Raw genomic sequence first — 72,089 nt, 5'->3', positions numbered from 1 at the left:
AATCACAGGCATGGAAGGGAAGATCAATGTATTTTGAATTTTGGTACTTCATAGTCTAATCTCTTTTAGTAGGCTGTTGCTCAGTAGAAAAATCCAGTTGTTCCCCAGATCCTTAACAGTTATTCAGGTATATTCTCATGCATACCTTGAAAATACTAAGTCCTCTTTAAAATGAAATATCCATTTCACCTTCTTCATACCCATCTTAATTTAGTCCAACCACAAGTTCATTAGAGTTCTTGTCATCTGTTTTGGAAATAGTACAACAGAAGGAAACTTTTGTGAAAGGCTAAGCATGACTGTGCAGTGATGCATACAAAAATGCGAACTTATGTAACTTGCGTAATATTGCAAACACAGAGCTAGAAGTTCGACACTGCATGAAACCTGTATGAGCAGTCCAGATCTGGAGCTTATATCAACAGGACAAAAACAGGATCACTATCTCACTAGCATCCTGAGTCACCTGAGCGATCCCCAGTCTATGCAAAGGGTTTCTTTCCCTCCTGTGATTGTAAATTATTGCTGATCCATGTAAGATTACACTGGAAAAAAGAACTTCTTCCTGAACTCTGCCCACTTCTCAGCTAAAGGTCTGGATTATTAATTTACAGGAGAAGGATGATATTTAAAAGAGGTGGCTACTTAGCAGATGCCTATATTGTCCTTTAAAGCACTGGAGCTTGGATGGATCTACTTTAGGATGTGACTTTCTTGGATCTTCCTTTCACCACAAGCTGTATGTATGTCAGGCAGATATAATGCTTTGAACCACCTCTCGGCCCTGCCAGTCAGTTTTGTTCCTTGGAATCCAGTATTAATCAGCACAAACACAGAAATCTGAAATGCACAAACAGCAGATTGGCAGAAATCCTACTGCTGTGGTCTGATCTGCCAAAACATTTTCACTCACAAGAAAAAAAGGCCAAGTACATGTTAATTGTCTGCCATGGAAAAATCCAGCTACCTCAGGGGAAAAAATATTGTGATCACAATGCAACTTTCTTAGCAGAAGCAACAACTCTTCTAAGCCAGGTGATATAAACCAGGTTTTCAATCAGGGTCATTCCTTCTGCTCACCTATAGTACTGCACCGCAGTAGTTTCTACAAACAGGGCTTTGTTTACTTAGGTTTGTGTTCAGAAAACACTGTGAGATCTTGCCAGTGAACAAGCCATTTGAAGCCATACACTGATTAAAGTATCCAGCTCCTGGAGAGGTCCATGGCTGTCAAGTCTCATGTTATAGCAGTTTTTATCCACCTTGTTCAGAAATCACCCCTCTGGAATGGACTGGCCACATTTCTGTGGTCTACCACTTAATCTGATTTTATTTTGTGCCTACATGATGCAACTAAGACATATTAATTACCTTTTGTGTTTTGCTGGGCTGTGTCACAGTGATATTACATAAAGTAAATTCACAATATTAATTTTAGAGTGCAAAATGAAGGATGTGTATTACATGCTCTGCAATACAGCATGACAGCCTGCAGAAATGAGGGCACAAAGACCATGTCTAAGGACTGCAGAAGATGGAACCAACCAAAATTGTCCCATATAAATTAGTCTTTGGGAGTAGGCTCAGGAAACTATGCTCAAAACCAAACTTAATCTGAAAACTAATTGAATTACATCAAAAAGAAGCCTGGAAGTAAATTGGTATGTCATGTCAATGGTTCACCACAGGTTACAGACAAGGAAGTGCATAACAGTGGTTGAGATGGCACATGCCGTATGCAGCCTAGAAGAAACTTCAGAAGGAAAATGTTATGAATTTTTTCTTGAATGGCACCAGTGGCACACGTCTTCTGAGAGTAGGAGTTCACTTCTTCATAACTTTTAAGTGCTCTAACATTTGTCCAGTTGCCCAATTTCCTATGTCTAACCAGAAAAAAAACAAGATTGTTGTCAGTTGTTCCACAGGCTTGGTTTATACTTGACTTCATGTCCTTTACAAAAATACAAGATGTACCAGCTTTGTTCTGTTTTGCCCTTCGTTATGCTTATCAGTGCATCAGAGAAAATAGAGTTGATAGGGATCTCAGAAGGCAATCTAATCTTTCCCCCAGCCTTAAGGAAAATCTTTTATAACAAGTATTTCCCTGTAGGCAATTTCTTGACTTAATAGGAAAAAATAAAAATCTGTATTCTAGATTCTACCAGCTCCCTCAGTAGTCTGCTCAGTAGTTAACTATCCAGAGAGTTAATGACATTTTTATAGTATCTAACTTTTGCCTTTCTTACTGTAATTCAGTACCATTGTAGATATGGAAGATACCATATTACTTTGTTTTTGCAAGACTCTCGTAATTTTTTTAGTATTTGCATGCTTTCTACTACATCAAACTCAATTCCATCTGTCCTTTCTCAGAGTTCATAATTTCTACAGCCCTTTAATTTTGCTTTCTTCCATAACTCCTTTCACCCACGTTTTCTTGAAACAACCAAAATTAAACGCAGCACTCCATCTGAGGATTTAACAGTGCTAACCATAGCAAATACCATTCCATGTGTTTCACATGTGACTCTTTTGTGTTTCTTTTTCCTTCTTTTTTCCACAGCAGTTTGATATTGTTGGCTTTTGGGTTTTTCTTTGCTTTCCATCACTATATTCTCTTCAATGCTGTTCCATGGAGAAACTGCCCACTGTCTTAATCTATATTTACTGGCCTGTAATCCTAACCTGTACTTTTTGATAGATTATTCTTAAGCAAATATTGCGTTCTTTGCTTCCACACAAAAGAATGGCCTTTTATTTGTATTTCAAGCCCTTAACAATTTTGCATTAAGTGCCAACTTAATTTCACCATTCCTTTCATTTAAATTTTCTTCCTTGATCACGTTCTACTTCTAAGGGTGAGATGTAGACAAGCACAGCTTCTATTAATTTTCTGGCCTTTTGAAAATTCTTTTTCCCCACATATCCCAAGAATTTAAGAAGCTTTTTATTTTTCCTTTTGTACATGCTGCCCAAAAGATGACTAGGCAATTAGTGGTCTCTGAATTCCTTTCATTTAGCTAGACATCATCCTCCTAATTCTTCTGGTATGATGGACAAAAATCACAGTTTTGTCTTTCTCCTGTTGCAAGGAATGCCTCAGAAGGTATATTCCCTTTCTTTGCTCTATTTTTCTGAGAAGAAGATGTAGATTTTAACATTCAGTTCTGTGAATTATCACTATAGGTCTTTATCAGGCTAAGTCACCATTTTTTGTAAAGTATGAAGTTTTCCTGTTCAAGATATATAAAGAGCTTGGGAGAATACAGAATTACTACCTTCTGTGCTTCCTATGATCTTGGACACATATATCACTCAATTGTTTTAAAGAAAAAATTGTATTTTCTTTTTTAGAAAAAAAAGAATCACATTGACCTGACATAGTTATTGGTTACATCTAAAACAGGTGTACAAAATTAATAGTAAAGAATTATGTTTTTGTATCAGTGAATACTTGCAAGTTGATCTGTTTAAAAGAAATTGAGGTGAAATAGATATCTTTGATATAATTCTACTTAGCTAAAAGAATCAGGTAGGTTCCCACTTTCTATTTTCAGAAATAACACAAGTAACTTGCTTCCTTTGTCACAGAGTTATGACTTATGGACAAAAGCTCAGTCTTTCTCTGAAAGTTCAAATGTTGTGTTCTATTTCTTACCTTTACCCTACATGTTTTTTTCTTTCTTCAGCACTCACCTCTATTCAGACTTTGTGTTCTTCCATCCACTGCATCAAATCCTTGATAGTTTTGCAAATTCAAATGCTGTAATAGTGTTCATATGTCTTGGTTTGGTTTGTAGAATTGCAGAATTTTAATCAGCTGCTCTCTATAAAGAAACCAAAAATCTCTTAACTTACAGTTTTCAAATATGATGAATATCCCCAGAATTTTTCACTTAATACTTAGGAGCAGACTCATAGCAATATACCTGCAATACTACCTCATATATTTAGGCATTACAGAACTTTTCATGGCAACACAGAGTCTGAATTAATCAGAGTGCTTGACAACAAGTAAAGCTCTCTTATCCTCCAGTTAGCCAGAGCTAAGTAGCTTAACCAATGGTATGACTAATCTTAACTTAGTCAACAAAGTTTACCCCACTCTTCATTGCCAAAACTGATAATCTTAAACTGTGATGTTTCTGCTCTGTGATGGAGAGGAAAAAGGGTTTCCTCTAAAAGACACAGAAGCCCATGGCTGCTCCAGGACAAGGTACTTTTCATTCTCATGGGTACTTGCAGGGAGCACAGTCTGGATCTACTAGAGAGTGACAGGAAAAAGAATTACTTTCTCATTGCAGACATTAATTAAGATTAGGCGTAATCTTCATATTCATTTTCACGTACATATTTACAAAAGCTAACCACGTAGAATACGCTCATAGGTTCTGTATTTATGACCAAATAGCCAACCTATTACCCAATGAATTCAATGAAGAACTTATGATGATGAGCCATTTCTTAGATGCACACCAAAATATTATCCTATTTCAGAGTGAGGATGCAGGTAAAGTGACATGACTACAGCTACTTCCCCTGGTTTTTAGTGTTATTACCATTAAGCTTGAGTACAGTTAATGTGCCCTTGTACTGTTGTGGAGATGTGGGAGTTGAATGTGACTAATGTGATACCTGCAGTACTAAAGTTCCATTTTGGTCAGATTTCTGAAAAATAAACACAAAAACATTTTTTGTGTGTTTTTGTGAATCATACATATAACAAAGATGCAAAAGTCACAAAACAGCTATTATCAAAGCATAAAGGGGAAAAAATGTCTTTTAAAGTTCCATCCTGATAAATATATCCCAGCCACAGAGGAAAGATAAGAGATCACCTACAGTTTAGGTAACAGTCAATAACCACCAATGACTACACGTGTTCAGCTCATGGGTGCAGACTGGTTATCATGCTGGCATCTGGGCTGCTGCAGAGTTGACAGTAAGTGTGTGCTACAATACAGATCAGGGTCTGAACAGGTGAGTAGTTCTTGGAAAAAGGCTTCTGTAACTTGGGAGCCCAAACAGACTGCTTCAGTCTGCGCTTCTGCATCTACTCAGATGAAACTTGTTTATGAGAAAAACTACTCCACAGCTGTAATCAAATATACTTATCTAAATTATCTTGCTCATATTGGTGTGCAACAATTTATTGTCTCCTACTATTACATAATTGGCACTATCTGGGTAGCGCAGGCACTCTACCAGCTGTCCACCTTTGCTAACGTGAGTACCCCTCCATAACAATGAATATTATCTTGCCTTCACATACTTTCTTCAGGATCACTAAATCCTACATAGTGCTGGCACTATGCCTGACTTGCAAAATGCAGATTCATGCTAAGGATAGCTGGCAATCTCCCATATTTATTGCAGCTTGGAAAAAAGGACTTGGCAAGAGAACACAGATTTTGATCTGATAAAGGCAAGGCTATTGTCTGTAGGGTGTCAGGCCAAAAACAAAAATAACAGTGAAGGAAAAGGGAGTATATCTACTCCTTCACTGTCCGATCCAGCAAGGAAAGGAAACCTCTCCCACCCTTCTCTATTTGTCCCCCCCAGGGAGAAGCTGCAAGGCATGGAGAACAAAGTGTGTTGCCCAGAAGGCACTGGACCTGCCTAACTGAGAAAAAAATTATCAGTACATGAATGATAATAGTCCATATACACATATTTTGAAGATAATATTTAATGGCATTCCTACTTATCATACAATTCCATACAAACCAGAACAGATCTTATAGAAAATTATAATGACACTTTGAAAACAGCCGTTGGAGCTGACACTCAATCTTTGAAGGGGTGGGCAACATGGCTGTATGGGGTATTAAGAGACTTAAATGAAAGACCTCAAAATGGTTGACCCAGGGCTTTACACAAGCTACTTGAGCTTCTCCACTTAGGGTACAGATGATAGGAATTGAAAAACATATAAAGCCACAAATTGGCATCATGAACAACTTACTGCTCCCTGCCTCTGTTGACCTTGTTAACCACGTGGTAGAATGGCTATGGGAGGTTCAAGGAAAGCCAGAATCATGCACCTTCCTTGCTCCTAAGTTATTGGAAAAGGGAACTTATGTAACCCCGCAGGTGCTTTGTACCTGACACATCAAAATGCTTGTCAACATACCAATTTTTATTGTACAAGGAATATTGATTATATCATTATGGTAGATTCAGGTGCCTCCTATGTCACCAGTTACATCTGTGCAGTGTCCAGTATCAGGACAAAGAGTCTGGTAAAACCAATCTGGTCATAACCCTATTTAAGCAGAAGTATTGACACAGGATTGCAATGTTGACTGTATATTAGTTTGGAAGGTGGATTTTCCACTACTACTCCTTTTAAGGTCCATGGCTAAAGTACTTACTGACTGGGCAACTCATATAACCCATGTTGTTCACCAGGCTGATTGTTGGGTCTATACCATTTTACCCACAGATGTGAGTTAAGGGTTAACTTGGTACATTAGCCTGAATGACACACCAAGCTCTTCAGTAGAATAGAACTGTAAGCAGAATGGATGAGTGTCCTTCAGTGAAACAGTTTCCAAAGTAATGGGTGAAGGCTGAATGCAGAATCACACGCAACCTCATTGCCCTATGGATCACCACAGTGTACAGGATGATGTAGGCCAGCTCTCATCTTTAATGCCGAGGGTACGACTCCAGATGCTTTGCTGTGTTGAATGAAACTCTTCTAATTGAACTGATGTGTGGCTGGGGGCTTTACTCAGTGCTGGTGTAAGAATATTACCTTACCTAAACCATTGGATAGGAGTTCTCATAAGCCTTTTAAGCATATGATACTATGAGGTTCTTTGTGGTCAATATGACTGGCCATACTTATCATCTAACTAGACTGGATGAGGTGCTTGGGGTTGGCTTTATGTACCCAGTGCAATACATTCCAAGTAACCACAAACACAAACTAATTGCCCAACCTTTCTCACCTGACATCAGTATAAACGGACTGCTTAGTGTTTCTATGCTATGGCCATCTTCTCACCACAAACTGAAGTTATCTCTACTGAATGGCAAGTACCTGCATTAGCTAATCATACTGCAGCAGCACTAAATGTAACCCAACAAGCTATTGGGCTGATCAATCAAGAATTAGAACACAAAAAATTGTACTAGAGAATCACGTTAGACATACTGAACTGCTGTTCAAAGGGGTACCTGTACAGTTATTAACACTGATTGTAGTGTATGTATTCCTGATGTACTCAAAAGTGTAACTCACATAATGTCACAGAAGAAGATCCAAACAAACAGAACAACTGAAAAATGATCCCATCTCTACCTGGTGAGCCTCCTTTCATTCATGGAGGAGGAATGGTTGTACAGTATTATTGGATTGTCTTATTTGCCTTATTAATTGCTGCACAGTCTATTGTTTATGTGGAATTTGTATGCAATGCACATCAGCTATCTTCAAAAAGTTATGTTTCAGTTCAATCCATAAAGGGTAGATTGTGTGGAAAAATACAGATCATGGCTTGATCTAGCACTTGGGAAAGGGCTTGTGTAACTTGGGAACAAAAACAGAGTGCCTCAGTCTGAACTTCTGCACGTACCCAAAAGAAGCATGTTTATGAAAAATTACTATGAAGCTGTAAAAAATATCTTTGGTTTATTTGAATGACCTTGTTCATTTTGGCACGCAATGTTTTATTGTCTCCTGTTATATATATGACATGGCACTAAGGGTTAGTATGAACACTCTACTGGCCAGCCAGCTCCAGTAATATTAGTACCCTTCTATTAAATTGACAAATATTTACTCACTTCCATGTATTTTCTTCAGGATTAGTAAACCACAAATAGAAGTGCTGGTTCTTCTGCATATCAGTAAGTAGCAACAAAGCTTGTATAAAACTCCCTCTTTGCATTTGATTACTATTTTGATGAGGTATTCCACTAAAGTCAGATGTCTACTACTTTAACATATGATGCATTATGTTCTCTGAATTCTACTGCTTTACTAGAGAAATGAGTTCTTATTTCTAGTTTTTTTTTAGTGCTTTTGAGGACTTTCTGGTGATTGTTTGTTAGTTTTTAATTGTGCTGTATTATGAATAACTGTTCTTCAGAGTAGTTATCTCTTCTAGTTCAGTCAGTTATGGGTGGTGTTAATTAATATTACATGATTGGATTTAATTTCTTCTTTCCTATTGCTAATTGCTTCTGGACAAATAAAAAAAAATGCATGGAATCGCTTTGATTACAGGAGTACAAGATTATAAGTGTTTTCAGATGCAGTATTTTCTAAAGTTAAAAAACATTTTGGATAAAACACAAAATAACATTTACCTTCAAAATCATATTTTATTATACTGGACCCCAGGTGTTACCAAGGCATTATTTCTATCTACAATTTATTCACTACTTGTGTTACTTCTGTTCCTTTCTCTGTGGATGGCAGTCTCTTCTCCTTCTTCTCCTTTAGTCCAGAACTTTTGTGTCTGCAAAAACAGAGAAATCAGATTATGTTATCTTATTTTTCACTGAAATATGGAGCAGTTAATTGTAGTTACACTTAGAATCATAGAATCCTTAGAGTTGGAAGGAATCTCTGAAGGCCATCTAGACCAACTCCCCTGCATTGAACAGGGACATTAGGCTGCTCAGGACCTGATCCAGCTTTACCTGGAAAGTCTCCAGGGATAGGGCATCAACCACTTCTTTAAGGAGGGGGTTCACGTTATGTCTTTTTTGGACTCAATTTTCTAAGCAGGGCAGGTCTTAGGCTTTCTCTTACCTTGTGTGCAGTGCACAGAGGAGTGGATGTGAATGGCAACTCTCACTCTGGTGCTGCTATGTGTATTAATGATTACTGATTAGGTTTTGAAAAGAGAACCCTCTGCATTGCTAAGGCTTCTGATCTCATGAAGGATTGTGTGCAGTTTGGGGCACCGCAGTATAAGAAGGACATAAAACTATGACAGAGTGTCCAAAGGAGGGCCATGAAAATGGCAAAGGGTCTGGATAGTAAGATGTATGAAGAGTGGCTGAGATGCCTTGGTTTGTTCAGCCTACAGTAGAGGAATTGAGGGGTGGCTGCAGATCTCAAAGGGAGCGGAGGGCAGCGCTGAGCTCTGTTGTCTGACAGCAACAGGACCCAAGAGAATGGCATGGAGTTGTGCCAGGAGGGTGGCAGGTTGGGTGTTCAGAAAAGGTTGTTCACCAGAGGGCAGTGGGAATGGAACAGGCTGCCCAGCGCAGTGGTCATGGCATCAAGCCACAGATGAAGAAGCGTTTGGACAATACTTTCGGAAATATGGTTTCAATTTTGAGTGGTCATGTGTGGAGCCAAGAGTTGGACTCAGTGACCCTTATGGTTCCTTTATAACTCTGGATATTCTACACTTCCATGAAAGTGCTTGTGTTTCAAAGGCACCAAACCTTCACCAACTGCCACTTCTTTTAAGTAAGTTGTGCAGCAGCTCTGAAAACTGGGCCAAGAGATTTTCTACTTTTTTTATGCTATGTGCTCTGCCAGCCCCACCCCTATCATAAAATCCACATCAGGCATTTGCTTTCTATCTGGGATGTTGCTAAAACTGATCAGTTAGTTTCAGAAGTGACCGACCACCAAACTTAAAATAACAGCTAATCGCCTATTTTAACAAAAGCCCAGATATGGTAAGTTGTTCTTGCTCCCTCCCAGGCAAACAAGGAAACAAACCTGTTTCCTTTGAAGAAAATAGTGCATGTAGCTGGGAACCTTGGGGCTGGGGCAGCACAACATTTCAGTTTACCACTCTTTCCCTTCAGTTGAAATCTGTAAATGCAAATTCTTCATGGCTTCAGAAGGTTTTCATAAGCAGCTGCTGATGTGTGTTACCCAGGCTTAACTCTGAGTCTGCGACATAAGCCCTAGGTAATGCTGATGAAATAAGAAAGTACTAAAAAGTAACAAGCCTGACACACAGAAATTTGAAACCCAAGCAAATACAGAGGGTCCCAGGGGGTGGGAACCAATGAAGACTAAAAATGTCTTTGCTTCTGTAGTTCTTTCAGGGCAGCATAACCAATATGTAAAATGTAATCTGAATTCCATGGGGAAGGCTAAAGAGGGCAGCTAAGTTAGGTTTAGCCCCAGAAACATGATTCAAGAACTACTTCATTTATCTCTGAAGTTAACTGACTAGCTTAACTGAGACTCAGCTTTGGGACAGTGGTATTTGAGTGCATAGGGAAACAAGCAGAGTTTATTTTTCTTAAACATTAAAGTCATTACTGTTAGTAAATGATGCAGACTTTGGTATAGATGGGGAAGGGAGTGGAAGAATCCCTATTTTAGGACTGCACAGAAAATCTGTTTTGTGTACCTGTTTTCTTCTAAGAGGGGGAAAAAAATACAAATCCCACTGAGTTAACCCAAAGCAAAGAACAGTTTTAGTTTTGCTAGAATGAAACGCAGCACAAATTCTCGGAAGAGAATTACATGAGCAAAACACAATGCTTTTGTGTATTAGTTCCTCTGAGAACAGCAACAAATTTAGCTAGCTTTGATCTTGATGTTGCTTAGAAGTGGGAAGTGAAAACGCTTTCAGTGGTCTAGTTAAAGGTCATCAGTATCTTTATTCCTAGTTGAAATTCACTGAATACAGTGAAGCAATTCTCCAAATCCAATGTGCTCTCACAAGCCTGATTTTACTTTTTTTTCCCCCTGGGCAAGTGACTTTTCTTCAATACCTAAAATACCTACCTCCATGTGCCTGAAAATAGGGGATTAGGGAACTCCTCTGAAGAAGTGGTCCCTGCGATAACAAACTAAAATTCTTTCAGCGTTAGTAACAGTGAGAACCAAGTCAGAAAGCGCTATTCGGGCAGCCGTGCCAAGCAGCTCGCTGTGGGTGCCTGCGCCAGCCCAAACCCCTGCCCGAACTCTCCCTCCAGGCTGCAATTCCACCTCCACCTGCCAGCCGAGCGACAGGCGGGCAGAAGGGCGGTCCTGCCCGTGGCGGGGTGCGGGCGGTCCCGCCCGGGAGGCAGCTGCAGGACACGGCCGGTTCTGCAGTCACTGTAGAGTGGGGTTCTGCAGTCACTGTAGAGTGGGGTTCGGGCAGCGGCTGGTAAAGGTTCTATGGGGCTGGTCCTCCTGGTCACCAAAAAGAAAGGGCACAGCATGAGGTGTAAAGGTAAGCTGAAATAATACGAAGAAAGGCACAGCCAGGAGCCTTAATTGAGGATGCTTAAGCTAGATATGTATTTTTAATGTTGGGTTGATTATATGGTCTGTTATCCTTTTAGCCTACATCAAATTCGTGTGTGTTTCTGCTTGTATGTGTTAAGCTGCATCAAGTAAAGCCTGGGCACAGCTGGCACCTCAGTTGCTTACTACCTCTGAACTTTTCTTAGCAGGTGCGTGGCAAAATACATGAGCACATCTTTGGTCCTTAGCATGATAATCATGATTGTATTACATCCAGTAAGTTTAGTTCAAGCTAATGATGGAAACCTTCTATCCTGTACTGAATCATCCACACTAATCCAAATGTGAATCATCTAGAGACTATTAAAACAGGCTGCTGAGATAGAACCTGTTGCTCTAATTTGCACTTAGTAAGATTTCCTCAAAGGCAGTCTTTAATCACACCATTACATGTTTCTTTATCATTACATTTCAGTCAGATAATTGTGCTACTTAAATAAAGTGACACTGAAGAAATGCAGATGTAATGTGAACATTCTAAATATCTACTCTTTCCAAACGTTTTGATATGGAACTTTTGATGTTTGGCTTTGTGGGGTATGGGGTAGGGGAGTTACTTGGGTTTTTGTTTGTTTGTTTTTCTTTCTTTTTTGGGGGGGAGGGGGAGAATTTCATTTTTTTCCTCTTTTTTTCTGCATGTGTTTTGTTTAACGTAACCTTTGTTTTTATCTCAGAATCATACAAGAAGGAATGACAGTGAATCAAAGTGTAAGTTTCACAGAAAACGACATCTCTGAAACTGGTAAGTAGCAGGCACAAAAACAGCATATGCATTTACAGAGTATATTACATAACTCTGTATCTGAAAGTGCATCATAAATCTTTCCTCACCACCACAGAGACAGCATATGTACAGTATCTAAGTCTGTACACTTGCTGGCAATTTACTGGACATACCTGATTTTTTCTCCTTAATGATTTCAGCCCACTTGGTTTCTGTTGAGAATTCAGTAACTTAAAGCCACCACCTAGAAGACATTAATGCATGAGTCATTCCACCGACTTCAACAGAATTCATTTACCTGTGTAAAATTCGTATTTAGGTGTGTCCTAGTCTGGGCTAGAAAATGCTCTTTAGACAGGCTTGTTAAGGTTATTTCAAGTCTTTTATATAAGTCTTTTTTTGAACTGACTGATGAGAGAATATGAAAAAGAGTATACAGAAAATTCTCCTCGCTCAGCAGTCAAGGATAGTTTGGATGGGAAATTGTTGGTGCATTGAGCCCTTTTCCCAACCATTTCTTTATCCATTTATTATATCCCATCCTATGCTTTTACAGTTTTAAGCTTTCTAGGATAGGAGTCCTCTTATGTAGATTATCCTTAGCACAAAGGAGGTGAGTGTGTGACAACTACTGCAGTGCAACTAGTAGTGATGATTATTACAGGCAAATGCATGATTCCTGAGTGAACTCACCTGTATTCAATGTTACCTACACCAGTTATAACTTTCACTATAAGCAATTCTGCTTATTTCTTTAGGACTTATGTTTTTTGCAGCCACTTCTGTAAGTGTTGAATCATTGCTCAGTTAGTCTCTGATAGCTTGTCTGTGTTAATATATTCTTAACTGTTTTCATCTCAGAAATCTAGCTGGAAGCTTTTTCAGGAGAGGAGCAGGTAAACTGAAGAGAAAGGAAGCTTCAAAAAGAAGAGACTGGTCTGTCCAAGAATAGAAGAAAATATTAGTCTTTAAGCTTGAAATTGAAATTTTTCTTCTTTTGAAAGCAAAAGAATTATCAGGAAAAGCTGTAACAGACTACTAGAAAAAAAAGTGGAATGTTATGTTAAGAAAATCTGCTTTTTATTCTGCAGAATTTGCAAGCATGGAATATGATAACCCTTCTTTCCAACATGAGGAAAATCTTGAAGAGAGTGACCAGTTGAAGGCCAAGAAAAAAAGGTAGGACTTCCTGAACTCAGCAGATTGGCCATGGGTATATTGGGTGCGGGGCTATATTTTTAATATGATTTTGCTAAAAAATGCTTATGTTAATTGTATTCTGTGTCTTCTAGGAAAAAAGATAAGACAGAGAAAAAGGTGGTTGGCATCTTTGAACTGGTCAGTGCCTGGATTGGTGGCTTACTTTTTTGTCATTGTCAATTGTTTGCCTATCAATTGTGATTCAGAAATTGAAAAAAAGAAAAACACCCTAAAACCCGGAGACCTATGAAGACCTTTGGTGCTGTTACATAAAGTCCTCGCCTTAGTGTATTGGTAGCACTTAGAGCACTAAAAAGGAATTGGTTTGGAGAATGAGGCTTACCTGTGCTGAGGCTGATCTAGGCTATATGTACTGTGCACACCCTTGCCTGGGCTCTGTTTAAAAAGGGTTTGTCCTGTGCTTGATATCTGAAGGACCTGCTGTTTGAGAGGGCTGGGGTTATGTTTTTGTGACCATTTTTTCTACCTAACAGCTATTCCTAAGTAACTCTACACACAGACTTGCTTTTTCTAAAATAAGAGAACTCCTATTGTTCTGTGGTTTATTGCATGTCTGTTTACGCTTTGGAAGTGTGTTTAGCACAGTCGAGAATAAAATGTTCTCATTTCAGATGAATCACATCCAGGAGCAGCTATTGAAGTTCATATTCACTTTTGTTGTTGTTGTTTTTTTTTATTATTTTATTTTTGTTTTTACTTTTTCCAAAGTGAGGAAACATTTAAGGATAAGTAAGCCTTAAGGTGCAATTGCAATTAGAGACTTTGTTTTCTGGTATATCGAAGCAAGGTGCTGATCAATAAATCACCCTTGTTTAAATTTCAATAAACTGTATATATGTGGGACCTACTACAAAATTCTTCTTGCATTCTGATTTTTCTTTTAGTTGTAGTCTTGCTGCTTTTTAGAATACATAGATGCAAATGTGTTCAGTATGTCTGCTGTACTGTATTTAGTATGCAAACTGCCAGGCATAACTTTACTCTTTTTCTTTAATGTTCACATAGTTCCGCTATGCTGATTGGGTGGATATACTTTTGATGGTGGTTGGTTTGATCGCAGCTGCTGCTAATGGTACTGGATTACCACTCATGATCATTATCTTTGGAGATATGACAAATGCCTTTGTTCTAAGCGGTGTGAATTCAAGTATGTCAGAAGGTAAATTTAGAATTAGACTTCCCCACATACCATTATGTTTTGCTACTGGAGCTAAGGCTTGTACATGACAGAATGAGTGCATGATTAACAAAATTCAACTTTTTGCAAATTACTCGATCATGTTCAATTGTCATGGCTTGAACCAAATAAAAAGTATGTACCTTATCAGTTTCATCTCGTGTAGGATGGTGAGGAGAATGAATAACTTCTGTATCATCATTTGTCAGCTACTTGCTATTAGAAGTTCAGGGAAAAATAAATGTGTCTGCCACATGTCTTGCCCTAATTGGAAAATACAAAACACTTTGAAAGTGGTAACCCTATATTGTCATAATTTATCTTTTATGTATGCTACATTCATAAGTACTTTTTTCCCCACAGGTTCTTCAGTAAATAATTCCAGTTGCCAACCAACTACAGGTGTAGATATAGAAGCTGAAATGACAAAGTAAGAGTTGTCATAGTCATTCCATTAACAGAATATTTGGGGAATTTGTATGCGTGTGATCCCTTTGAGTGGAATCCAAATTTTTACCTGCTCAGAAGGGCTTCACTGTAATGTGCTGCAGATTTCCGTATTTACTTTGGTGGGGTACATAATTATTGTTGCTTTTTGTGTAACCTCTCCCACAAGAAGCAGTGAGGTTATGTGGTCTTTTGTTCCCTTATCACAGGTTTGCTTACTACTATGTGGGAATTGGCTTTGCTGTGTTGATCCTGAGCACCGTCCAAGTATGGACATTTTTGATCGCTGCTACAAGGCAAACATCAAGGATTCGGCGGAAGTTCTTTTTTGCAGTGCTCCATCAGGAGATGGCTTGGTTTGATAGTACCCAGATAGGAACACTGAACACTAGACTTACAGAGTGAGGACTCTGTATTTTTTTTTTTTGTTGTGTTTTTGTTTGCTTTTGACCTCCTGAGCGGGAAGATAAATGGCAGTTTTTGTTTAAACACTTACAAGATAGTCTCAGAGATTTTATTTTAAAAGAATAAATGAACAAAACCACTGAAGCCTTTTCCATCACAGTGAAATTAAGACATTTGTGAGGGAGAAATTCATTATTATTTGTCCACTTCATTTGTTTCATTTCTGTGATATCAGCATTTGAAAGGGTTATGATGTGAAATGAAGTATTCTACTTGTCTGATGTGGGCTTTGTAGCGTTTATGAAGTATGTGGCAGACAGTACTAAACAAAAAAATCTGCTGTTTCCAACTATTTACAAATACTGAAAAGCTCTGACACATTATTGAATGGAAGCGAACTCATGCTTTTATCATGTCAGACCTCAGGCTGGACTCAGTCCAATGTCTCTTAGTCCTTGGTACTTTTCCATATTCCTCAGTGGATTTAGATTTTAGGACTATGATTGAAGATGCAATAGGACTGTATGTACAAGTTCAGGCTTTTCCGGGTTTTAAGACCGCTTTGGTCAGAGCTATGTCCTGAAAAGTGGAAGAGAACCCAAAATGAAATTCCTCTCAGCTCTAGTGTCTGTACTCACTGAAGAGAAAATGGGAAAGGAAAAACAGAGGTTCTTCCAAATAATGATTTTCATATAGAATGGACATAACAATTTCTCTGAGGCTGTAACCTAAATTAGGAGTGTGAAATATATTGGAGAGCACAAAGGAAAGAGTGGTTTGGAGAGGGTCACAGGAGGTGAGTAAGCAGTTTGGCTGCTTACTTGTTTTACTCCATTTGGATTCTGGGTAAGGAAACCAGGTCACAAGTGACCTGGTAACAGGGCACAGAAACAGCAGGAAATGGTAGAAAGTAAAGAAAACTACTCCTAAAAAATAGGTGCGTGCTTTGCTTTGGCCACAGAGAGACTAGTGGTACTGCTCAGTAGCTGCGGTTAGAAGTTTTGGTATCCCAGTTAAGAAATAGCCATGCAGGATGAAATAGGGGAGAGGTAGAATTATTGAAAGCTAACAATTATCTTTTTTTCTCTATTGTTATTTGCAGTGATATCAACACCATTCATGAAGGCATTGGAGATAAGATCTGCATATTTGTACAGTTTTTTTCCACATTTGTGACAGGGATTATTATAGGATTTGTCCATGGGTGGAAGCTAACGCTGGTGATTTTGTCAGTCAGTCCACTGCTTGCTGCATCAGCTGCAGTGTGGTCAACTGTAAGTATTCTGGGGTTAACAAACAAAACTAGTTCTTTTCATATACAGAGAGGAGGGTCATAATGGGATAAACCTAGAGTTGTTTCTAAGTTGGGAGGTTTGTTCCACACTTCCTTTGTAATTTCTGCTTCTGTAGCTTCTGTGGGTTCTCAAGCACTTACTTGCATGCCATTCCTCCCATCTGTCTAGTCTGTCTCCATGTCATGTGGCAGAAGGAGAATCTGCATCAGCATCTTCCTTGCATAGTATTTTTCTTGTGCAGAGCACTGCCTGAAGACACCACATTTCTTGCAAATGATTTACCAGGCTTCATGCTGTTAAGATTTGCATCTATGGAGTACATATAGTCTTCCCTTTCAGACAAGGAAAGGTTTTTCCCTTGTCATGTACTGTAGTCACATTTATGGGTAGTGCTTGCACTTCCAAGAGGTCACTTACATAGGTTTTTTTACCCCTATTCAAGTATTTCAGAGAAGGTAGGAAGCTGTATTGGGAACTGTAGTGTGATTAGCATACATAATTTAATATTCACTGCTGTTTTAGATTCTGAACACTTCAGTTTGTGATTTTTTTTTTTTTGAATATGCTCTTGAGAACCATTCTGAAAAAATGCTGTTTATTCCCATTATCTAGAGAATAGTGCTATTGCTACAGTCCATTAAATTCTTCCTTATGAAGTAGAGTTCCCATACTTCTTCATGGGAGCCCAACCAACTACAACTCACCTCCTTGATCCCATGCACATAAGAGTGTAGATTGTACTTGTCCTTAGCCCAGAAAGAATATCTTAAGTCATCAGCTGATGTGATACGGTCTTTAACTGCAGTAGGAACACTATGAGAAAAGCTGGAGTTGAGAGTAATTCAGGGCCCAGAGGAGATGACCTTGTTTTTCTAATGTTCTGTCCTTTCCCTTGATTGTTAATTGCTCTTATTCACCAACACGGTGTGCATATCACTTCAGTATGCTGCAGTAACATAAAGTTTTCAACTTCCAGCTTCTGGCATCCCTTACAGCTAAAGAGCTTTCTGCTTATGCCAAAGCAGGAGCTGTGGCAGAAGAGGTCTTGACTGCAATCAGGACTGTTGTGGCTTTCAATGGACAGCAGAAGGCATTAGCAAAGTAAGCTTTTTGAACTAATGCTTGTATTTAAAATACAGAATGTGTGTGAGACTGTGGGTTTCATTTTATTTTGGTTGAGGTTTTTTTGTTTGTTTTCGGAGAGGCAAGGCAGTAAGATTCTCATTGGCGACCGTTTATTCTTCTGTAAGTGTATAGCTCACCTGAAGATAAACATAACTAGTCATAGTCAATAGAGGCTGTTTGGTGTTATCACTGTAGCATAGCCTCAAATTTCTCTTCTGGATGAGATCTGGAGTCTAATTTAGAAATGAAAGCGGTGGCAAGGTTGTCTTTACCTAGTAGTCAAATACAGCCAAGCACATGGTTAATAGATGACTTTTTAGAACATGCATTACTGTTCTGATCTTTGATTAATGGCTTACATTTAAGCCTCACTGGTTACTGGTCTTAAGTAGAATTGCATCATTGCCTTTTATTGCTGTAATGGTTTGCAAATAACATCTGTTGGCATAATGCAGCGTTGGTCCTAGTCACGTAATCTAGCAACTTACCTTTTACAAGCCAAATGTGGCTAATCACAAATGTAACACTTGTTACTAGATACATCTGCAAAATGATAATATTAACTATGTAGATACGTTATGTCACCAGTATCATCCAGCTGGAAAAGGCAAAGCAGAAAATCTAGACTGGATGACTCATGTTTCTTCTTTTTCGACAGCAATTTGTCCCGCTCTTGTGTAAATTTTCTTAGATGGTAGTTCTAGCTCAGGGTCCTGCTGCCTGCTTCTGCATGTCTCCTTCTAAGGACTGAGTTCTGGATATTCTATATCATATTCTATTTAACTGGATTTGCTATGAATTTGCAAAAAATTTGTGACTTCTTTACTTTATAAAAAGTAAAGGGGAAAAAAAAAAAAAATACAAGAAATGACATAGATTAGACTTTCTTGGTCCTTACCAAGTCCAGTGGTGAGAACTACTTCAAACTGCTTTTTAACTATTTTCTCCTTTTTCCATTGTTTTCTGGGTTGTTTTTGTTTGGTTTTTTTTTTCCCCGCTAAGGTGGCATCTTTTCTCTCCTTCCACACTTGCTCACGTTAAATGAAAGAAGAGCTTTGGTACTAGTGGCTTTCCTAGAAATTAGTGTCTTCCTGTGGGGTTAACTAGACTTCCCCTAGTGACTTTCAAACTGTAGATTGTGACTCCTACATAACTCTTACAAGATTACCTCAGAGTTAGGACCCTTCAAGGCATAGTACTTTCACAATATTTGCGTAGATTGCTCTGAAAGTAAAGTCTGTTATTTATTTCCATGGAAGCCACAACAGATACAGAAGTGCACAATAACACTATTTGATAGAGCAAATTCTCACCTGCAAAACACTCTTTTTTTGCATAGGAGCCACCATTAGTTGATGCATTTGGATGAGCTGATCAAAACACTTTACATTTGGTGGTATAACAGCTATACATGTCTGTCCAGAACGTGGCTTGACTTTCGTGTTGTAGCTGCCGCTGCTGAAACATACCACCTACTGCCTCACTGTGCTTACATCCACTAGTTGGACATTTGTTCAGCAAGAGCTGACGAATGTCAATGGGTGCTGTTTTTCCTTCATGGAGGGATTCAGTTCCATCGCTTTACTTCATGCACGCTTCCATGTCAGATACCAGTCTAACAGACTGTCCCTCTGCTGCCATCTGTCGTACAGCAACAACATATAACTGGTGGGAAAGTTCAGCCTCTGCTGCTGTACCAGCAAAATCTGCCTCTGACGTCCTGGGCCAACAGAACAAAATAAGAGGCATTGCTTTTGGAGCAACCCTCTTACATTTGCAAGGAGCTTTCAGTCATCTTCTGCTCTGGCATCACTCTGGCTTCTATTTAACTGCCTTCATCCATAGTATTTATTTTTGTGTTCATGTTTATTTATTTGTAAATGTGAATTTATCTTTGATAGATAATGTTGATAAACATTTTTCAAGACCTCCTTTAAGGCTAACGCAAACAAATTGCTCTGGTGATGGTTTTTGTCATGATGATGAAGTCATGCTACTTAAATGTTTTCAAAGTATGCCTTCTGTAGTGCTGTCATCTAAAAATGTGAATGACAAGATTAGATGATCTCAGCACGTGTCCAAACAAAATTATTCAAAGGAATTCTATATCTGCTAGTCCCTTGTCAGGAAACACTGATCTGATGGCTTGTCAAATTATGGTTTCCCTATCTATTTCAGATATGATACTAATCTAGAAGCTGCCAGACGTGTTGGAGTGAAAAAATCTATTACTACCAATACATCTCTGGGTGTTTCACAATTTCTTATTTTTGGATCCTATGCACTTGCATTTTGGTATGGAACAAAGCTCACTGCTGAGGAGCAAGAAAATTATGACATTGGTCGTGTGTTAATTGTAAGTATGAGAGCGCAACATTAAAAAAAAAAATAGTAATTCTGCAGAATCAAGAGAGTTCTGTTATGTAAGAAGTGTTTATGATCCCTTCTTTATCTGAAGTGTCCATTAAATTAATACCAACTATAGACTTCGAGTAGGAAACCCTTGACTAAATTTTGAAATGTTGAGGGTCTCTTAATTTTGATGATATCTGGAAAAAAAATAAAAAATAAAAAGTAAAAGAGAAAGATGAGTTCTGTTTGCAGGTGATGATTTAAAAAAAAAAAAAAAAAAAAAAAAGCACATGTGAAAAAAGTTACCAATCATTGCAGAAAAAAGTGGGAGTGGACAAGAGTGACTGAAATATACCTTTCACTTGAACATTTAATTTCCGTAGAAAGGGTGCACAGAGTTGTTCTGGTTATGTGACAGCTAGGTGAGTCTGTAATCACTATTAACATCAAGGCTTTTCTCTCTCTCTTGCAGGTGTTCTTCTCTGTGCTTATTGGAGCCTTTTCCCTAGGACAAGCAGCTCCCAACTTGGAGAGTGTGGCTAATGCACGTGGGGCTGCCTATGAAGTATATCAAATTATCAATAAGGTAAGAATCTAAAGAGAAAAGCATTTCAACCAGACTTAAATATTTCACCTTGTGCTTAAAAAAAAAAAAAAAAGAAAAACAAGCCACCTTCCCCACTCCCACTCCCCCCCCAAAAAACACCCCACAACCCAGATCATGAGCTCTATAGATGCTCAGCACTTAAATTAATGTTGCTTTTCAAATGAAGAAAACTACCTCATTATTTGTTACGATGAGTGGTAGGTGATCTGGTATGTGCATCATTATAGATGAAGTCTTCTCTAATATTAGTTTTATGGCTCCCTTGGGAAAGAATTATGGCACTGCTCGTTTTTATTTTCTTAAATGCATATATGCACAGTTTTGGCTGAGGTGGTGTTTTGGTGCTTTGATTGTGGGTTTGTTTGGAATTTAAATACTGCTAATGAAGCTATATTAATCTCAGTCCTGCTGTTGTGCAGCAATTGGATATCTGTGTATATGAAATAATTAAAACAAGTAGAAGTCCAAAATTTGTACAGAAATAGCTATATCATTCTTCTCTAAATGGGTGTAAAACTCCTCCTGAGCACTGTGTTTTGTCTGTGAGATAATAAGTTATTCAGTTACAATTCTTGTTCGTTTGCACTTGAAAATGCACCATAATTGTAGTATTAAACTTTGCTCTCTTGCATTCAGTGTCCTGCAAATAATCTGTAACTGCTTTGCAATGGTGTGATGCAGTGTAAGCCATCAGCTATGTACTGAGCAATGTATCCAGTAGAAATATTCCAAAGTAATGAGCACTATATGTTCAAAACTTCTTTCCAGAAACGGCTTATAGATGGCAGTTCTAAGGAAGGCTACAAACCAGATAAGCTCAAAGGAGAAATTGAATTCAGAAACATCCATTTCAGTTACCCGTCCAGGCCTGATATTACAGTAAGTGTAAATTTCAGATGTACCTGCTATACTTACACTACAGCCCACTTATATATATATATATTTTTTTTATATATATATATATATATATATATATATTTATATATATATATATATATATATTTAATATATATATTTAATATATATATTATATATTATATATTAATAATATAATATAATAATATATATTATATATTTATATATATATATATATATATATAAAATATATATATATATATAATAGTATACTTATTACTACAGCCCACATGCAAGATTTTTTCTCTAATCCTTTTTTTGCTTTTCTTGTATGCTAAATGCGTTCCCACCTTTGGAGGTTGTGAGCTGAGGGAAAAAGCAAACAATGTCAAAAGATAAAGCTGTTTATCTACTACCACTGTCACCACCTGTGCACTATTCTTCTGCGCAGGACAAAGCTAAGAAAAGGTTTTGTGTTGCTCCTACTCTGAATTTCTGTGTACAAGATTGATGATAAATGAAATAAGGGTTTTCTTCGTTGTTGCCCCCCCCCAACCCCCCTCCCCCCCCCTTCCCAAATACTTGTCACTAAAACTCCCAACCTTACCCACACCTTACAGTTAAGCCTTGGAGTTGCTCTTTGCAGTCTCCTGGTTGTTTTGAATTGTCGTGATTTGCTGCATGAGGAATTGACCTGTGAGATAGTTAGACTTTGTAACAGCATGCCTCCAGATGAATCCAGTCTTGCCTCTCCAAACATACATTAGCAAATCTAACGCTATTCTGGACAAGTGTTAAAATTGCTCTTCAATAAGCAAATGTTCATATCCTCTGCCAGCTGAACTTCCTCAGTGACTGTATCGTGCAGTGTTATTTCGTTGTCATGGTGATCTAATCCTGTGGTGATACAGTTGTGTATTGTTGAGTATGGTAGAGATAAACCAACAGTTTGTAATCCTTTGAAGACATTTATAATAGTGAAAGAATGATTTGCCACAGTTCTTTGATGATTAAGAAACCAGTAGAAGTAAAGATTTCAAGTGTCAACAATTGAGGACTGAATATGCCAACTGACAGATGAGGATGGGGAATTTCGTTTCACTATGGCTGTTTCTTTGAATGTGTCACTTCAGTTATCTGGAGTCTGTCCCATCACACATCAAATCCTTTTCCAGAACAAAGAGCACCAAAGGATGGAACCAGATCTGGGCTCTCTGCCTAACTGAAGGTTTTTTATTTTACTCTTGGCTCAGAAACCAGAGGTGACAGGGCAGCCTTCATCAGACCATTAATTGTTCTTCCTAGAAATACTCTCCAGGCAGATAAGCCTCATATTGAGCCTGCAAGCTAAAAGGGAGGAAAATAAGGAATGTTTTTTCATCTTTCCCAATTCTACAACTTTCTCTGCTAATAGCATTAGTTATTTAATAGAGTAAAAAAGAAACAGCAAAGATGTTTAGAAGTTATCTAGTCTCCCAGGCAATTGATGTAACATGGTGTAATATCCCCTTTGTAGACTAAACTAGATCAGAGTTTTAAGGAGTCCAGCAATTGCCAGTTAATTTTGATAACATCTTACCTGATAGGAGAGTTAGACAATTGGGTGATTGTAACTATTTGCACCTGGTATTCAGAATGTAGCTCTAGCTTGGTAATGTAGGTATCATGATGTCAGCTTTTGAAAGACACAGACCTCACTGGTTGTGACACAGGGAAAGGAGAGCAATATTGTAATCATTTTGATCTCTCATTACAAAAACATGTGTGGGCAAAATTATAAATCAACCCGGTATAAACAAGAAGAGTTCCCATGGCAGCCAAATATTTTGGCAAGAACACAGCATTACTCATGTATAAAATTGACATATTTTGAGGTAAAATATTCCCAAATGTGAAAATGGCAACAAAGGTACCATTCATTTGTATTTTGTCCCTAGTTTTCTGAGGCTATTAGCAATAAGGTTGGAGGTTTATTAAGGACTTTCCAACTATTACCTTGTCAAAACAACCTTTTACATTCAAAAAATAGAGGAAAGCAAACTTGTTTCTCAGCAGTAGTATTTCAAAGTATTTCAAAGTGTTTCAAAAAAGCTAAATATTTTATTTCAAGATTCATAACTAAACACTGGAAAATGGAGAATCAGGAGAGTATAAGTCCCGAATCTGCTGCCAAATCTCACCAATCACAGAAACAGAGCAAGCAGGTTTAGAATACCAGGGCTACATCTCTATTAGTTGGTATGTGTTTTCTCAGGAATTTCCCCAGGCACTGAAATGCGATTGTCAGTGCTGGAGGGAACTCTTAAAATGCTTCTTGGCATGAACTTGGTCTGTTCCACTTATCAATCTTCTCAAATAACTCCCAGGCTTGGTTTGGTAGCTAAAAGAGACCAGAAATCATTCCCAAAAGACAGGTTGTATGTAGCCATCCTATTTCAAAAACTAAAACACTACACAAGCACAAATGCAAACTCTTTTTCTATCAGTGCCCCCAGAATATTCCCAGATATGCTTAATTTACTGATAATGCACAGCACTTAAACTATGCCCCTTTACCACTGCCTTGATTATTGCTACAATTACATTGATAGGCTGTTTTCTAATCAAATTTGTCAAACTGAGATATATATGTTTGTTTGTTTGTTTGTTTTTCTAGATCCTCAAAGGTCTAAACTTGAAAGTTCAAACTGGGAAGACCATTGCTTTAGTTGGTGCTAGTGGCTGTGGGAAAAGCACCACTGTTCAGCTGCTGCAAAGATTCTATGATCCTGACCAAGGAGAAGTGAGTACTCTTAAGCGTGTTGTAGTTTAAGGGATTTGGAGGAGGAGGAAGGGTTGGGGAGCAACACAACACACTAGTAAGATACGTGTAAGTTTTCCATGTTGACTGAATCTTTGACTGTTGATCAGATCTGAGCATTTCTCTTTGTATGTATGTATTTCCATAATTTAAACTTCAAATGAACCATCTTTTTCTGGAGGCCTGACTTCATTGTTCTCCCCCTTCTTTGTGATACCAATAGTAAGTACCACAAGTCTATAAACTTGTATCTATTCAAATCTATTTTCATTAACATGTTTTTTAAGATACTGTATTTGTTTTGAAGCAAAGTAGTATCCAACAAAACTTTTTGCTTTTTTTTTTTTTTCATTGGTCATAAATTGGAGAGAGTTTTCCTATTTAAGTAGTCTTTTTCCTGTCTTATTTTTCCTCTATCTGCTATACCACAGCAAAATTTTCCACAATCACTCATCATTCCGTCATTGCTCCATGCAATCAGGGAATGGTAAATTTTTCTCAGAAACTTCCAAGGGGGACACAAAATGGAGAAAAATAATACCAACAGTTGAGTGCTCTTAAATACTGAGCTATCACTGCAGTTGAGATAGTTATCAATTATCAGCATAGTAGCTTCTTAAACTTGATATTTCTGTGGTTCATTCCTACCTGTGTTTCAATTTACTGTTCCTCTTCTGTGCTGATTTTCCAAATATTTTGAGGATCGCATTGCAAATGATCTAGTAAAAGAAAAATGACCTCCCATTTATTTTGACTTGGGTTGTTTCTTTGTGGGGTAAAGCACAGCCACAGAAGCAATTGCATAGCTATAGCTGGGAAGACCATAAGACAATAAACTGTGGCATGGAGGCATGTAAACAAGGTAAAAAGCCTATAGGAAAGTTGGAAAACTCTTAAGCCAGATTTGTTCTCAGACTGAATAGTTACTGAATAAAAACCTAACGTCTTCTCTGGTTATGCTGCTCCTCACCATTTTGTATGTTTTGCAGCAGATGCAAAAACTTCTGTTATTGCTGCTTCACCATTTTTGTCCTCGTAGCTGATACTTATTTAATAAAAATTATTTGACATTTTATAAGTAGAATGTATTTCCTCAGCTTCTGACATACATTTTTAATCTCAGGTCACCTTAGATGGTCGGGATATTCGGACACTTAATGTAAAGTGGCTAAGAGAAAATATTGGTATTGTGAGCCAGGAGCCTGTTTTGTTTGCAACAACAATAGCTGAGAACATTCGCTATGGCAGAGAAGACATTTCTGATGCTGACATTGAACAAGCAGCCAAGGAAGCCAATGCTTTTGACTTCATATCTCGACTGCCTGATGTGAGTTTATGAATTTTTTTTGGAGTAGAATAATGAAAGATCCATTTAGGCTGGTGTCTTGTTTCTGGCAGAGAGAGCATGAGAATTTAAGTTGTGGTATAATTGCCCAGAATACTCTTACTAGTCTTCAGCTCAGGGACACTGCCTTTGCTTGGTTCCCCTCAAAGGATTTGCGCTAAATCTGGAAAAAATATCAATGCATTAACTGAGGAAGAAGGAAGCTATATTACCACATGTGCTGTTCTCACATAGCCTGGGAGGAGTTGGGCTTTGAAAGAGAAGATGTAGAAATCTAGTACTTTGTCAGGAGCAGCCTGTACATTCAGTAGAAAATAGGAAAGGAAAGTGAAAAAGCATGACCTGAACTAAGGCTGGTTTTAGCAGCTGAGTGCTTTAGCTTTCCGTAAATTGATATTCATGGCTTTGAGCTCCTTCAGATGCTTTACACCTATTAGATGTGTGCATATATAAATACGTGTATGTGTGTATGTATATGTGTTATATGTATATAAACATATGCAGCCCTTGGCAAATGCGGAGATGACTTTTATGGGCTTGTCATGGGAAAAATCCAGGATTTGGACCATTCTTAGGCAAGCAGTAAAGATTGGGACTTTAAAGGAACATAAGTTCAAATGTTGACATGTCAAGTGTGTAATGGGGTAGGAGGGCTTGGCTAAGGCCTAAGCATGTGGACATAGTTGTGTGTTTGCTCTGATTATGTTTAAGTCAGTCAGATAAACATATCTCTTGTCTAGAAACTGAGTGCTTTTAGTAGTGCAGAGAAGTGAGGATTTCTTTCTAGAGGTGTCCCAACTTCTTTTTTAAACATTTTTCTCAGAAATTTAACACCATGGTAGGAGAGAGAGGGGCTCAGCTGAGTGGAGGACAGAAGCAGCGAATAGCTATTGCTCGTGCCCTGGCAAGAAATCCAAAGATTCTTCTTCTGGATGAAGCTACATCCGCTCTAGATACTCAAAGTGAATATGTAGTTCAAGCAGCTCTTGATAAGGTAAGGGTCATGTTATTGAAGCTGTCAATGACCATAAATATGTTCAGTAGCAATTAAAAACTAACTTACAGTTTTTAGAGCAGCTTTCCATTGGAATCATGCAAACTGGAAAACAAAATTTAGATTTAACCCCCAGTCTTGGGGTTAAAATGGAATTTAAAACAATTCTAATTAGGAATCATTTCAGTTGTCTTTAGTAATTAGCAATAACAGTAAAAAAAACACTTATGTAGCTAGAACCTATGCTTCCTTTTCAAGTCAGACGTTCATTTGTTGGTGAAATATGGTTAGCATGTTAGGAAGGCAAGGCATGAGGATTGAATGGCCTTTTTCAGATAGAATAACAGCAATGTATAGTACAGTGTTCTTCATACTGGTTCTTTGTTGCACAGTTGTTTCATAATTTTCAGAAAGTTCTTGGAATTGAGACATTTTCTTTCTTTACAGAAACTGGGTGCACATCAGACCCCCACACAGAGCATAAAGCAGAGCCAGTTGCTATAATCTGTTGCTCCTTTTTTTTTTTTTTTTTTTTTTTTTTTTTTTTTTAATCAGTCCACTGCTCAAGCTGCTAGGCCATACCTGTACCTCTAGACCCTCCAGCTCACAGTCCTTTCCTCACAGCCCTATTACATCAACAGTTTCAGGATACAGTGGAATACAGACACTTTTCAAAAACTGATAATAAAGAACCCTGCGTGGCTGGACTGGAGTGTTGTTTCATGTATCAAATAATTAATGTGTTAAAAACTAAAGTGAAAAATCCTGCCTTTCATTTCAGTAGTTATGAACAGAGATATGAATTACAAGTATGGCTCAAGGGAAATACAGAATTTACCACCTTTATCACCAATCAGTTTAAATCTGAGGTAATATGTAGCTGCTAAATTCATGTCCCTGTACTGATGTTATTAAATCTGAGATAGTACAAAGATGCCAAAGTAACTTTCATCTAATCTGACTTGCGTAGGTGAGACTATTACTGTGAAAACAAGCACTATAATGACTCTGCTTCAATTATAATCAAGTCGTCTTTTGCATGTTCTTTAATTCTGAGTATGTACTCACTTCTTCCAGAAGCATATTGTTTGATTTAGTGGATAACAGAGATTGCCAAATTAAGGCAATTGTTCTATATGCTCTGTCTTCTCAAAACATACGAAATGAACCCTGAATCATAACTTACTTATCTTTATACAGCTGTTTGATGTCCGTCAATGTAGCCTCTGAAGGGGATTTATGAATTTCTTCTCACATTCCCTTAATGGAAAAAGTGGTGCTAACATTAGTCATTATTTCCATAACTGAGGAGCTATTAACCTCACAAATGCACATCACTTCTGAGCAGTTGTATGTAGATGCATATAGTAAGATGCTCTTTGGATAACCTTTCATCTTTTTGAGGTATTTTGCTTGTTCTGATCACAAGTCTCAGCTGGAGTGATTGAAGACTTTGCACTTCTACGTATTAGGGCATAGCATGGAAACCACCCAGAACTGAGCTCTTGCAAAGGCTTGTAGTGACTCATATCACTGAGCCCCAAGAATCCAAATTTCCTTGGAGTAGTTCTTCTACTAAGCTGTCATCTTCTCCACACTTTTCACACCTTTACAGTGCTGGTTCACTGTACTTGAGCAGCAAGTAACTTTTGGCAGTTTCTATGGCTACACAGCATACTTGTTGCACAACTACCTTTTGGTTTTTCCTTTCTCCAAATCTCTACCTACTCCAGGTGTCAGCAAGGAGGGAAGAAATTTCTCTGGCAGCTGCAGGCTGGCATGTGCACAGTCACTGCGTGAGAGATGTGCCTACAACTTGGCTGCATTTGAGAGCTGCAGGGCATTGGAGCTTATAATCTGCAGACCTATCTTGGGACAATCTAGCTGCAAAATTGAGACTGTATTAGTTGAACATTTGAGAAGTAACTTATTTCAAAGGACTGGAAGAGGGTTTTGGGGAGTGACTAAAGCACCTTTCTGACTCCAACTGTGTTCCACTACTCTGCAATTTTCTGTAAAGTCTTTTCAGAAGTCATGCAAATGTTACACTTCCTAAAAATACACTTGTACAAAATTTTTTTAAGTTTGGATATTTTTGTATTATAAATGCCAAAAATAACCTTGATTTATCAGTTGTAGTCATGCACATTTTGATGTAAACTGCTATTGTTTTTCTGCAAGGCTCGGACTGGACGTACCACTATTGTGATTGCACACAGATTGTCTACCATCAGGACTGCTGACACTATTGCTGCATTTGAGAAAGGCATTGTGGTTGAACAAGGAACACACAGTGAACTCATGTTGCAGAAGGGAGTCTACTATTCTCTTGTAATGCAGCAAGTAAGGGCAAATCATTTACCATTTTTATCCTTTTCATCTAACTGTGTCATTTCTTTTGGATGCTAGCCTATTGCTGTGCCATTACACACCAAAACATTTGTCCCATAAATATCAGTGGCCATTTGCTTGAAGCAGCAGCAGTCATGAGAAATGATTTTCACTCTTATTTCTTCCTGCTCAAAATGTCTTTTGATCATATATCCTGAATTCTCACTAGAGCGGAAGCAGTGATGTTCAAGATGATGGTATGTCAGAAGAAGATGAAGAAACTGAAGCCGAGGAATATGAGGAAAATGACAAAAGTAGTTCTGTGGAGAAACTGAACCTTAAAGATCACTTTGAAGAACCAGTGATAACTGGGAGAGGCAGCATTCGTAGAAGATCCAGCAGATACAAGAGCAAAAGATCCTCTTCTAAGAAAAAGTCCTCTAAAAAGAAGAAAAAAAAAGAGCTGGAGGTTGGTATTAAAGCTTTCAGCTTAGATTTTAGTGATTGTATGTAAGCATAATCATAAACCACGTAATTTTAATTATTTTTAGATAGCTGACAGTCACGCAACCTCTTTCTGATCCTACCACAGGCTGTACTCACCAGGTTGAGTATTTGCCCCAGGAATATGAGGTAATCATGTACATCTTACCAAAACTTCACTTCAACATTATTAATGTAGTGAGATAAATGATAAGTTAGGGAAAGTTTTGTTGTTTATTTATCAAACCTCTTATAACTAGGACATTATTTTAGTGTCAGTGAAATTTTAATTCTATCCAATTAAAACATTAGATTTCAGTTGCAAGATTCTTCTTTACCTTGTAGTACTTTCCAGTGCTGATATTAGTGGATAACATAGTCTATGGGATGTGCTTGCTAAGCTTTAATGCACTTTTGAATATCATAGTGCATGCGTATCAAAAAGAAAATATGTATTAAGACCATAACGTTTTGAATTGTTAATGAAACAACTCTATCTCCCCCAGCTCTGCTTTCCTGCAGCCTCTCAATCGCTGACTCAGTATATGCTCTCAAAATTCAGTTCTGGATATTTACAGTCAGATAGTACATTTTAATTAACCAATATCAAACAAGAATAAAAGTCATGAAATTTGAAAAGCAAACCTTGATTTGTCAAAGTTGAGTAAAGCTTGCTGACTACAGTTCATAGAAGAGCTTTAGTGATCTCTGGGTTAGACTAAAGGTAGGCAGGTCAAAAGAAGCTTAACTTTCCATTTTTGTACTGCTTGGATTCCAGTAATTTTTCACATGAAATACACTGAAAAAGTTGACAGGAGTTGTGTGATTTTTTTTTTTTTTAATTACTTGGGGTTTTTATTTGTTTTTCTTTTTTGTTTTTCTTTTTTTTTTCTCTTTTTTTTTTCTTTTTTTTTCTTTTTTTCTTTTTTTTTTTAACTTCAGGACCCTCAAATTGAAGAAGTATAAATTCTTAAGCAAAAATCTTGAATTTTTGGAAATCCATGAAATTTTGGATTTCATCTGGATTTCATCTGTAAAATAACATCTGATTATTTAATCCACTTTTATAAACCTTAGTTTACTTTGTATCTATATTCCTTAAACCTTAGTTTACTTTGTATCTTTATTCCTTCTCCTTTGAGTATGGATTCTGGCTAACACATACTTCAAACAATGTGAAGGGACTGATTGATTCCTATTATCACAAGAAGATACATATCTTCAAAAAAGATGACTCTTTACTTAGTATAGTTTAAGACTTCATTTCAGAATGTTGTGGACGTTCATGCTTATGAATTTACATATTCATCACATTCACAAGTTTAAGAAATGTCCAACTGTTGTAATTAATTATTAAAAAAAAATCAGTCCGCTTTCATGGCTGAGGCTTTAGCCACCCTAATTTGGCATCTGAAGCACTGCATAAAATAACCAGGAAACCAGTAGTTTACCATAACTCTGCCTTACATTTTGTCCCATTTCCAATATTTTCAGTTTTTGCTTTTCCAAAACTGCTCCTGTAAAGGCGCAGACACTTGAATAAATAAGTAAAGCAGAACAGGGCATTTTTTATACTTTCAAAGGAGATATAGGCTAACTCACTATTATCCATGCCTCTTTCATGCTCTTGGTGATGATGCATAGATGACATCTATACTCAATTGTGTTACTGCCAGCCCACTAGCATTCAGCTGAACTCTAGGGATTTTTTCTTGGCTCTAAACAGCAAGAATTGTATGAAGTTCTTCATAATGATGCAAGTGTTAAAGTTGCCATTCATGCCAACCAATCCTGACTTTCAGTGAAATGTACTGACCATCATTCTCCCCTCATAACTTAGCTGTTTGTTACGTTTTTTTCTTCAAACTTTTAGTGTGCTGTTGAAGTTCTGGAATATGGAGAAGCAAAGCTACAGATCTCCAGTGTGCTTGTTCACTTTGAGTGCAAAGAGAGGGCTTTCAGTAGTTTATGAAGACAGTTTACTACTCAAAACCTAATGAACTCCTGCTGCCTGTGAATTCTCACATTCTGCAACTTTCCAAGGAAAAATTGCATTCTTCTCTTTCTTTTTTCAGGAAGAAAATCTCCCTGCTGTGCCTTACTCAAGAATCCTGGCTCTGAATAAACCTGAGTGGCTATATGTACTACTGGGAGTGATTGCTGCTGCTGTCTCAGGTGGGGTCCATCCTGCATTTGCTGTTATATTTGGAAAAATCATTGGGGTAAGTTTTTGCAAATGGGCTGCAACCTTGAACTTCATTCATGCTCTGCTAGTATGCAAGGTTAGATGAGACTCATTTGTGTAAATGTAGGTCCCTTGTCTCTCCTAAAGGTATCTCATGTATCCAGGAGCATGTAGAGAGATGTTGGATGTCTGTTTAGAAAATGGAATTACTAATGCTGCTCCAAAAGTAATACCTCCTATTTTATTATTTTTGCTCATGATGTCAGAGAAGGATGACAGTAGACACCAAACCTTCCTGCTAATATTCCATGCTGTTTTGTTGATGTGTGACACATAGTAGCAGAGGGGCAGTCTGACAGGCTGGTGTCTGACATCAAAGTGAGTATGATGCAAAGATACAAATTTCAATTCCCCTATGCAGAAAATGTGGCACCCACTGACATTCATTGATGCTTGCTAAATGTTCATGGAGATCAAATGGTGGATGTTAGAGCAGTGAGGTGATGGGCGATGCATTTCAGGAGTGGGAACAGCAATATGAAAGGCAAGTCACATTCTGGATATCTGTACGTGGCTGTCATACCACAAAATGAAGAGCATCTTGATCAGTTCATTGTAGATTAGCACCAGGGAACTGTGTATGGAGCTAAGCGTCATCTTCAGTGAGTTGGAAATGATTGTGGCAGCGTTTGAATATCACACAATTTACTCCAAATGGATCTCGCGGATGTTCACACAGCAACAGAAAGAACCCCATATTCAAGTTTGTGAGGAACTGTTGAACAAATACGAAGCTGAAAGCAGCAGTTTTCTGGATCACATTATTTCTAGTGACAAGATGTGCTGTCACCACCACGATCCAGAGTCAAAACAGCAGTCTGTGGAGTGGCAATATGTAATTATCCATCAAAGAAGTCCAAGATGCAGCTCTCAATGGGTTAAGCAATTCTTGCTGTTTTTTGGGATAGGAAAGGAACAGTCCTGGATTTCCTGGAGCCTGGACAGACCACAAACTCTGACTGCTACGTTGCAACACTGACTAAGATGAAGGCTCCAATTGCAAGGATCAGGCTAGAGAAGATAACCTTTCTCTTGCCAGTCCCTGTGCTGATTAGAAGACAATGGAGCACATGGAGGCTGAGCATTGCTCATCTGGAAGTTGTAGTCTGGAACTGGCAAACAGCAACAATGACCATGAAGAAGACAATGATGACATGGTCTATCTCTCAGGCATCCTTTTATGCCTGCTGGGTTTCAAGGTGCACTGTTCCAAGGTTGTAAACAAGCAAGTTCGCACTACCAAGTTTGTCAATGATAAGTTTGAATCAAAAAGTTTCTTGCAGGAAAGGTAGGTTGTTTTTTCTGCAAAGCAAGGCTATCATGTGAAAGAATAGGATCTCATACTCACTGATATCAGCCTTCAACTGGTTATCATGGTGGTGGCCTTGTACTACAAGTGTTTGAGGCACACCAAGCAACCCCAGAAAGACAGTGCTTATTGCTGGTCCTTTACAAGTCTCTTGCTCATTGCTGGTAAAAATGCATAGCTAATGATGGTGACTCTGTTGAAAAATTAGTGTTTTGTAGCTGATAATTTGCTCTATCAAATGATGTTATTGTGCTCTTTGCATCTGTTGGAGCTTCCATGGAAATAAATAGGATGCATTACTTCCAGCGCAACCTACATACATTCATTACTGTTTTGGGAAATTGGATACTGGTATTTTCGTGATAGGTTTCATTTGTCTTCTCCAGTTCATGCATGTTTGGATCAGAACTTCTTTCTAATTGAAATGTTTTGTCTATTTTCCATTCCCCTTACATTTTGTATAAAGCACATGTCTGTCTTTTAGGCCTCAAGCTGTTCTTGTAAATATGTTAGGTTTGTTTCAGTGGTGTATGCACCCTTTGCTTAAGCTTGCCCCTAGAGCTTTTGATATTCTTTTTGGTTTTTACTTAAATTCTTAGAAGTTAGCTCAGATAATTTTGAAAGGCACTGATAATGGACTTTGTAAACAAATTGCTGCCTCTTATTATGAGGGGACAGGAGTCTCCTGTGCATTTCCTGTGCATTTTCAAACTTTGAAACTTACCAGTGCAGGTACAGTGACCATCTTGGAGAAGACTGGAAGGAGAACCTGATGGAAAATGATAGGATTTCTAGGCAGCTTGATGGCTGATAGATTCTGTTGCTCCAACAGATGAATCACCTATTATTTTTCATTGGAAGTGATCCTCCAGAGGTGGGGTGCAGTGTGACTGCACTTGGCTGACAGAGAAAAGGAGGAATATCTGGAGCTAGTGGAATGACTTAGTGTGAGATGTAAGCTAAACAGAAAGCTGAAATGTCTTCTGACCTTCAACAGAAAATTGAGTGCAGTCTCATTTCAGGATCCAGAATATATGTTATGAGAAATTAAAGAGGTCAAGTTTCTTGAGATGAAGGTTGGTTTATGTAGCTGGCAGCCACTGCATATGTATTCATTTGGGTTGGTTTTTTTTCTCCTGCACAGGCTTTTCAAGAAAAAGATCCAGAAAGGAGGAATAAAAACACTGTGGTACTTTCTCTAATGTTTCTTTTACTTGGAGTGATTACCTTAGCAACATACATAATCCAAGTAAGTGTCACCATGATGAAATGTTAGAAGTTCTCAACTCTCCAGTAGAATGCAGGTATAACTCATATCAGTGCACTTTGAGAAGCAAAACATCAAGCAGAGCTTATGAAAACATGCATAAATGCAAGGGCTGATCCTGAGATGCATGATTTGTATTGATGTACTTACTTAAATATATGGCTATGTTTTCTGTTGGTTTAAATAAACACAGCTCCACTGAAGGCAGTGTGGATTCAGAATGACTGAAAATGTTTTGGGCCAGGCCACAAAAGTCAAAGTCTGACATTTCTAATTGACAATTTGCAGACTCTTGCAAAATAAATACAAAATAGGCTCTTATCCTTGCAGAAAGCATTTTTCATACCAACAAAGAAACGCATAATTTGCTGTCCTCTTGCTACTCTTTCATAGCTTGCAGGAAATACTGCATATTGATGTCTATACCATAAAGGGCATTGGTACAACTGCTGTAAGTGGATGCCTCTGGCAGTGGTTGGAACAGAGGCCAACAATTAGATAAGCTGATTTATCTTGTAATGCTGCTGAGGAATATGAAGAAGTCATTACAATAAAGATCCTGCCTTCTTTGTCACGTTGCTCCCTTTCTGAGGAAAAACAGTGCTTCAGGTTCCAGGAATGTGAATGGCACTCTTCCCAAGACTTACACATGCGCAGAGGGTTGTAGGAGACTTTTTGATATAAAAACATCAGATGAGAAACTGTGACTGTTTTTTCCCTGCAGGGATTTATGTTTGGAAAGTCTGGAGAAATACTAACAATGAGATTGCGTTCTTTGTCCTTCAAAGCATTACTTCAGCAGGTATGAATTATGCAGCAAGGGTGTCATGAGAGCCAGATGGCTTTTGCAGGGCTTGCAAGATACTTGTACTTGTTTGCTTACAATTGTGCAGTCTGGAGAGAAAAAAAAATAGTCTCTTCTGCCACTAGCTTAGAAAAAATATAACTTTTCTGAGTCTTCTTTTCCACATGCTACTCTGCTCTGCTGCTACAAATAGTCCAATTGTGAAGTGCTGTCACTGCAAATATGCACATTTCTCACATGCTAGTGTACACATGGTTTGCAGCTGTTTGTGCTTAGCCAGATTCCTGTAAGGATGAGCAAAAATTTAATCTCCATTTGCTTGAAAATTATGATGCAAGTATATAACATGTGGACTTAAATCTGTAGGTTTAAATATACGTATTGTAATCCATAGCAAATAGGCAGTCTGGTTAATTTTTAATGAAGAAGTTAAATTTTACCTATTGCATCAAGAATTAATTGAGAAGAGTGAAGTTACTTGTATTAAACCCTTCCTGTTAATCAATTCATGCAACTTCATGTTGCTTGCATAGTAGTTTTGCGAATGCACAACTTAATGCGCCGTGTACCTGCTGGGGACATCCAGCAAGAGCCTGGTTGTTCACAGAATCATCCAAAAGGGAATAGGTGAGGGAAAATTCAAGTGATTAAAAATATCACCCATTGCCATTGGAAAAACAAAGAGGAAGTAAAACCCAAATCTACAAATATGCAAATTTGCAACCTATAAAAAGGGAATATTAACATCTTCAGTCAAAGGATGACTGGGTAAAAAGAGATTATAATAAAACTTGCCTGACATTTGGAGGAACTTTACATTACCTTTACTGTTATTCTGCTAAAATACCTAATTTTTCACACTCTTAAGTTTTTTCTATTACTTGGAAGGTTAATAATAGTAGTTATCCATCACTGATTTGTACTTCCATTTTCCTTTATGCTACATTATCTGGAAACATTTAGTCATTTTACCAGTTATCCTGATTATCTGAAACACAATAAGAACATGTGGCTTTATAAAACAAAAATTTGTAATTATTTTGTAGGAGATTGGATGGTATGATGATCAGAAAAATGCTGTTGGAATTCTGTTAACTCGACTTGCTACAGATGCTTCCCAAGTCAAAGGGGTGCGTTGATTCTTTCATGTTTGTATATTTTTTTTTAGTATTTTTTTCTTTACCAATATTAATTGCCATTGGCAAGAACACTGAGATTATTTCAGAATACAGAGTAATAAATCTACCCCCATAGGGTGACAGATACATTAAAAATCGCGTTGTTGACACCATAGGAATGATTTCTGACTGATAATTTGAAATCTCTTAAAAATGCAGCAGATATTCATGATTTTTCATTATCTCTTTGCATACCTTTAAACATACAGCTGTAGACCATTTCACCATGCAAAGTGAAATCTGTGTGTGTGTGTGCTGAGGACCAGAATTGGTGGACACCAGGTTTTAGCATTACATACTGTGTATTATTTGGGTGCCTTGAAGCCTACAGCTGTAGATGCTGCAGACCCTTACTGTCCTTAATGAAGACAATTCTTCCTGTCCCTTACCAAACATGCTTCACACACAAGGAGGCCAAATGGGAAGAAATGACATAGCATTAATAAAGAACACTAAAAAAGTAAATATCCAAGAGAGGAGATGACTCAAGGTACTAATTTTGAACAGGAGGACTCTGGACATGGGCAGGAGAATGTGGCAAATCCTTCACAGTTCCAGCACCTACTGCTCATTTCATCAGCATTCCTTGTCTTGCAGACTTGCAAGAGAGACATTTACTATTTTTAAGATGATTTTGTTTCTTTCAAACCTGTAAATCAAAAACTCTTTAATCCTTGCATTTTTCATTGTCAGTTGATTTTTGTTTGTTTTCTGTCCTCCTTCCTTAAGGGCTAATATTATTAACAGCCTTTGACAAACTTGTTGTGTTATTTAAAGTTCAATGCCACTGAAGAAAATTGGAACTACATCACCATGCAGGGCAGAAGTAGAAAAAATAGGTACACAGGGTCATCTGACTATAAAAGCCAGGGCATGAATTTTTCTCCAAGGATAGTGTGTTCTCTGGAGCACTCAGTGTGTCAGTAAGTGCGTGCTTCGTGCTGTGCTGGCTGAATTTTCAAATCCATCTTTATGTGCAGCCCTTGGAACATATGGCAGCAATTCACCTTGGCATTGGTTTAATTATTACTATTTTAAATTGTGTTGAACAAGAAAAGTCTTTTTAGGGCAGGAAAGTCTTTGGCAAAGGAAAAGAATGTTGTTTCCTGCCCAGGGATTTTTGTTTGGATTTTTATTTTTTCCATCAAGCCAAATTGTGGAAGACGAGCTGTGTCTACAGGGCGGTTTTCAAACCTTTTTTCTTCTGCCTGCCAGAAGCCATCCTGATGCTGGATGCAAATTATGTCTCTTTTTGAAGTCCCTAGATGAGAAGGTTATACAGGCTGGGAGAAGATAGGAATTCTTCAGTATGAGTTAGTATTTTTTCCACTCATCACCTGCTGAGATGAAGCATTTCTTCAGCGTGGCCAAATTGGGTTTGGATTCCCAGAAAAAGAGTAGATGCAGCTCTACAAGGACCTGAGGATGAGTGGTTTCCACTGCTGCTGGTGGGATGGCTTAATGGATGGCTATCAATGGAACAAAACTCTGCTAACCTAAAGCTCAGCCTCCAGCCTGCTTTCCTGCAACAGTGCTGCAGTCTCCTGAGCCTGGGTTAGTGAAAGAGGTCTCGTGTGCATGCGTATGACAGTGTGTGTATTTCATTAGACAGCTGGCATGAGCAACTCTTCAGACATCCTTAACCTCGCTTGAAGGTGCCTGAATGCTGGCAGATAAGAGGAATGTCGAGGAACTGTTACATAAGTAGATGCACAATGTCAGTGGGTGTTACCACTCATGATTTAGTTTTCCAGCTGAACTGCTGGCCTTGAGTAAATAGTAATTTCAAGTGGTGATATAACTAAGAAAATCTAATGATGGATATCTTGGGGTTTCTGGGGTTTTCTTAGGCAACTGGAAGCCGGCTTGGACTGATGACTATGACTGTCTTTACCCTTCTGACTGCTGTCATTATTGCTTTTGTGTACGGCTGGCAGCTGACTTTGCTTATCCTGGCCTGCATTCCTTTCGTTATTGCTGCAAATGCTGCAAATGTTAGCTCTGTGTCTGGTCATGCAGCAAAAGATCAAAAAGCTTTGGAGGAGGCTGGAAGAGTAAGTTCTCCAATTTTAACTACAGGGTTATGGTGTGAGATGCTTTTAAGGGCAACATTGTTGCTATATTACAGCTGACTCAATTATCTAAGATAAATGAAGTGGAGAGAGGAGAGGGCAGGATGGGGGATGAAGGGAATGTTTATATATCCCTGAGGAAAACAAAACATAGATAACATAAAACATCTGTAAATAAGAATGCATTTGAATGCCTCCATAGCAGATTTCTGGGCAGGGGCAGCTGTAACAGCAGCAGCCCCAGTACTGCTATGGTTTGTGCCTGTGCTGTAGCTAGAAGTGTCTCAGAGCTCAGCTGCCAAGCACCAACACAATTTTTCTTTTTTTAATTCCATCATAAAATGCAAACTATTTATATACTTATGAGATTTAGGGTACTGCCTTCATTTACCTGATAGTGCTTTTCCAGGAGGCAGAATTGCTCTGTGAAAAAATGCCCATTGTTTAGATGATTGGGGTTTATTCTTATTTTATTACATAGGGTTTATCTGCTGGGATTGTGACTTATGAGATAGGGCAAGGGCTGCTGACACTTCCTGTGTCCTGACCCAAAGGCCCAAAACTGAAGTACCTTGTCATCTTCAGTCTCCCCTTGTCTTGTACTCACCTGGGGGTGAGTAACTTCATTGCTGTAGGCTTCTGTTCATAAAAGACCTCAAGCTTTTTTCCTAAAGTAAATACTTTCTGATGTAAACTAATGAATGTTGGAGAAGATCAGATATTTGGGAGATATGTCATAGATGGTTGTAAGAAATTACCTTTCTTATTTTATGTATTTATTTCTTTTTTTAATCTCCCAATTTAGGTTTCAACAGAATCAGTTGAAAATATAAGAACTGTTGTCTCACTGACCAGGGAAGAAGCATTCTATGAGAAGTACATAAACAGTTTGAATGGTCCATATAGGTGGGATCTTTTTTCTTTAATTCTGTTCATTAAACATTTTAAACCTTTCACTTAGTTTTAGATACACTTCTTGCAAACCATCTGATATCCACAAGATTGGGAAGGGTATTCTTTTCCATATGTGTGAAATTTTTTCACTAGTTACAATTTAATATGCTTTCTTATATGCAGTGTGGAGAATAACATATGCAAGACTTGTCCTTTCATTATTTGAATACTTTATAAAATGCATTTTCCTAGTGCTTTACTTAAATATCGTTTGCTTGTGTGTGTATAGAATGTAAGACATCTATTCAGTCAATTTCAGTACCCTGGATTAATTGGTATCAACTAAGAAATGGACAGTCAATTCACATACCATGCTCATTATAACACAAACCAGTTTTATTTTATTTGTGTGCCTTTGAAACCTCAAATGAACTTCATGTATTTCCTTTGTTTGAGCCTCTGTTTGCCACTAACGTCTCTTTGCTGAAAGACATTCAAATCACAAGGGATGTCAGATTTCTCTAATTCCATTTTATTTAAACAAAATAAGATCTGGTTTGTTTTTCTTTCTGACGTAAAAATATAAAAGATGGAATTGAAAATTATGCACTGCATAAACTGTCATAATCCAAAACAATGTTAGAATTCAATATCTGGCAAACTAGCATTGCCCAATACGTAAGTAATATGCTTGCATGGACTGTCAGAGGTCTCTGATTTATTGCTCAGACTGAAAAGAAGATCTTTTTTTTTTTTTTTAGTGATCATTCTAGACCATGAGGGCAGAGTCCTCCTGATTGATTCAGTGTGCACTAAATTAGCTACACCAAATGAAACCTCTCTAGAAAGACAAATTGAGAGAGGCTTAGTCTGTATCCTTGTGGGAAAAATCAGCAGCATGTCCCTGTTCCAAACTGGGATAAGAGGTCTCTGCATGGATGGGAAGGCCTGGCTGCCGTCTACAGGCAGCCCTTGGCTGGGCTGAAGCCTACCTATTTCTCAATAACCAGTACGGATGATCCAGCTTATTAAAATGTGATTTTTAAAAATCTGCTCTAGTGATTTGCCCTGCTATAGGAAAGAAAAGGGATCAATTCAAGATAGCATAACTGAAGATGTCATTACTCCAGTTTTATGTTCTATGGACAACTCCATGTCACGGTGTAAGATGCTTTCAGGGTCAGAGTGTGTTGCTTGAAAACTTTAACCCAGAAATCTGGTCATCTCCCAGCCAATGTCTGTTGTTTCTATTTTACAAATTATTTATGGAAAATGTCTTCCCTTTCACAGAGATTCTCTAAAAAAAGCTCCTTTGTATGGATTTACCTATGGAATAGCTCAGTCTGCAAACTACTTCGTTAATGCAGCAGTTTTCAGATTTGGGGCATGGCTCATTGCTCGTTGTTTGACTAACTTTGAAAATGTATTTATGTGAGTATTGTTTGTGAAGGTAAAGATGGGTATATATGGGATAATATTTCAGTGTGTGCTTATTTAATCTACTTACAGAGGTAATGGGATGTGGAGACTGCCGAATTCGTGGTCCATTTGGGAGCAGTTTGGGCAAAAGGGTTGTTTTGGAGAAAGGCTCCACTGCCCAAATACACACTTGTGACTGCAAGCAGTGCATCATCTCTGGAGGAGTCTTTAATGTTTCACATTCTTCCAAGCAGAGGGTTTTACTGTGACTCTACTACTGATCTATAAAATAGTAATTAATGTTCATAGCCTCTTGAGATATGTCATTATTTTTGAAGGTTTATTTTATATGTGAAGAAAACAGCACATTCCACCAGAAACAAGTGATTCTTTATCTTTTGTTTTTAGAGTCTTCTCTTCTGTCATATTTGCAGCTATGAATGTTGGTCAGTCTGCTTCTCTGGCACCAGATTATGGCAAAGCTAAAGTTTCAGCTCAAAGAATCTTTCAACTTTTGGATAGAAAACCTCAAATTGACAGTTACAGTGAAGAAGGTGAAAAATTGGTGAGTTTTTTTCAGAAAAACCTTGAATGACGTTTATTAGTAATGCTTTGTTGTCTACAACTGTATTTGCACTGCCTCACGTTTTGTAGAGCATCACTAAAGACAGACGCTGTATAAAATAGTGTTACTGCCTGGCTAGTTTGGTTTTTTTTTTTTTTTAATGGACCTTCTATCTGTCACCTTAAATGTGGTTTTGCTCTCAATGGGTCTGAAATTATTTTTCATTCAACTGCCCTACATTTTAAATGGTTTCAGGAAAACATTGATAATGTCAGTTCACCATTCATTGCCTTTGTGTAAAGGTTCACGGGAGAAATAAAACACAAGTGCAGTTTACTACTGTTTTTGCAGATAAACAGTAGAATAGCCCTGTCAGAGAAAGAATAGTTTTGCCAAAATCCATCCCCTTACAATTGTTTCTCTTATAAGAAAATGTGTTCTTGGGAAGTCAAGACTAACTTAATGAATAATATGATTTACTCTAGAGGTTTAAAATGTCTTGTCTTTAAACCAACATTGTCATTAAGGAAGCTGATCTTGGCAAATAAACTTTGTGCAGAAACTTGACATGATGTGGAAGGATTACGTTTACACATACAAATGAAAATTATCTCACTCGTAGGTGTTAGACAGTAGCCCCTGCTCAGGAAACTGTAATCCACTTTCAGTAACTTTAAGATCTTACACAGGATTTTCAAACTTTTTAATTACGTTCTTTGTGTATCTTTGAAACAGAGCTCTCAGGCATAGACTTGGAAAAATTTGGTAGAAAATCTATGGCAAAATAAAACTTGGATAGAAATATGTATAGTCTAGACTGGACTCAAAAACTGGTGCACGTGTCTTGAGCAAGCCCCTTAAAGCAGCTGTTGTGCTAGCATTCCTAGAACGTTGCTAGTTTTTATGTGGGACTTGCTCCTACCAAGAGGAAGCAGGCAACTAGGCAAGGTCTGAATGCCTGCCCCATTCTTTCATTTGGTCTTAGAGATCTGCCTGTCTAGAATGGCTGATTAATGATCGCTGTTGCTTTTCAAAACACTCGCTTGTCATACGTGCCTGTAAATTACCTACTAAAGAATTTACCTCTCTTACTTTAATATCTGATCTTAACCTTGTGATGTATTCATTCAAGTCATGCTACCTGCAATGTGAGATCAGGAGAGTAAATGTGATAGATCATACCAGGAAAAGTGCCTCAATTAGATGTGTAGCAAATGAAAAATACTAACATTGTTTGTGTAAAGATACTCCTTTTGAAAGCTGAAGTAAATATAAATGCAGGAGAGAAATGCGTAGAACTGTTATTCCAAAAGGATCTAGTGATTTGCAACTAGAGATCATCCTATAAATGACAATACTAAACTTGATCTAATATGTGATTGCAAAGAACAACAAAAACTATTTCAAAATCACTGTCTCATACTTCTGGGTCAGTTTTCTCATTCAACACTTTAAAGTCTTTGACTGTTTATTTTATTTAAAGCTGATAAATGAAAATATAACCATACAAACATTCTGTTACTTTTCAGAGTAATTTTGAAGGCAACATTGAATTCAGAAACATCAATTTCGTATATCCAACAAGACCAGAAGTTCAAGTTTTGCAAGGACTTAATGTGAAGGTTAACAAAGGACAGACTCTGGCATTAGTAGGAAGCAGTGGCTGTGGCAAAAGCACATCCATTCAGCTCTTGGAGAGATTTTATGATCCTGTGGAAGGACAAGTGGTAAAGTAGACTTATGTGGCTATTCATAATCGTTGTATCTACATAATTCTTCATCTTCTAAGGCTTCGGGGGTCTTAAATGATCTTGGCTATAGCTCTGGAGAGATGACTCATAAATGAGTTGTGGGTTACTGAGGCTGCAGCTGTAGACAACCTCCAGACAACTGTTGCTACCTGCCCCGGCACTAGTGGCTAATGCATGGGATTGACACAGTACACTGGCTCACAGGACTGATACACCACCAAGTGGGATGGTTTCAGGCTACGCTATCTCCTCAAAGCTTCTAAGTGTCTGATCACTCTGGGCCAGAGCATTCGTGTCGTCTGCTTGACTGTGTGCAGATCATCTGAGAATATAAATTCACACATTAGAGACAAAAACACATTCTTCACACAGTACAAACCTAAGAAGGATGTAATAGGATTTTTGATGCATTCACTGTTAATGTGTTATCAAAGATGTGATGAAACCTTCCTGGTGGTTTTAAGATTGAGTTAAAGGCCCACAGTTGAGAATACGTATTGTTAATTTAGCTTCTTAAGGATGAGCTTTCCCACAAGGATCCCAGTTCTGCTTGGTTTTTGCAGGGCTAGAAGGATTGCAGGAACAGCCTCTGCTATGTGCTCCATGCTTCTATCTGCCAGAAAACAAAAGAAAAACACATGAAATTAAAAAATAATGAAAATAAATATTTATCCACAGTGTTGCTTTTGTTCCACTTCACATGCAAAATTTACTTGAATTCAGATGGAAATTTCACATTTAACAGGTTTCCTGATACACCTTGTTTCCTCTTTACGTTATGTATCTGTGCATGAGCTCTGTAGTCAATATCACATCATTTTTTTTCTGTTTCTCTTTCTAGTTAGCAGATGGATTTGATACCAAGTCTTTGCATTTACAATGGCTGAGGTCCAGGCTGGGTCTAGTGTCACAGGAACCCATTTTGTTTGACTGCAGCATTGCTGAAAATATTCAGTATGGAGACAACGATAGGCTTGTTAGTCAGGAGGAAATTGAAGAAGCAGCTAAAGCAGCAAATATTCATGCCTTCATTGACAAACTGCCAGAGGTGAGAAACAGCAATCTGCTTTTCACAGTGCACTTTAGACGCTTGGAGTGACGTGGAGAGAGGCAATACAAAAATAAAAATGAAAACATGTAGTTATAATGTCCTTTATATGAGGAATGTATTTTAAAGATAACTGATATCTTAAGATGCCAAAACGTGTGTTGTTTAAAATCCCTGCTGGATTGCTCAAGTAAGTCAGTGTATGAATGTATGTATGAATGTAGTGGTAGACAAAGCAGTATGAGTGGGAAAGAATAAGGACACTGTACAAGCATTTTCTCATATCCTCATTTTTTAATATTATTTTTGCTTCTGTAGCTGAAACTTCTCAAATTACTTTAAGATTGATTTTTCTACAATACTTCAACAAAACTAAATGTTTTGTATCTAGTTGGATGGACAGGCAGTGTTTCTTAAAATACTGTGCATTAATAAATCAAAAGTGAATTGCCTGATGTTTAACCTTCATGCCTGCATAGAATTTGGTTCTAACAAGGAAAAATTCTTTGATGGCTTGTTTTCGCTGTAGCTCTGCATAACTGAAAATGGTGTCATGATGCTGAAAAATACTATAGTTTTGTCACTACTAATAATGTTTGAGATTCTTCAGTTGTTTATGAGTAACACAGGATGCAGTCCTTGATGTATGTGTCAGGAAACATATGGTTACTCTCATGATCATACAGTGATGGTTAAGTGTTACCTGGACACCTTAACATTGTATCACTGGCAGTACCATTCAAGAGCTGCTCTAGTCTTTGGGGAAGGAAATTTTCAGATCAAGTATAGATAGGTGGCTTATTATACAACCATTCATGCTGGAGGTGTTTATAACACTTTAGCTTTATTAAAACCATTTGTACTGTTCTTTCATGAATCTAACCTAAATGTTTTTATTGCTACAAGTGAAACTTTACTTTTCTCTATGAGTATTCTTAAGCCTTATTTTTTCTTCCTCCCCTTCAAACATTCAGAAATATAATACTCGGGTGGGTGAGAAAGGAACACAACTTTCTGGAGGTCAAAAACAAAGGATAGCAATTGCCCGAGCTCTGGTTCGTAATCCTGCTGTTCTGCTTCTAGACGAAGCTACTTCTGCACTTGACACAGAAAGTGAAAAGGTGAGTAATGATCATCACGTGAATTACTTACAGCTATATATGGTTAGTTGCTTTTCTCTAGAATAAAAGAAAAAAATTAAGAAAATCAGCGTAATGTGATGCAGTTAGTCAGCTATGGGGGAAAAAAAACAACAAGCAGGTGTATCACAGTAGCATTTCCATTTTAGGCTGTGAATTTAAAAACAGTAGGAAGCTGTGCATAAGTTAAGCAGTAGATCCTTTTCATTTAAAAAAAGCTTTTGGAACAATAAAAATGTCACAAAAAAAAAAAAAAAAAAAAAAAAGCGGCTCAGATTACACTCTGGGTTTTTCAGTTACTTGTATTTGGTAGTAAATGCTGAATCTGTGTTCTGACACAACCTTGATGTCCGAGAACCCAACTGTCAATGACTTCTCTCACTGAGGGAAACCCTGTTAGGCAAGGATGTCTCGTATATACACGTAGTTTATAGGACATATATTCAGGTGATAATAAAAGTAAGATATCAAGTGTGTTTCCTACATCTGAGGCTGTACAATTGCTAACAGCATTTTCACATCTGTGTGCAGATTGTTCAGAAAGCTCTGGATAATGCCCGGCAAGGTCGAACCTGCATTGTAATTGCACACCGCCTGACAACCATACAGAATGCAGACATCATTGCGGTGATCCAGAATGGCAGGGTGGTGGAGCAGGGCACCCACAGCCAGCTACTGGCAAAGGAAGGACACTACTATGCCCTTGTAAATGCACACTGTTAGTAGAATGCTGTTAGTAGAATTTTTGTTTGTTTATTTGTTTGTTTTTCCTGGGAAGATGTGAAAAGCTGACGAAGTAATGTTGGTTGTATCTCTGCTGATGGAACAGTGGCCATGTAGTGTGTAGCCTGATTGCTCAACTTGGTGTTGTCCTTAGCCTATGTACCTAGAGAGGAATAAACAGTGTATGCCCATGAGTGATAGGTACAAGTGGCAGCCCAGGGGCTGGGCATTTGGAGGGATAGTGTGATCTGGAGGGAGCCAGACCTAAAGCAGTCTCATCCAGTCCACCAGTTCAGGTGGAAGAACCCAGATCTTAATCCCCTGATACTCTGGCCCACATGAGTTGACCCAGATCAAGGGTCATCTGTGAGTGTGGCAATGGCTAACTGTCATGGATAAGCAGAGGGCTGCTTGTGCTTGCTTCTGTTGATTTTATTTTTTTCCTCCAAGATGCAGCTGCGAAGTTTTCTTTATGATCTAAGAGCTGTTGATTCTCAGATAATATTTGAAATAAAAGCATTTCTATTTCATTTAGAGAGGAGTGGTTGTTTTTTCCACTTCTTGCCATATTTCTGATATTACTCTCCTTCATCCATTTTTTGAGGATTCAATGTTGTATTTCAGATGATAATTGTAATAGTGGAATGCTTTCCATGGAGTGGTATATTTTATATAGTTTATCAGTGTCTGTTGTACTTTTCAATTGCAGTCACTTGGGTCACTTCAAAAGTCTTGTAGGACAGAGCTAGGATGGCTTGTTTAAAGTGGAGTCACTGTTACATTCCCTTTTTCTTTGTTTTATTTCTGCACAGGAATTCAGCAGTGAATTCTTAATTTAGGGGAAAAAATATCTTATTGCTTAATCTACCAGCATTCTCGGGGAAGAAAAGAGTGATTGTTGCTTTGGGTTGGATGCGTATGTGTGTTTTCGTTACAGTTGTAATAAATTGCAACACTACAGAAACTTATTCATTATAGTACTAAAATAGCAAGTAAAATTAAGTAAAAAACAGGAAATTATTTTCTCTATATAAATAGAAATAGCAGCTATTAAGCTGAATCATCTAACATCTGTGACTGGTTAATGGAACATCTTTGTGGAAAATACTGCATTTGCATCCACACAGATAACAGAAAAATCCAAAATGTGCTTCCTACCTCCGGCTCGGAATTATTTAGTAAAACGGAGGCAAATGAAGTAAGGAAATATTCAGTATTTGACCTGGAAGGTGCTATAACAGTTTCACTGGGGTCAGCCTAGAAAAATAAGTTGTGTCACTACTGGGGCTTGTGCTTCCCCTTGTTGACCTTTCTAAGGGTAAATATTACCTACAATGGAAAGAAAAGTTATTTCCCTTGCATCACTTTCAGCATGTTCCTCACCGCTGTTCATGTAGAACATTCTCATGCTGCAGTAGCTGGACAGTCTCAAAACCATCTATGTATTTTAGGGATAAACAAAGTAAGGTCTTGAAGTGAGATGCTTGGCAGCACCACATGGAAAGATGAGCTTGCCTTTTGGCTAGGGCCAAAACGAATGGGTGCTCCTGTCATGACAGAGGGAGCTGCTCTGGGCCATGGGATCTGAGTGAAAGAGCTGTGCCTAACTGTGGTTCCTTGAGTGTTCTCTGCTCTTAGAAGATTAAAAGGGAGAATAGAGAACATGACTAAAGTAAATAGCATTAATTTACTTAAGCTAAGTGAATTGTTTTTTAGTGTATGAATGTATTTTACAAATTTGACTCAATACAAGGATATTAAAAATTGCTAATGTTATAGCCCTGTTTAAAAGGTCATCTGCAGATGTGAGAAAACCACCAGACAAAACCAAGCCCTACCCACCAGGCAAGAGACAGTGGTGGGCAAGAAGAAGAGCAAAATTCCAGCCATCTCTAAGACTGACAGAATGGCACACTACTGAATGACCTCAAAGATACAGATCGAGCTGGGTGACTTTACTGATTCAATGGGTCTATAAATAGATCAGCACGTTCAGCCTGTAGGCGTTACTAACAAACTTTGTACTCGGGTGGTTTATTTCAGACTGTTCATGTCATCTTCCACAACTGGTTATGCCCATGCAGCTGGCAGACTGGCTGTGTGCCAATTAAAAACAGGTATAGAGTCAGAGACAAATACATGTTAAAAGCACCTTTTCAGCAGTAGAAGGCTGGTATAAAGATCAAAAGAATTATTTCTGATGGGGAAAAAAAAAAAAAGGCCTAAGAACATACATTTTAAGATCCCCTTTGCTATGTTGCCATCTACCCTAGCTGCTAGTTACACTTCCTTTACCCCTATACAAGTAGAGGCTACATGTCCCAAGTAAGGTGCTGGTGATGCCACTGGGGCCATCACCCCTAAGATGAGTGTCATGAGTATAGTGATGAAGGAAGAACATCAACTCAAGAAACACCAAAGGCCTTGTTCATGAATAGATGAGAAGCATTCAGCCCATGTACTTGCTTTATGCCAGCTCTGCTAATCCTGCTAGAGAATTAATGTCTTACCGTGCTCCACAGATGAGAGTTGAGACTTCAGAGAAGGCATTCATAAGGAATTCAGGAGAATGAATTAATGGTGACTTAAATTGATTGTATAGTTAAAAAATTACTAACAAACTGAAGCCCCTGAGATGGGATATGGAGTTGACAGGAAGGTGCAAACTACAGGTACAGGAACTGACTATCCTTATGGCTTCAAAGAATCATTTGTTCTCATACAGGCATTGGAGCTTACTGGTCCCAGTGGGCCCAATGGTTCCAAGTTCTGGGTGCTCTATTTCAGTTTGAAATATCTGTCAGCAATTGAAGAATAATGCTGTTTGCAAAGTAGTGAATGAATTTAATGTTTACCAGCTCATGGCAGCACTGTTTTTCCCCAGATGTTTACTTTATTCTGCAGCCTATAAGATTTCAATTTAAAGGCATCCACAACCTGTAAAGAACTGCATAGCTTCATAATGATATTTGATAATCCTAATTGCATAACAAAAAAGAACACTTTCACGAAAATTGCAATTCTCAACCCTTTTCTTATGGGATGAGTTGAAATACTAAACCAAAGTGTCTTTTATCTATTTTTTACTAGGATTAGTTTTATGAGCTTAATCGAAACACAGAGAGTTTGCAGTTTTGTTAAACTGTGGCAGATGATAACTAACCTGTCCTTCCTTTGCTGTAATCAATAGACATTGTACCTATGACTTTTTACTTACAAGTTTGTAGGTGTGATAGTGTCAGGCAAAAGGAGAACTCACAGGACTCTTGTCACAGTAAGCACTAGGAAAATGCCTGTCACGCCTGGGAGCAGGCCTCTTTCAAAGTTAATGGTAGGTGATTTCACTAATTAATAAGGGAAATGCTAAGAAAGCATGCAGATTGTTAAGGTCTGTTCACTTGACATTGCTGGAGGGTTTTAAGTGAAACTGCTTTCCTGGACTGAGTCAGCTTTAGGAAAATTACTACCCTTGTAACAAAAGTAATAAAAAGCCAGATCTTGAACTGTTAAATCCCGCCATATAGATATGCATAGGACAGCTGATAACCTCATTCCACTACCTTCAGTGAACTTGTTTCCAAACATCCAACACAAAGAATTTGGCTTTCTGTTTGAAGATTAAACAGCTTTTCAGGATGGCTTGTGCAACCCTCCCTTCCACGAGAAAGCATTTCTTAGCAGTGCTACAATTCTCTCTCAATAAAGGGCTCACCCACTAATTTTTATACAGAGATAAATACAATCAAAAGCAGAAGAGTTCCCACATGCCTTCGAGCCATGGTTGTTCCTGTCCAAAAAAAGAAAATGAAGTGGCTGTTTTTCCAAGCTTTTCTGTTTGATTGTATGAGAGAAACATGAGTTTGTAATCACTACAGCTGCAGGTATGTACATGAACTGGTGAGTGAAAGCCAGTACGTTACTTGACCTCTTTTTGTGCACCCATGCTTCTCCAAGACAAACTTCTTATATAAGGTCTGAGATATCGAGGAGTACCTAAGTTCTTCCAGACTATTAGGAATGAAGATAAATAGCAAGGTAACAAGGCCATCAGCAGCACAGATGTGTTCCTTCTTTTAAAATGTACTTGGGGGACTTATTTGTTAAATCTGGATCCCTAGGTACATGCAGAGGACTGAATTTTCTATTCAAAGTTAGAAGAATCCCCATGCACTGCTATTCTCTACTAAGTTCCAGCTGCCCTATAAGCCTTATCACAAACTGCCCATCGCTCCAACGTTTTCCATGGTTACAGCTCTGCCTGGCTCTTCTCTTCCAGCTATCTGGGCTGCTTTTTCTCCTCAAGCACCTGCCCTAGCATGCACAGCAGATGCTATACTGTGATGCAATGTGAAAGGACAGACAGAGAAAAAGGGGATGTGCCAAAAGCAATAGAGATGCAAAAGAATTACTTTCTTGTTTCAAGAATATTTCTCAGCAGAAGACTGTCATTGCTCTCAGTAGGTGAATCATTTACAGTGGATTGTTTCCATCTGCCTCTGTGGTGTGCTCAGCCAAATAGCCTGCAAGCAATTCTTACCTACCTGAGACCCTAACAATCATCTTGAGTTTTTATTGCCTACCTGGTTCATCAGCAGTTATATTAAGAAACGATTTTATGAAGTATGTCTTTCTGTCTGGAAATAGTAATTTATTGTGCCCTTAGGGAAACTTACACATCCTCTCTGGTTATTCCCAGCCTGTCCAACAACATCAGTATCTCATGCTCCAAAGAAAACTCACCAAGCCTTCCTGTAATTCTCACAGAGTGCCAGTTTTTGTTTTATTGAATGCTTTCACAGAAAGATATTTTGAAATCGTGTTAGCTTCACAAAGTAGGACTTATGGATATGTTTGTATTATTTTTTGTATTTTCAGTTGCTCTGCTGTTTCCATCAGAGTAACACCCCACCATCCCACTCCTTAATTTCTCCAAGCATCATCTGTGATTATTGCCTTATCATACATATTCCAAAGCAAAATTACCTTTCATTAATGCCCAGTAGAATAATTCCTTTTGTTGCAGTCTTTTGGATTCTAAAAACTGACCTGAATATGACTATTCTCTTACAAATAATTGTTGATTTCTGGCTCCTCAGTATTTGATCTAGCATGGGCTCACTCCTGGAGAAAGAAGGCACATGATATTCTACAAAGAAAGAAATGAAGGGGAAAGAGACAGTGCAGTTTGAAACTTATCACTCTGCTTCAGACATGTATGGCTGAAGAAATAAACTAAATTGCCTTCGAAACATCCATAGGATTTGACTCATCTGTTTCCAGATATCTTAGAATGCAGTGAACTACATGACAGATGCGCCTGTTTCTTACCACAAAGGTAAATGGGGAATATGGGTTTCTATTCAGGTTATACACTTACATTAGGTGAAGGCAGTACCACTCCAAATGTCTGATCTTTCTTGTAGATGTTGTTATCAGTCCTGCAAATAACATTTGGAGCCCTGACCACAAAGGTTTCTCTTGTGGATGTGAGCTTTGAGGGTGAGAAAGGACCTCTGGAGCACAGGAAGGAGAAGTTTCTTCACCTGGATATTAGCAGTGAAGAATGTTGAAGTGAAGGACAAATGTTCAGAAAACAGGAATTAGTTATCCTGAATATATAAGCAGAAAATAAGTTTACAGTTTGCAGAATTCAAATGGCTTGTAATAATGAGCAAATTAGCAGAATTGGGATTTCTTTTCTCTCTTCAACAGCGTGTGGGGAATTTTAAATGAAGAGTAAACATTTTCAGGGTTCAAAATAAATAGTCTTTCTGACAATCCAATCCTTTGTCCATTTTTTTTATGAAACCATGCTAAAAATGATAAGTGGAGTACTCATTTTCACATCTGCTATCCATATGATCATACACCTGGCAGTGATGTGTGTGTTTTGCTTCAGAGGAAACAACCAAACAGCTATCACTTTATACAGCACTAATAGTCTCAGTTATAAACCTGCTACATGTGTTTTATTTACTGTAAATGAAGTGTATAGAAGCAATGCAGAATATGAAGATGAAATTTTAATGGGTCACTTTTATGATGCTAGAGCAATATGAAGAGGCATCTGTAACATGATTTACTTTTTAATATTCAATAAAGTAGTTTTTGTTGGGATAAACAGGGTTCCTAACAAGTACTCACATGATTGTTTCTTCGATTTCTTTTTTCACACATACTTTGAAATCTGGAGCAATTTTTTCCATGAATATATGCCAATCTTTCTGGGACTTTTCCAAAGTTACGTTTTCTTTCTCTTTTTTGTTTCTTCTCCTTTTTCTATTAGATCTTAATACTTTGCCATAGTTCTTTTACACTCATATATTCAGTTGCAGTGTGGTAAATTTACATTTATAAAATACACGTTTGTATTTGTTTCAGTGCATTATAGCTTATTCCTATACTCCTTGCAATGGAGCAATCAAAATTATGTTTTCAAATGAATCATGGGAAAATTCCATTTGTTTCAGCATTTCAGTTCAATCTTGCAGAATCAAAACTAGCTTTTTGTTATGACAGTCATCAATGGATGACGAAATTTCTTTATTCCTCTTAGACACATAAGTCATCGCTCAACTCCCATACTGGCTTTGTGCACATAATGTTAGTTACGCATGCAGATTTATTCCATTTTTGAGTAGATAAACCTCTGTAAGCTTTTATGTCTAGGCCTTTTAGCCTTACCTCCTGGGAAAGCAATTAAGCTTCATGTGCTTGAAAAGCCCAGACTGCTCACTTTATGAAAGCACTAGCAAATCTCTCAAGATCCCCAAAGCTGTCCCCTGGCTTTCAAGAGGGATGGTACTGTGAAAAGCTACAAAACTCAGCTTGTCTAACAAAAAACTTCTTACTGCAAAATTAAACCTCCTCTCATCTCACTGCTTTCCCAGAGGGTTGCTTATTTTCCAGAAAAGTAGTATAGCTTTCATGTAGGTTTCATGTTTTCATTTCTCAAAAAACTACAGGGCCAGCAGTGACAGGGTGCTGCTCTAAATGAGCACCTTCAGTGGATGAGCACAGAAGCAGCATAGAAGTGCTATGCTGTGGGCCCAAACCCCCATACTGAGCATCCTTAAAAAGTATCTCAGACAAACAGGAGCATGGCTCAAACCACCCTAGCCATAATTACATTGTTATTGCCAAGAATCAGTAAAGAGCTGTACTATATAGGTGATATTTAAAATGCATTTTGTTCAAGTTCACCTTTTGCTATGACTTCCCTCTAAGGGCTCTCAATCATAATGCCACCAGGACTGGCACTTTCACAAAAGTATTCACATGTGTTTATAGTAAACCTGTATTAACACAAGTCACATTCAAACAGAGTTTCAGATTTAAACAAATAAATAAAATAGTGCAAGCAAAAAAAAAAAAAAAAAAGGCATTGATAAATGATTTTTAATGTTGCATATACGGGGTTGTATATGCAACATTTAGTTATATGTGAATATAACTGTTAAAATAACTTTATTTGTAAATTTTGCAAATAACCGATTATAATTGCATTTCTACTAAATAACATTTTTTTCACATCTATACTTCTACTTCTCCCCCCCCCCGCCCCCCCCCCCCAACAAAATCCACTGGAATTTCCTTCACCTGCTCATTTCCTCTCAGATTGTCCCACATATTACTCAATGTCTCAACTGCAACCACTGCCCTGGAAGAAGAAGCCTAACATACACTGGTAGCTCAGTCTTTCACTAAGACTAGCAAGGATTCACTCTGTGGGACCATACCACTCGGAATAATGCTTCCCTTCAAGCAGAGGTACACTGAAGATTTGAATATAGTCTCACTACATTTCATTTACTTGAAGGAAAAAGAAAAATGGCCATAGAGAGAAAAATGGCCATATCAAATGGACGTCTGGAAATTTCTAGTGCCTAGGCAGATGCTCCATGTAGCCCCAGTTTGATCATATGTGAAAGTCAGAAAGGGCTTCGCTACAATTGTTACCATATTTATTATTTAGACTATTGCTTCTAGAACATGCCAGCTATTTTTGAAGCTATTCTCAAATGAGAACAATTTAGGAAGAAAAAAAAAAAAAACAAAAAAAAAACCCACCAAACCCCAACTTCTTTTAGTTCCTAGTTATATGAATACACGCAAGCAGAACTATTTCCAAATCTTCCTTCAGGACTCTGCACTATTTTAACCTACCAAAAATCTTGGCAACTATTAAAGGCTGAATTAAATCACAGTCAGATGCATGTGCTTTCTGGAAATAATTCATGACGCTCAAGGGGTAAATGATGTGCTGCAAGAACATTAGCCATACATCTTTCAAGTGGCCTTCACTCTTTCAGCTCATAACATTCACTTGTCCTATCTTGCTTCAGATTAAATGGCAAACCTGTCAACAGAGGAGGAGGTATTTCCCCAGAGTTGTTTATAAAATGACCAGTATGGCTCCGCTTCAGTCCTGCCTGAATACTTTGGAACACGATAATAAGTATCTCAAACAAAGAGTTCCACAGAAAGAGTAAGCAAACTCCAGAAGTGATGAGTAATGATGCTACAGGAAACTAACAAAGAAAGAGGATTTCTGTTGTGTATTGTAGCTCTCTGGGCGATTAGCAGGAGGCATTTCAAAAGGTCATTTTTTTTTTTTTTTTAAGAAACCTCATTATGTTCAGATCAAAGGCAGTGCATTTGCTTTTCTCAGCCATTGTTGGGTGTAGAAATCTGTTCACCAAAGTACAAGTTTTAAAGCACAGAGGCATTACCTGACTGCTAATTCTGCCGTGGCATGTTCTGCCCTAACAAATTAAAATTGCAAAGCCACTGCAAAGATGTTCTCCCCTAGATTATGCTGGGGGAAGCCAGAATGAAAATCTATCTATCTGCTAAAAAAATTATTTTGGCTAAACCAACAATTTTGAATGTTTCATTGAAGGGAAAAAAAAAAAAAAAAAAAAAAAAAAAAAAAAGCAGAAAGTATTGCTTCTGCTTATAAAATGCTTCATCATAAATAATTTCTGCAAGTAAAAATTTTTATTTTTTGTGTTAGAAATGCTGAGATGAATAGCTTCAGCTTTATCAGCAGTTTTCTATGGACAGAACTATTTTCCATGTTTATCTGCAAATAGTTCTAACTAACCTGTGCTGACCTTTTTACTGAATACACTGTGCATCCAGAGCCAATCGGCTGGTCCTGGTGCTTTAAGCTGGAGGTGCAACCACAGCAGGTGACTCTTGCAACAAGGAGAAACTTTTGGGAAAGCGGACTGAGGAGCAGCAGATGAATAAGGTAGAGTAGGAAGAAGGAGTAGGAAGAACCTTGCACCTTGCAAAGTTCTTTTCATTCAAATGGGACTTGGGCAACCTGCATGTATTCACCAGCTTGCTGACCGGAAAGAGTTACAGAAAATGAAGCCTGGGATGAGACAGATGTGTGAAGAGGAAATGCAGGACAATGGCAGGAAGCTACAGCTGCCACCCATCCCCACTAGGCATCTCTGAGCATTCACAGCACAAACACTTGTTCTGTAGAATCACAGAATCATAAAAGTTGGAAAAGACCTCTAAGATCATCTAGTCCAACCTTCCACCCACCCACCAATGATTGCCCACTAAACCGTGTCCTTAAGCACCACATCTACATGTTTCTTGAGCAAGTACAAGCTCATACAAATCTGTGTTTTTTAGTGCTTCAATGGACAGCTGAAAATATTTTTAAGGTGCCATAAATAAAGATGGATTTAGCCAAAATAGTCCTTGAGTAACGTTTTTGTGAGAAATTCTCTGGATCCCCAATCCAGGAAATGTCTGAGATTCCTGAGGAAGAGCAGCATTAGCAGGGCAAGGTGATGATGCTCACTTTGTACCACCAGATTTTTTTGCTGGGACAACAGAGACGTTGTGGAAGCTTAAGTTTGAGGTACTTTGAGTCCTGATATTACTGTAATAGTATATGTATATGGGTCAATAAATAAATTCTGATGATTAACTAGAAATATATATTTTTTAATTTAAAATGGAGAGATAATGGTAAAAAATACCCTTGACTTAAATTCTTTTTCTTTTTTTTTCTTTTTTTTTTTTAATATATACATAAATACAATATGATCAAGGAAAGAGAGAAGTTACAAAAGGACTTGTGAGAGGCCAAAACCTTCTCAACCAACTGGACTTTTCTGTGTAGTTGGCAAGGCAAGTCCCTCAGGTCAGAGCCCAGTCCATGGGGATTTTCCACTTCACCACACTCAGGGAGCATGATGGCCATTGCACATCAGATTGCGCTGACGCCCACAGAAAAGTGTGATGCTCACAAGACTGCTTTGGTCTCCTTCAGGCTCCCACAAAGGTATCGGAGCACAGAGCAGCACTTGTGCTGGGCCGGGAAAGGAAGGAGTTAGGCCAAAAGAAGCTGGCAACCACAGTTCCTTAATGAGCCATGTGCTGACAGGCTTGCTTGTGAGCTGTTACAGATGTGCACCAGGCAGCCTAATGAGATGCAGGAAACTCGGGAGGCCAAAAAGCCTCTTCAGATTTTCCGGTTAAGTCGGTAGGATCAAAACTGCCTGCTCTACCTGGCATCACTGAGCAAAGGGCCACATAGTGAAAACATTGCCATTTGAGGCAAAGGCACAGATGCACGTGAATTGCCATAAGGGGGAAGGAACAGAGGGGATGACTCATGAGCCAGGAATGAGACCCTGAAGTGGCATGTTAATTATAGTAACATTTTCTGTGATTTCCCCATTATGCAGCCGGAGATGCAGGAGCATGAGAGGGCTGTGGCATGAAACGAGGCCAGGATGAACAAGCCAGCAAGGAAGGGAAAGCAAACTTCTGGTGAGAGAAAACCTCCCCAAAAAGTGTCTCCTGGCAACATCTCAGCTGAGACACGGGTAAGACAAAATGCACTGCCCAGTGTTGCAGCGAGGCCTTCTGGTGACTTTCCCAGGTGTGAGTCAGCCTCAAGGGCTGCCAGGAGCTCTGACAGCCCATCTCTATTACGTGCGCCTGAAGCAGCATGGTGCCCAAAGAGATGCTGTCTCAGGGCGGAAATGGCTGGGCACTGCTTTGTGCTGCTCCATGCTTTCTCTGCTTCACTTCTATCTCTGGAATGTCTATTTACCACCATGTTACAGATGGCATTGCTAATTGCCAGGTCTGCATATTGAAACAGGTCTATGGTGAAGGTCTGCTTTTATCATTAAGTGACAAAATAAACATTTTTAGCAGTCTGATTAATGAAGCACTAGACAGCAGAAGCCCCAGTTCACTTACTTCCTGTCGTATGGACAGGCGTGTGTATTACAAAGCACACAGGACACGTAGCCAGTCTTTTCCTTGCATAGCTACATCCAGCAGCGCTAGCCAGAAGTATAAAACCACATAACATATGCAACAGTGACATCTATCGGCTCAGTCCTTGCCCGTCACTGCCTGTGTGTTCTACCACAATATTTTTAGTGATGTGAGCGCACATCACATGCTACTGTGATAGCACTGCCGTGCTTGGGCACAGCAGCTGGCAGGGATGCAAGGCAAATTCCTCCTTGAATAACTTGCCCTTGAGCAGAGATATTTAGTCTTGACTCTGAACACACTGTTCTCTCCACACAGCAAAACTGCTGTTCATGAAATCTTCATTCATAGTGAACTCGTACAAATTTTCTTTTATTTTTTCCTCCCTAAGATGTTCCTATGTCCAAAAACGTACATGTGTAGAACCTTGAAGTTAGTCTGGGAGTAGAATAGAACTCACTGCAAACATTTTTTCCCTCATAATCCAGTGATTCTCCCAGAGAAAGACCATTAGAAGCAAGACAGCTAATAAAACTGTTTTTCCTTTTGGGCTGCAGAATTCTTGAAGCTCTGTGTTAATTGTAGCTTCAGGGAACTATAGGCATCTTCTGGGGCAGGTTTACTGCCAGGAAGCCTGGCTTGTCACATAAAGTTAGGAAGAGGGAAGATAACTGGTAAGGGCAGAGAAAGTTAAGACAAAAAAAAAAAAAAAAAAAAAAAAAAAGTCATCTAAGAAGGAGTTACTAGTGCATAGATGAGGCGCACATTATGGATGCTGTAGGCATCAGCAGTACTTGGGGCTTCCTCGGAAGCTCTTTGATTTTTCAACAGAGTTGACAAGTGGGAAAGGTCGGAAACAATTCATAGTAATTCTCAACTTGAGAACACTTGAAAATAAGAATCTGACAAATAGGCCACATTGCACTAAGTTTCTTCAATGAGGTAACTGAACAGAACATGACTGAATATAAAAAAAAAGCAAAACAAAACATCACAAGCAACCCCACAACCAGTATAGTACTTACCACTTCTCTCTCTCTTCTCAAAGGGATGGATGTAAGTGCAGACACATTCCTTCCATATACTGTCCTATCCCACAGCACAGAGATTCTGGCCAGCACACTCCCTTACAGATCTAACAGTCTCTCACAGAGCCCCAGCTGCTGTCAGACACTCTTGAACCTCTTTAACCCTCCTCTCTTTCACCTGCAGGTCCCAACCTTGCACCTGCAGGCTCTTGCGTTGGGCTGGGGTCATTATGGGCCTGTCATAAAATTTAATGCCTACCCCTGAATGTAGTTGTATATTTTTAATTAGTCTGTGTTCTTTCATACAGATAACCCCTAAAATAATGTAAGATAAAATGCAGAGTAACAGCATCAGATCTGCTTATAGTTTTCTAATTAAACACTTTTCCTCCCTACAGTGCAGAATATAAGCAATGATGTGCAAACCTCCCTCCCTGCTTTCCATCTCACAAGAGGGCATGATCAACTTTTTAACAGAGGTCATAGGCGTCAAGATAGCATGTAATTTTATTTATTTATTTCTGCTAATGGGCAAGGTAATGCATAATATTACATGGATGTCTCATGTATGAAAAAAAAAAAAAAAAAAAAAAAAAAAAAAAAAAGTGTTTTCTCTATGTCTCCTTTCAAGAACCACTCCCAAAACAGATGTTTTAGTAGTCAAAGACATTTTCTTTCCTGGTCTTTTCTTAGCAGAAAATGCAAAGAAAACCTAGACAAAAGTGCCAGGTTTCCTAGCCCATTAAACTGTTTCAGAGTAGCGAGTTTTGAGAGCTCTAGGTTACGCCGCTCCATGGTGATTTTAAACCTCTCTATTTGCCAGACCTGTCACTCTCAATTAGACAATGTTTAAACCACAGGACAAACCTTCCTGAGGCTGATAACTGATTTTCATCCAAGCCCTTGAGATATCAGTTAGCTCCCCTGCTGCATTTCTTTTTCAGTAATTCTGTCCTTTGACAGAAGATGCTCTCAAGGAAACAGTTAACAGCTGTGCTCTGAGGAAGGGCAGGGTTCTGCAAGTTGTTCTGTCCCTAGTGCCATAGAGAATCACTCTGTGCTGGAGGCACTTTCAGGAAGGGTCTTGGGGGTGAATTCTCATAAGTATCAGGACAAATCTGAATTTCTTGACTTCTGTCTAGAAGAGCAGCAGTGTTTGTATGCAATGGACTGAGTGGATTGTCTGCTAAAAGGGCACAATAGGCATTTTTCTGTGATTATTCTCCCAGTAAGAGCTCACTTACAAGTGAAAATTCAGACAAATGTCATCTAGCTCCTTCTAATGTGGGCATTAGAGACCTTATCTATTTCTTGTTGCCAGGATGCAAACAATAAATAAGTGATTTTATTGCCTCTTTTATTTCCCTTTACATTGCTCTCTCCTCTTTTCTGATTTGGGGTGGCATGTTCTCAGTGTTCGGTGGTTTGCTTCTCACTAAAGCTGCCTGCTTAAAGCAGGGCCAAAATAATTATTCTAGCTGAGTATTTGGTTCAATAGCTGTTATTAACTTCCTGTGATCTCTTCCTATTTCCATAATTGTACCTGAAACTGTGCAGTTCAATGCAAGAGGATAAACTGAGTTCCTGGAATACTGTGTGCTCAAGTATTTCAGGGGTATTGTTAAGCCAAGTTAATCTTCAATTCTGTTAGTCCTAGAGGGTCCATTTAACCTGCCTTTCTGTGAAGCTATTCCTGATTATTTTAGTTGCAAGTAATTTACAAAGCACCATGTGGCTCTAAAGAGGTGTAGGGAAAAGCTTAAAAGACTACTTCCTTCACCTGAAATATATTGGTTTGCTTTCCTAGTCACATCAGAGAGATCTGGGGAAAAAAAAATATATATCCTGTTTGATTTTAAAATGAATTTTGATTTATGCTATTTACCAATGCTTTTGTAATAAGGTGGTGTCTAGTCGGGTTTTATTAATTTTTTTTTTACTTTATAGCATCTAAATCAGTCATGTAAAGAAACCCAAGCTAAAAAAGATCACCCATCATGAATAATATGAGATCTTGTGTAACAAAAGCAAAGAAGGAAGAGACTGTAAGGAGCCTGGATTTCCGCTGTGGTCACAGTCATTGTTATTGCCTACTGAGAAGTGGTAGCTGATGCATTCACTGCTAGTGACTAATAGAGCTCAAACAGAGACAAATTCTGTCTCTAGAAAAAGAGAATAGCTTTTCTGCATAGCAGTGCAAGAAAATTCCCTGTGAGCAGTCAGGTCTCCTCCCGAGAGATAACGTTTGATTAAAAACACAAGTAAATCATACAACCATGATTTGTTTTCACATGCAGGAGAAAAATTCAGCCAATTAATTACTTTCACCGTTTAAATTCCCTATCAAGAAAATTGTGGCATTGCTGCTATCCCAGGTGAACAACCTTATGAATGTACTACATGATAATGCCTCCTGGATTACACAGCTTTTCTTGTGCAATCATCCTGCTGGGTGTTGTTCTTACTAAGGAGTCCCTGAAGCCAGGACTGAAGATGAGGGGAAGTAAATTCAGATATTTTCAATGAGCTTCATTTCCTTCTTCCTTTTATGTTCTCAGAACATCACTTTTATATGTGTGTTTTCTTCAGCTCGTTACATTGGTTGTATTTGTGAACCCAGACATACAAGTTCAAAAGATATATTCAAAGTGAATTCTCTTGATCTTGATTATAAAATCAGTCACTGTTTTAGGAGCTAAAATGCTACATAGTGTTTAGATGAACAACAACCATGAAGCAAAGAGAAGAGGCACGAGTGTCAGAAGGGTACATTACGAATGATGTACATTTAAAATGTCATTCAAATTGAGAAGATAAGACTCTGGAGAAACCTCATTAAGACCTTCTAGTACTTAAAAGGACCTTGTAATCAGTCAAGAGAAAGTTTTTGCACAATGTGACAGTGCTAGGGCAAAGGGGAATGGCTTTAAACTAAAAGAAGGAAGATGTTAGGAAGAACGTTTTTACTCAGAGGGTGGTGAGGCACTGGCATGGGCTTCCCAGAGAAACTGTGGGTGTTCAAGGTGTTCAAGGCCAGGCTGGGGATGGGGCCCTGAGCAGCCTGATCCAGTGGGTGGCAGCTCTGCCTACAGCAGGGGAACTGGAACTCGATGATTTTTAAGGTCCCTTCCAAGCTAATCCATTCTGTTTTTCTATGAAATTGCAATATTGCATTAATCAGTTCCGCAGGTAATTTTGTATTTTTGAAGTTTCTGAAGTATTTGACCATAGAGACAGTTTGTTGTGGTCTACAAAAATGCTTAAATCTCCTTCCGTGTCTTGCATACATCCTGTCATGATGAAGCTGGCTAGCACAGCGTTGCATGGAGAGCCACCAAAACCTCTCCTCACAGAATCGCAGAATCATGAAGGTTGGGGAAGACTTCTGAGATCATCCAACCCATCCTCACCACACCCACAGACCATGTCCCTCAGCGCCACATCCACCTTCTTGAAAATCTCCATGGATGGTGACTCCACCACCTCCCTGGGCAGCCTGCTCCAACGCATCACTACTCTTTCAAAGATATTTTTCCTAATATCCAACCTGATCCTCCCCTGTCGCAACTTAGGGCCATTACCTCTCATCCTGTCACTGTTACATGGGAGAAGAGGCCAACTTCCACCTTGCTAAAACCTCTTTTCATCAGCCTGCAGCTTAAGGGGACCAGCCACTGAAAGAGTTGTTAAAACAGGTGTAAGAAAAGGTGCAGTGTCAGAGTAGACCAAGAGCTTTTCTACTTTGCTTCAAATTCAGGCTGGTGTCTATTCCTCCACTATTAAAACCTGGTTTGAGCTTGGAGTTGGGAAGGAACCCTATCTGTGGCTTTGTTCCTAAAATGAAGCCTTGATGGACACTGATACTTGGATGAATTTGGAGAGCTAGTGTGGATAACAGTGGCTTAAAGGTAGGCAACTGCCTAGGGAGGTAGATGTGCATTTTTCTTTCTAAATTCCTTAGCTTTTGCTGATATGTTCCACATATTAGAAATATGCAATATGTGCAAAGAAAATGCTTTGGTAAGACTGAAACACAAGGCCTCTCTCTGTTAATGCTCATCTATGACTTTTCTGAAGTTAAAGAAAATTGAAAAGGAAATGTTCTAAATAAATGCCCATTCCAAAATGCAGCTTGTCTTTCCATAATCCAAACACAGCAAATTTCATAGAGAAATGACTTGTCATTTAAGAATAAATGGTCTTATTGTTTCAGAAAAACATTTTCTTAATCCAAGCTGCATATTGTCTTCACACTTTTTCCCATCATCTAGAAGTTTCTGATCAAGGGAAAAGTTGATTTTTATGGTCTATAGCTGTAAGTTTTGTATTCGCTTTTGACAGTAGGGAATGTTTATTTCTATCAGAATTGTGTTGTTAATTCAGCAGGCCATAGAAATTCTCAAAAAAAAAAATTTAATTAAATTGTGTGAATCCAGAAAAGACTCAGTGTAAAACTGAAGCTATCCCACAGAACTTATGTTTTGGCAAGCTATTGGTTGTGTGAGGGCCAGACATGTCACCAACAAACACAAATCAGATGCTAATAAACATATTCTTTAAACTTATCATTTGGAGAATTGCCAGAATTTTCAAATACTGTCTGAGTCAAGAACATTGCACTTGGGGAGAGGGAAGGTCAGATTTCAATCCTTATGGAAAGGAAAATAAAGCTTGTTATAAGTCTAATAGAAAAATACAAAAAGACAATAACGTTCTTAAGTTTAAACTGTGTCTGTGCCTATAAGCATGCAATTACTCAACATGGTAAAACTGATCACAGCTCTTTCTAAAAAATAAATTATGTTGTAAAATCAATCATTTAATTAATGCAGGAAGCAAATACCATAAACTAATCCAAATTTCTGTAATCACTCTTTCAGAACAACATATATATGCATATGTCCAGCAGAAAGAAAATAAGAATGTTATAAGATACAGTGTATAAATATGTTGTGAGCAACAACACATTTAATGTGTGCATCTTATTACATGTGATACAATTATATACATAAATTCATATATCATGTAGAAATCTACTATTGTTTGCAATATTATTAATACAAATATTTTAAATTGTTCAAATAAAATAATAATTATCAAATTTTGCTGAATTTGTGAATGTCAGAGTTCTCTCTGAGGCAACACTAGTCACTATGAAATTGGTATATATCACTTTTGTGTTGAATATGGTTAGCATGTTTAGGGAATCTTTCATCTGAAATGAAGTTGTACATGATTTTATTTTATTTTATTTTGCAACAGAATCTTTATCCTTTGCAGAGGAAAGAGCTGACATTTAAAAATGCATTTCTTGTCTTTTACTATGAATGGGTCAGAGTTTGTGGGTTGCACAGCCATTCCCTCCCTCTTTTGTTTGCTGCTGGGACATCTGTATCATTCCTCTATGAAGACAAGGAGCAGCACAAAGCCAACTTGCATCACTGCTGGTTGAAATAAGAGGAGACAGCAATAACTTGAATGGAAGAGCCCAAAGAAAGTATTGCGAAAGCTATACAGTTTAGAGAGGAACTTACAAATCCTAGACATTCTACCAAATACATCAAGTACGAGTACAAAGGAAAGAAAATGGAAAGATGCTTCTCAGATAGGAACATTTTTCATAAAAGCAGATTTCTAACCAGAGCTTAATATTTTCAGCTGCAGCTGTGGACTGTATAGCTCATGTGTGTTGTGCTATTTACAATGATATATTTTTATGCGTGTAATTTATAAATCAGCAGTTCCAGATGAGCTTAATACCATATAAAGGGAACAGTAAAATATCCATTTCTTGTCTGAGCTTCTGCTTTACATGCAGTACATGGAACAAATCACCAGTCTTAAACGAGAATTTCATACACTATGATGCACTATCTGAATCTAAAGGAGCAGAAGATTGCATTCTGACATGTCTTGTAAAAGGAATATGCTGATGGAGGTCATAATGTTGCCTTGTATTGTATCAATTATTGTATTTCTTTTCTGAATTTTTAGGTTGAATTCGTCCCTTGAATAATAGATCAAATTTGAACCAGGGACTTTAAGCAAATCCTCAGTTTTGTATTGAAAGGTACTGAATATTTAATCTGGCAATTTAAAATTCAACTATTGCTGATGTTGGAAGAGTTTGTTAAATTAGACTGCTGATGATAAACTTGAATACGAATTACACTTTCCGCTTATATATATTATTGATTAAAAAAAAAAACTAACATCACATAAAGTGTTTACACAAGCACAGAAGGTGATGGAACCACTTGTGATTTCTAATCAGTTTTTTTCATATCCAAAAATACTTATAACACCTACTTTCTGCCAAGTGAAACATGCAAGCATACAGTGTGTCTCTGTTGTATCCAGAATATCTCAGACAAAAAAGTATGCCTTGCTATTTTTTATACTGCCATCCTTTTGCTCTACCATACCTCTTATTGTTCTCAACAGCACCTGCAAAGCTCTTTGTGAAATCCATGGTTTCTAATGATATTCATACAGATGCATCTGCTGGTGTGGAATAGGAAGACTTAAATTGCAGCATGGTTTGTATGAATCTAGTGCCTAGCTGTATTAAGTTCTTATTTGCTTCTAGAATTGAACAAAGGTTAAAAGGAGAAGGGAAGGGAAGGGAAGGGAAGGGAAGGGAAGGGAAGGGAAGGGAAGGGAAGGGAAGGGAAGGGAAGGGAAGGGAAGGGAAGGGAAGGGAAGGGAAGGGAAGGGAAGGGAAGGGAAGGGAAGGGAAGGGAAGCAGATGTGAGGCCTCAGGAGGCTGCTCTCAGAGAAGTCTTCAGCCCTCCAATTTAGAATGTTACAGGACATACTCAACCACCATCAGCCACAAAGGCTCAGGACCATGGAAGCAATCCATGTGCATGCCCTTTTGTTCACCAAGGCAAAGTCAGTGGGTTGGCTGAGAGATTTTGTTTTAAGGTGCAAGTTCCTTAGGTGGTTAATGCAACAAGCTACACCTTTCTTGGAAAATGATCTTTCTCCACATTTTCCTTACTAAACCCTGAGACCTTCATTTCATAAGGTTTTGGATCAGTGCTTTCAGTATATTTTTGTTATGATTTTTTGCTTCCAAAATAAAGGAGTTCAGTGGTTTAGAGTTTGTTTTCGTTTTTGTTTTCTTGTTGTTGTTGGCTTTTTTTGCATTTTACATACCATCTAAATAAGTTCTTTTTTTCCCAGTAAACATTTACTTTGATAAACTGAAAACAATACTCCTGCGGCTATCACAACATAGTAAGGAATAATAATCCAAGTTAAAAATAGGCTCATGAAAAACAATCTCCCATGGGAAAGGGCAGAAAATTGGTTGCAGTTGAACTAACATTTCTCTTGAAATGACCTGTATCTCCTATTTGTTACACAGCTTCTGCACACTCTCAGGCAAGTCTGAATGCCTTGGTGCAGCCCTCTGAAGCTGTGTTCTGTGTATGAAGAGGCAGCATGATTTCTCATGTTTGCAGCTCTTCTGTATCCAAGAAATATTTGTCTTGCATCAGATTACTCATTTATAATATTTGTCTTTTCTTAATGAAGAATAATGGAAGTACATACCTAAACAGTGAACTTGCAACCAAGTTTGTAAGGCAAAATTACACACAAAAAGGGCACATAAGGTCCAGTATAGTCTAGGCTAATATCATAGAATCATAGAATCATAAAATGGCTTGGGTTGAAAAGGACCATAATTTCAACCTCCCTGCCACAGGCAGGGTCACCAACCACTAAACCAGGCTGCCCAGAGCCACATCCAGCCTGGATTAATATATTAGACATACAGCTAGAAAAAAAAAAAAAAATTGGAAATGGATGTAGTGCTCCTGCTGGGTTCCAGACGAACAGTTCTATTGTTTTTGGATATTAAAATTATGCTGTTGCTCTTGCACAGGGAGAAAAAGAATTTTCCAGTCTCTTTTTCTGTATACCATATATACAAATTATGTCCTTTCCATTCTCTTCTTGGTGAAATACTTCCAATCCTTTTTCATCTTTCTTTATATGGTAGATTTTCCCATCCCTGGTTTTCAGCAATTGTTCCTTTTACTCCAAGTGTAGCTGGAATAGGGATTCTGCAACCATATATGGTATGTTTCCATTAATTTGGACAGTAAATACTGTACCATAAAGCAGAGAGAAATTTTGAAATAGTTCTGAGTGAACAGAAAATAACATTCAAGTTGTGCCAGAGTAAGTTTAGGTTGGATATTAGGAAACGCTTCTTTACAGAATAGGCTCCCCAGGGAGGTGGTTGAGTCACCATCCCTGGGTGTGTTTAAAAACTGTTTGGATGTGGTGCACAGGGACATGATTTAGCAGAGTGTTGTTAGAGTAGTATGGCTAAGTCATGGTTGGACCCAATGATCTTTAAGGTCTTTTCCACCCTGAGTGACTCAATGATTTTATTTTATATTTCTTTTGTATTAGATATGGAAACATTCAAAATAAGGAAATATTGACTGAGCGGATGGACTACAAAGCTGGTGAAAACCCAGTTGTATAATGCTCCAAGTTCAAAGCACAGCCAGTAGCCAGTTGCAAGTGGTGTTTCTCCAGGGTTGCTATTATTTGATTCCTTCATTGGTGACATGGACTGTGAAAAAGACTGTGTCCTCAACAAGTTCACAGATGATACCAAACCTGGGTAAATGAATGGGACCGAGGCTGCCACCCAGAGGGGTATCAACAAGCTGGATGAAAGGGGCTGCCAGAAACCTCACAGCATTCAGTAAAAGACTACATTAATGCACCAGAGCAGCCTGGTTGTAAAGGACCAGGAGGCTGGAGAGCATAAATCAGATGTTTCTGCCACAATGACAAACAGAGACGACATAGGAAGGCTGTGCAAAAGTGTACCACATTGTTTGGTTGGTTTGTTTCTTTTTTGAAGTTCTCTTTTTTCCTCTTGTCTGCAGGTGGATATCAGAGTATCCAGTAAGGTTCTAACAGCACAGGCATGACAGCTGAAAACTACCTCCTAATCAGCATCGGTAGCGAAAGTATTTGGAGTTTCTTGGCTCTGGGAAGCTATCTATAAACAAATGTTAGGGGCTTTGTTATACAGAGAGCTGTCCTGACTTCTGGTTGTGCTGCTGAGACTGTTCTTTCAGTAGGTGAAACACATTCATGTAAGTATCAACCTAAAACCTAGATTCATGGTTAGGTTTAAAAGTTTGCTGCCTTGACTGTAAGGGCAAAAAAGAAATTAATCACTTAGGGATTGTAAAAATGCTTTTATTTCCTGCAAAATAACCTCCCAGGTTCTCATCAGCATCTAGAAGTTAGATTTTTAGCCTAAGCTAATCATCAAGGCTCCCTTTATAATCAAAGAAGAGAAGATAAGGATGCCTCCAGAATGAATGAATGAAAAACAGGAAAACAACTTCATTGGGGTTACGTTTATGTTAATTAAGATGCTTTGCTCAGTTCATCAACATGGTCAGCCAAGTAGCCATTCTCTTTAGGATAACTATAACTGGTGTAAGACAAGACAAAGAAAATGATTAAGAAACTATACCTGCAACACAATCTAACAAAATGTGTATGATAACATTCTGGATTTTATAGTTACAATATGCAAACATATTTCTTTCTAGGAAAAGATTGACAGAAAATTTGGTGCTGAATAGAAACTGGCTGGTTTTTTGGGGTTTTTTCATTTTTTTTCATGTGGTGGACTTATTTATAAAACATAACTCATCTCTCTAAAAATAATAACTAAGAATGAAGAGATGGAGTAGAAAGTAAAAGGTTTGAAGAACAAATTCCAGAATTGCAAGGTGGCTGAGTGAACCATTAAAATGCCTTTTAAAAACCAGAATGACATCTATGACACCTTGACCTGGGAAAGTTTTATATGCTGGTCCCAAGGAGGGGAGATCTGTCCCTCTGGGTTGTTGTTTTTGGTGCTTTTTTGTTTTTTGGTTTTTTTTTTTTTTTTTTTTAAAAAAAAGGCAACAGTGTAAGCCAACAGTGATTTTCGGCAGCCACCTTGTGTAGAAAATGGAAATTGCAGCTCTCATAATATTGTAAACACACTGCCTTGCCTCAGCGAGGCACAAGTCACTTGGGGCTTGCACGTATCACTGCTGTTGCCAGTGGATCCGTTCACATATATAATGTCAGAGGGCAAGCACTCTGAATTAGAGTGAGTTTGCACTGGTATTCAGTTTCTAGGAGGAGGAAATGTTATGTGGAAGGAAAACATTACTTTTAGCTCCCATTTTTTTTGTAGCTTGAACTAAACATAGAAATCAAGGGGGACCTTTCCATTTACCTGCACTCAGGTCATATACTATTAAAAACTAATTATTCACGATGCAAAAATGATAGATCTTGTATTTTTCTTTTAGAACAATGTTACCACTGTTGTTGAAAGGGGAAATCAGCAGAAACTGGGGGGGGTCAGAAATGAGGAATGGCTATTGACTGAGCTGTGGTGTACAGTCCTAAAAAAAAACCTCCTATTTGATGACACTGCACCTGCTCCAGGCACAGAAAACAAGACACAAGCTCACACTGAACTGGAAAAAGTGCTTTGTCATTGATATAACCCTCATTTCTCTTTTCATACATTTAACTTAAACTCAGGGAAGGGATACAAGTGACAGTTATCATTGTCTGTGACAGATTCGTAGAAATTGCATGGGTAATTTCCCCATTCACTGCAAGAAAAGACTGCCTGCTGTTCTGTGGCAATATTCTTGTATCTTCCACCTCACCACCACTGAAACAATGACTTCCACTTGGCTTATCCAGCTGGGGGCTGTTACCACACAGCAGCCATTTGAGGGGATGAGCCTTCACTGTAACACTTCAGACAATTTATCTGTTTGAATATTTAACTCAGAACAGTTAACTTAAATAGGCTTCAGGTACCAACCTGCAAGCCTGCTCCTGGAAATCAAGGCCTCTGCACTTGAGTGAGGTCAATAGCTTTCCTCCACAAATTATTAGATTATAAAACCCACATTTGAAGGGGCAGTGGAGGCCCAAATCTAGCTATTAAGAGCAAACACTTTGGCGAGGAAATGTTGGGTAATGTTTCCTTGTGTTGAACAGTGAGTGTCCCACTGTTGGAACCAGAGGGACCTAAGAGAGTAAAACACAGTTGTGCCCTCTGCCAATAAGCCAGCATCCATGGAAGTATTCCCAGCTTTTTGTCCCATAGAACTTTAAACAACAAAAGATACTCCAGTGAAAGCAGAGCAAGAAAAAGCCGAAACAGAAGGCAGGTTTCGACTCCAGCCTGTCAGGAAAGGAAGCAGGTAATACTTTAAGTCAGTTGTGAAAGAACTATGGATTGTACTGGTGTTCAGCAAATGAGATCAATGGGATGTAACAGCAGTATCAATATGATAAATTAGAGGAATTACTCTAAACCATCAAGCAACAGGGGACATGAATTACAGTTGGGTATTTTGTTTATAGGCCAGGAGAGGTCAAACTACTATTATTACTGCTCATCGGCTTTCTCCCACTCAGATTGCAGTGTAATCGTGGGCATTGTGGATGGCACAGTGGTGGAAATGGGAACACACACAGAGCTGATGGGGGAAAAAGGAGTCAGATTATTCACTTCCAACCTCACAGGTACATTTGTTATTATTACTAGTATTATTTGTATAATCATAGCATGCTGGATGATATACCACAGACTACTGAGTCGCTACTGAACACAGCTTTTAGTTGTGAGACATGAAAATACAACCATGCATAGATGCATCTGTTGCTCAGCAGTTTTACAGTGCTGAATTATTTTCTGTTGCATTGTGATCTTGCTTATTTGTGAACATCTCAGATGACCATTAAAAGACAAACTGGTTCAAGACTCATTTCCAGTGGGAAATCTCTTCTGAGCTGTGCTGTCAGTGCTGACAGACTGCCATCTCCAAATTAGGCTTCACTTTTCTCAAAATTCTGCTCCTCTGCAATCTGCCTGACACAGCAGTGCCTATAATAATCTCAGGTAGATGTATAGATGAGATTTCATTGTTCAAACTGAGCTCTAAAGACAAATGCAATAGCTTAGACTGTAACTGGGAACCTTCTGTGCTGCTGGAGCCAAATAAAAACCAAATCAACAGGAAGACAGAAAAATCCCCTACACTGCCTGCACTTGGCATACAACAGTGGTGCAATCTTCTAGGTATCTACCTTTTTTGTACAGACATATGAACAGCTTGGACCATTTTTCCCAAGCTAGTCTACATCCATCAGCAAAATGAGAAGTAGCATTGGAAAGACAGTGAGGCTGGGTGTAAACAGGTTCTCCACCATGTCATCTAATGAGGGCTAAGATAATTTTCTACTCTGCCAAACAGAAAAGTGCTGGTAGCATGACAGAAGAGGCAAAATCTTGACCAAATACATTGTCAGTTCTCATACCATTTGTCACAGCATAACAAGTTAAAACTTTTAGTAAAAGTAGTGGGAACTGGATTTCCAGAGGTTATTGAAGCACAATTTGAAATCTATGTTCTGTAAAGTGTCTTTGAAACTTTTCTGGCCTATTCAGGAATGTCATATGAACCAAGCAGTAGATGTGATTCTAACATGGCTGGAAGTGCACTGGGGCAGAAAGTCCTTCTGGCACATTACCTAGAATTATCTACCCTGGGTTTTTGTGTGGGGATGAGGTGGCTAGAACTAGAAGGACTTACAAAGAAATTACAGAAAAATCTTGAAATCTTACTCTAGTTGACCTTGCTAGAAGCTTTGACAAACTGCAGATACTGACAGAAATGTACACAAAAGACATTTTCTTAAGAGTTTGCCAAAGCATTCAAAACAATGGAATTGAAAGTTGTCAATGTATGTGGAAATCTGCTGTTTACTCACATACTTTGCTATTTGAAGAGATGCTGAGTAATTACGTCTGTCACTGTAGTCAATGGATGCTTGCAGGAATCTTTCAAAATTGCACAGAATTAGCCTTTCTGAAAGAAAGCAAGCAGAGCTGTGGGTTTTTGGGGTTTTTTTTGTTTTGTTTTTTTTGTTTTTTAAGCTTGAAACAACTTCATCCCCCCTCGCCTCTCTTTTTTTCTTTTATACCTGGATGAAGTTTTCCCTCTGAAAGATGTGTTTATAGTTTTATCCAGCCATAGCTTTGATAAATCTTGCTCACTTGATCTTATAAATAAATCCAAAACAGAAGACTAAAGTAACAAAAGCTAAAAGAAAATATTTATTTGAATTTCTTATTTCTGCTTTATAGAAATATCTGTCCCAAATGTATTTCCTTGAAGACACTGTAATAAACAAGTATTAATAATCATTTATTGGGCCAGAAGGGCTAGCTTTGAAGCTAGGCGAGGGTCTCATCTTGGCAAACCTTAGTTGTCTCCAGGGATGAAGATCCCACAGCCTGTGAGCTGAGCAATCTGTGTCCATGTTTGACCATCCCACTGTAAACAGTGTGTTCCTAATTGTTCAGTCAGAATTTTATTTGTCTGTCGCACCTCGTTCTTTTGCTATGTACCTCAGAGACGAATCTGTCCCCATTTTCTCCCTGTCTTACCATTAGGTTGTTAAAGACAGCTGTTGCTACATTTCTTTTCTACAAACTGAACAAATCCACTTATCTTAGTAACACAATAACTTCTTATACAGAGCTGTGTTTCTCTCTGCAGCCTTCTGTTGGACTCATGTCAGTATGCCAATGTGTTTTTACAGGAGAAAAATGAGATTTAGACACAGTCTTCCTGACACCATCTCAGTTTCCAAACAGAGAACTATCATTTTCTTCCACCTTCTACCTACATTCTTAAGCTAACAGCCTCCTGTGCTTTTGTTATTCTTTGCTGCACTGGCAGACTGCTCATCGTGTTCATCATGTTGTCCACCAAGATCTTCAAATATATGTGGAACAGCACTTATGCAATAAGAAAGACTGATGAACCAGCAGCCAGAAGTCAAAAACTGGCAGCAAGACTGTCCTGCATTGGATGGTCAACACTGCGGTCAAGAAACCATACAAGCATACTCCAAAAAT

General features: G+C 38.3%; 1 protein-coding gene across 1 annotated transcript; it reads left to right on the top strand.

The window, feature by feature from the left end:
• Positions 1-11,766: 11,766 nt before the first annotated feature.
• On the top strand, positions 11,767-45,803 carry ABCB5 (ATP binding cassette subfamily B member 5; the record flags this gene model as incomplete). Its single annotated transcript, XM_079538123.1, has 29 exons — positions 11,767-11,771; positions 11,902-11,969; positions 13,043-13,130; positions 13,244-13,289; positions 14,178-14,331; positions 14,713-14,779; positions 15,006-15,197; positions 16,304-16,475; positions 17,473-17,597; positions 19,800-19,977; positions 20,446-20,559; positions 21,349-21,459; positions 24,092-24,217; positions 25,359-25,562; positions 26,404-26,574; positions 28,756-28,917; positions 29,135-29,374; positions 31,464-31,610; positions 34,087-34,191; positions 34,934-35,011; positions 36,061-36,144; positions 38,043-38,246; positions 39,070-39,170; positions 40,449-40,589; positions 40,986-41,142; positions 42,672-42,869; positions 43,735-43,941; positions 44,916-45,062; positions 45,612-45,803. 29 exons carry the CDS (start codon positions 11,767-11,769, stop codon positions 45,801-45,803), a joined length of 3,984 nt encoding a protein of 1,327 aa, XP_079394249.1.
• Between the last annotated feature and the right edge of the window lie 26,286 nt (positions 45,804-72,089).

The sequence above is a fragment of the Tetrao urogallus genome (assembly GCF_951394365.1).
Source record: "Tetrao urogallus genome assembly, chromosome: 7".
In the NCBI taxonomy this organism is placed as follows: domain Eukaryota; kingdom Metazoa; phylum Chordata; class Aves; order Galliformes; family Phasianidae; genus Tetrao; species Tetrao urogallus.
The sequence above is the reverse complement of the archived record's forward strand: the minus strand, read 5'-3'. Positions and strand labels throughout refer to the sequence as shown.